This window comes from Dendrobates tinctorius, unplaced genomic scaffold (genome assembly GCF_039654945.1).
Source record: "Dendrobates tinctorius isolate UK_male_01 unplaced genomic scaffold, ASM3965494v1 ptg000126l, whole genome shotgun sequence".
Lineage (NCBI taxonomy): Eukaryota > Metazoa > Chordata > Amphibia > Anura > Dendrobatidae > Dendrobates > Dendrobates tinctorius.
The window spans coordinates 24,806,262-24,877,609 of record NW_027361794.1 but is presented as its reverse complement, the minus strand read 5'-3'; the positions used below and the strand labels follow the sequence as shown (position 1 = coordinate 24,877,609).

Genomic DNA, 71,348 nt, shown 5'->3' with positions numbered 1-71,348 from the left:
TGTTTCCCTGCCAGTAATATTTGGCTTTACTTTTCCGTAGATTGTGCTCGTATTTGGGTTGGAGCAGTTGGTGTAGTTCATACCTTAGTTTCTGTAATGTTTGGAGGATTGTTTGTGGGGCTACGTTTGTGTGCCTCTTCTAGTGCGCTATGTTTTGATTAATTTCCTCTATTTGGCGTAGTGTTGCTTTTTTATTCTGGGATGCTATTTTACACCGGATGTTGGCCTTGTGGGCGCACCATACTGTAGATACGGACACATCAGGTGTGTTATTAATTGTGAAATATTCTGATAATGATTCCTGCAATTGGGGCCTAATTTTATGGGATGTGATTAGGTAGTTATTTACTCTCCATGGGGAATATGTCGGATAGTTGTGTCCCTCTGTAATTTGACCGGGGCGTGGTCCGACCAGGTTATGTTCCCTATCGTGGCCTTTTGGATGTCCTGTAATAACCATTTATCTGTCACCATTAGGTCAATTCTGGAGTCGCCTCTATGGGAGTGTGAGTAGATGGTGTAATCCTGCTCGGAGGCGTGTAGAACCCACCAGACATCATAGAGTTCTTCCGCTAGGAAGGTCTGAGAGAGTGATCGGGTATTTTCTTTCTTTTGAGGGGGTAGCGATTTATCAATGTTAGGACATCGGGTGATGGTAAAGTCCCCGCAGACTAACAAGGCGCCTTTTTTAACCTTTGCTACTACCGCCAGGGTGTCTTTAAGAAATGAAATCTGCTTGGCGTTAGGGGCGTAAATAGAGACAATTGTGTAGGTCTCGTTATTTATGGTGCAGACTAGGATGACGTATTTGCCCTCGTCGTCCACTACGCTGGTGATTAGCAGGAAGGTGATGGTGTTCTTTATCGCGATTACTACTCCTCTTTTTAGTCAATTGCATGGGAATGAAAGACATTTGGGAAATTTCTATTCTGCAGTCTTGGGGCGTCAGTGCTATATAGGTGGGTGTCCTGAACGCACAATACATCTGCTTTTAGGGATTGGGACTCTTTCCATAGAAGGGATCTTCTCAATGGACTATTCAGTCCCTTTACATTAATGCTGGAAATGTGAAGAACCATGTACAGATTACAAATACAATCTATATGTCACCACTAGACAATTAGGAAAAAATGGGGGAATAACAAACATATTTTTTTAATTTTGTGAAAAAACTGTAACAGTTTCAAAAATAGAGTTTGGTTCTAAGTGAACCTCCTGGATATGCTCCTCTATCCAGTATATAGTGGGGGTATTGGGGGCTGATATGCTCCTCTATCCAGTATATAGTGGGGGTATTGGGGGCTGATATGCTCCTCTATCCAGTATATAGTGGGGGCATTGGGGGCTGATATGCTCCTCTGTCCAGTATATAGTGGGGGCATTGGGGGCTGATATGCTCCTCTATCCAGTATATAGTGGAGGTATTGGGGGCTGATATGCTCCTCTATCCAGTATATAGTGGGGGTATTGGGGGCTGATATGCTCCTCTATCCAGTATATAGTGGAGGTATTGGGGGCTGATATGCTCCTCTATCCAGTATATAGTGGGGGCATTGGGGGCTGATGTGCTCCTCTATCCAGTATATAGTGGGGGCATTGGGGGCTGATATGCTCCTCTATCCAGTATATAGTGGGGGTATTGGGGGCTGATATGCTCCTCTATCCAGTATATAGTGGGGGCATTGGGGGCTGATATGCTCCTCTATCCAGTATATAGTGGGGGCATTGGGGGCTGATATGCTCCTCTGTCCAGTATATAGTGGGGGCATTGGGGGCTGATATGCTCCTCTGTCCAGTATATAGTGGGGGCATTGGGGGCTGATATGCTCCTCTATCCAGTATATAGTGGGGGCATTGGGGGCTGATATGCTCCTCTATCCAGTATATAGTGGGGGTATTGGGGGCTGATATGCTCCTCTATCCAGTATATAGTGGAGGTATTGGGGGCTGATGTGCTCCTCTATCCAGTATATAGTGGGGGCATTGGGGGCTGATATGCTCCTCTATCCAGTATATAGTGGGGGTATTGGGGGCTGATATGCTCCTCTATCCAGTATATAGTGGGGGCATTGGGGGCTGATATGCTCCTCTATCCAGTATATAGTGGGGGTATTGGGGGCTGATATGCTCCTCTATCCAGTATATAGTGGGGGTATTGGGGGCTGCTATGCTCCTCTATCCAGTATATAGTGGGGGGCATTGGGGGCTGATATGCTCCTCTATCCAGTATATAGTGGGGGTATTGGGGGCTGATATGCTCCGCTATCCAGTATATAGTGGGGGCATTGGGGGCTGATATGCTCCTCTATCCAGTATATAGTGGGGGTATTGGGGGCTGATATGCTCCTCTATCCAGTATATAGTGGGGGTATTGGGGGCTGCTATGCTCCTCTATCCAGTATATAGTGGGGGGCATTGGGGGCTGATATGCTCCTCTATCCAGTATATAGTGGGGGTATTGGGGGCTGATGTGCTCCTCTATCCAGTATATAGTGGAGGTATGGGGGGCTGATATGCTCCTCTATCCAGTATATAGTGGGGGCATTGGGGGCTGATATGCTCCTCTATCCAGTATATAGTGGGGGTATTGGGGGCTGATATGCTCCTCTATCCAGTATATAGTGGGGGTATTGGGGGCTGCTATGCTCCTCTATCCAGTATATAGTGGGGGGCATTGGGGGCTGATATGCTCCTCTATCCAGTATATAGTGGGGGTATTGGGGGCTGATATGCTCCGCTATCCAGTATATAGTGGGGGCACTGGGGGCTGATATGCTCCTCTGTCCAGTATATAGTGGGGGCATTGGGGGCTGATATGCTCCTCTATCCAGTATATAGTGGGGGCATTGGGGGCTGATATGTTCCTCTATCCGGTATATAGTGGGGGGTATTGGGGGCTGATATGCTCCTCTATCCAGTATATAGTGGGGGCATTGGGGGCTGATATGCTCCTCTATCCAGTATATAGTGGGGGCATTGGGGGCTGATATGTTCCTCTATCCGGTATATAGTGGGGGGTATTGGGGGCTGATATGCTCCTCTATCCAGTATATAGTGGGGGCATTGGGGGCTGATATGCTCCTCTATCCAGTATATAGTGGGGGGCATTGGGGACTGATATGCTCCTCTATCCAGTATATAGTGGGGGCATTGGGGGCTGATATGTTCCTCTATCCGGTATATAGTGGGGGGTATTGGGGGCTGATATGCTCCTCTATCCAGTATATAGTGGGGGCATTGGGGGCTGATATGCTCCTCTATCCAGTATATAGTGGGGGGTATTGGGGGCTGATATGCTCCTCTATCCAGTATATAGTGGGGGGTATTGGGGGCTGATATGCTCCTCTATCCAGTATATAGTGGGGGGTATTGGGGGCTGATATGCTCCTCTATCCAGTATATAGTGGGGGGTATTGGGGCTGATATGCTCCTCTATCCAGTATATAGTGGGGGCATTGGGGGCTGATATGCTCCTCTATCCAGTATATAGAGGGGGTATTGGGGGCTGATATGCTCCGCTATCCAGTATATAGTGGGGGCATTGGGGGCTGATATGCTCCTCTATCCAGTATATAGAGGGGGTATTGGGGGCTGATATGCTCCGCTATCCAGTATATAGTGGGGGCATTGGGGGCTGATATGCTCCGCTATCCAGTATATAGTGGGGGGCATTGGGGGCTGATATGCTCCGCTATCCAGTATATAGTGGAGGTATTGGGGGCTGATATGCTCCTCTATCCAGTATATAGTGGAGGTATTGGGGGCTGATATGCTCCTCTATCCAGTATATAGTGGGGGGTATTGGGGGCTGATATGCTCCTCTATCCAGTATATAGTGGGGGCATTGGGGGCTGATATGCTCCTCTATCCAGTATATAGTGGGGGCATTGGGGGCTGATATGCTCCTCTGTCCAGTATATAGAGGGGGTATTGGGGGCTGATATGCTCCTCTATCCAGTATATAGTGGGGGCATTGGGGGCTGATATGCTCCTCTATCCAGTATATAGTGGGGGTATTGGGGGCTGATATTCTCCTCTATCCAGTATATAGTGGGGTGTATTGGGGGCTGATATGCTCCGCTATCCAGTATATAGTGGGGGGTATTGGGGCTGATATTCTCCTCTATCCAGTATATAGAGGGGGCATTGGGGGCTGATATACTCCTCTATCCAGTATATAGTGGAGGTATTGGGGGCTGATATGCTCCGCTATCCAGTATATAGTGGGGGGTATTGGGGGCTGATATTCTCCTCTATCCAGTATATAGTGGGGGGTATTGGGGGCTGATATGCTCCGCTATCCAGTATTTAGTAGGGGGCATTGGGGGCTGATATGCTCCGCTATCCAGTATATAGTGGAGGTATTGGGGGCTGATATGCTCCTCTATCCAGTATATAGTGGAGGTATTGGGGGCTGATATGCTCCTCTATCCAGTATATAGTGGGGGCATTGGGGGCTGATATGCTCCTCTATCCAGTATATAGTGGGGGCATTGGGGACTGATATGCTCCTCTATCCAGTATATAGTGGGGGCATTGGGGGCTGATATGTTCCTCTATCCGGTATATAGTGGGGGGTATTGGGGGCTGATATGCTCCTCTATCCAGTATATAGTGGGGGCATTGGGGGCTGATATGCTCCTCTATCCAGTATATAGAGGGGGTATTGGGGGCTGATATGCTCCGCTATCCAGTATATAGTGGGGGCATTGGGGGCTGATATGCTCCGCTATCCAGTATATAGTGGGGGCATTGGGGGCTGATATGCTCCGCTATCCAGTATATAGTGGAGGTATTGGGGGCTGATATGCTCCTCTATCCAGTATATAGTGGAGGTATTGGGGGCTGATATGCTCCTCTATCCAGTATATAGTGGGGGGTATTGGGGGCTGATATGCTCCTCTATCCAGTATATAGTGGGGGCATTGGGGGCTGATATGCTCCTCTATCCAGTATATAGTGGGGGCATTGGGGGCTGATATGCTCCTCTGTCCAGTATATAGAGGGGGCATTGGGGGCTGATATACTCCTCTATCCAGTATATAGTGGGGGTATTGGGGGCTGATATGCTCCGCTATCCAGTATATAGTGGGGGGTATTGGGGGCTGATATTCTCCTCTATCCAGTATATAGTGGGGGGTATTGGGGCTGATATGCTCCTCTATCCAGTATATAGTGGGGGGTATTGGGGGCTGATATGCTCCTCTATCCAGTATATAGTGGGGGGTATTGGGGGCTGATATGCTCCGCTATCCAGTATATAGTGGGGGGTATTGGGGCTGATATTCTCCTCTATCCAGTATATAGTGGGGGTATTGGGGCTGATATGCTCCTCTATCCAGTATATAGTGGGGGTATTGGGGGCTGATATTCTCCTCTATCCAGTATATAGTGGGGGGTATTGGGGGCTGATATGCTCCGCTATCCAGTATATAGTGGGGGGTATTGGGGCTGATATTCTCCTCTATCCAGTATATAGTGGGGGCATTGGGGGCTGATATGCTCCTCTATCCAGTATATAGAGGGGGGTATTGGGGGCTGATATGCTCCGCTATCCAGTATATAGTGGGGGCATTGGGGGCTGATATGCTCCTCTATCCAGTATATAGTGGGGGTATTGGGGGCTGATATACTCCTCTATCCAGTATATAGTGGGGGGTATTGGGGGCTGATATGCTCCTCTATCCAGTATATAGTGGGGGCATTGGGGGCTGATATACTCCACTATCCAGTATATAGTGGGGGTATTGGGGGCTGATATGCTCCGCTATCCAGTATATAGTGGGGGGTATTGGGGGCTGATATTCTCCTCTATCCAGTATATAGTGGGGGGTATTGGGGCTGATATGCTCCTCTATCCAGTATATAGTGGGGGGTATTGGGGGCTGATATGCTCCGCTATCCAGTATATAGTGGGGGGTGTTGGGGCTGATATTCTCCTCTATCCAGTATATAGAGGGGGCATTGGGGGCTGATATACTCCTCTATCCAGTATATAGTGGGGGTATTGGGGGCTGATATGCTCCGCTATCCAGTATATAGTGGGGGGTATTGGGGCTGATATTCTCCTCTATCCAGTATATAGAGGGGGTATTGGGGGCTGATATGCTCTGCTATCCAGTATATAGTGGGGGGTATTGGGGGCTGATATTCTCCTCTATCCAGTATATAGTGGGGGGTATTGGGGCTGATATGCTCCTCTATCTAGTATATAGTGGGGGCATTGGGGGCTGATATGCTCCTCTGTCCAGTATATAGTGGGGGCATTGGGGGCTGATATGCTCCTCTATCCAGTATATAGTGGGGGCATTGGGGGCTGATATGCTCCTCTATCCAGTATATAGTGGGGGGTATTGGGGGCTGATATGCTTCTCTATCCAGTATATAGTGGGGGCATTGGGGGCTGATATGCTCCTCTATCCAGTATATAGTGGGGGTATTGGCGGCCGATATGCTCTGCTATCCAGTATATAGTGGGGGCATTGGGGGCTGATATGCTCTGCTATCCAGTATATAGTGGGGGCATTGGGGGCTGATATGCTCCTCTGTCCAGTATATAGTGGGGGGGGGGGTGAAGAGAAACAAAAAAACCTCTCCTCTCGTGCCTCCACAGACCATGGTGAAAAATAGTCTTGTATTCTTTTCTCTTGTTCATGTCCACTCCTTCATCAGGGTGGGCGGCATCTTCTTCAGCGGGGAGCTGGTATCCTCGTCCACTGTCGCCAGCGACCACTTCTGCAGCAGAGACATGGCCTCTCAGGGGGAAGTCAGGACCTGTGTGACCCCATTCTTGGTGACGATCACCGGGTAGCCCCACTTGTACGTGATCCTGTTGTCCCGTAGGATCTTCGTGGCTGTGGAGAACACCCGCCTTCTGTTCAGGATGACGGCGGATAGGTCGGTGAAGACCATGATGCTCTTGAACCTCTGGGAGCTCCGGTCCGCCCGCTGCAGCTTTTTTAATGGTTTCTTTAAAATGATAAAAATGAAGCCTGGCAATTACATCCCTGAGCACAGAACGGGGGCATTTTTGGGTTTGGGGAACCTGTACGCTCTGTCTATTATGAGGTCTCGCTGTTCCGCCTCGGAGACTAGTGCGGTAAAGAAATATTAGGAACTTCTTCAACGCGTCTGCAGTAACGCTTTCTGGTATCCACCTGAAGCGCAGATTGTTGCGCATGGAGCGGTCCTCCAAATCCGCCAGCTTTAGTTTTAGGGCGGTGATCTCCTCATCTGCCTCATAATGAGAGTCCAATAAGTGGTTGTGGGCTGTGGTGACTCCTCCAGCTTCTCCTCAGTATGGGCTGTTCTGTCTCCTATGTGCCCAATGTCTTTCTGTAGTGCAGTGAGGGCTGAGGTAATGTCACTATGTATAGCCTGCTTTATATCTCCTAGCAGGGACTTCAGTGTGGACTCAGTGATGGGGTGGAGGGGTGCCCTGTGTCAGGTGCATATGCTTGTGTTTTGTGCTTCTCCGGCTCCTGGGTGAAGATCTGCCCGATCTCTCCTGTGCCTGCTCCGCTGCACTCATGCCCCTCTCCTGTGAGGTCTGACCCGGTGTCAGGAGATCAGACCCCCCCAGAGCGCTACACACCGCCGCTGGCCGCATGGTGAGTGCTGCGGCGGCCATCTTGGATTTTCCCAGGCTCCGGCAAAATGACCGGTATCCTGCCCAGCGCTGCTCCAATGCTCCTCGTGACGCGCCCCATCAGTGCCTGGACCCCGTCTGAGGTCGTGGTGAGTGGAATTGCGGGTTTCCCCCACCGTTAGTTGCTGCTGGGGCCCGGAGCTAGCGTTCCCTGCGCCCGCTCAGCTCCTCATCCAGACATGCCCCCCGTGTCCTCTCTTTATATAAGCTATTCATCTATAAGTGCACAGGATCTATTCCCCTTATACACCGATATCCAGTGATAGATCTACAATCCGGTTACATATATCTATGTATGGATTTATCTTACACTCAATAAATACGGTGCACTTATCTCATGTCCCCCTTGATAGTGACGCTCTCTTAGGATACATGTTACTCTATAATGGCACTTTTGCACATACCCACTAGATGGCGCTACAACATTTGACATTTGCCTGAATTTTTATATCTATACATGGTTTACACAAATTATATTTTCTTGTGGTAACTCTATACTATTTACCATTAGAAGCTGTGTATTTCTGTAATTATCTGTATGTATACATGATTGATTACCACTTCTGTCTCTGTAAAAACAATCCCCTTTAACCCCTTTCTGACATTGGGTGTAAATGTACTTCCTCCCTTTGATGTGGGCTCCGGCAGTGAGCCCACATCTTTTCCAGCACATGTCAGCTGTTTTGAACAGCTGCCATTGGCCCCGAACAGCCTCTGACCGCTGCATTTAATGCGCACTTCCAGCAAGCACTGGAAATCCCACCCATCGGTGACCTCATCATGTGATCATGGGTGACTGATGGGTTGACATGACAACCAGAGGTCTCCAGCAGACCTCTATGCTTGTCACTGCCGGAATTGATCCACCGGGATAATAGCTGCTGTGACTTCAGATCTTCCAGGGTCGCTACTCCACCTGTGGCACACACACAGAGAGGAGGTAATGACAGGTGTAGGAAGATGACAGTCCATTGAGACTATGCAAGGTGCAAGGCCAGTTGATCCAAAGATCACAACCTGGCTTCTCCAAACGTATCCATGGTTCAGTGATGGTCAATGGAGCAGATCTGTATTCTTCCAACCAAGGCTGAAAACCCCTAGGTTGTTTCCTATAGAATGATAGATCCGTGTCCCTTGTGATGATGTTGTGTCTTCTGTCCTGTCTCTGGTCCTTTTGGGATGTATAGATGTCTTGGCAGAATCTCTCTGGCTGTTTCTCTCTCAGTCTCTTTATACAGAGGCATGTAACCTATTTTTAGACTTAACAACTGTCCCTCACTGAGTATTTACATAAAGGGTAAGAATGGAGATGAGATTATTATAGCATTACTTGATTATTTAAACTATTTGCATAGTTTTTCCCTCTCTGCTTTAGAAGTCAACAAACTGGCTCCATAATACAATATATAATTAGCATATCAGCAATCATCACTAGTGATCAAGGATAAGCGCACAATAAAAGTCAATATTACCGGCTTACACAAACAAAAGTCTGTTTTCCTGACCAACTAGAAATCAACACTTAAATTTAAAGCCAACATACAGATAACCAGGGCTGTGGAGTCGGAGTCGTGGAGTCGGTGCTCATTTTGGTGGAGTCGGAGTTGGAATAAAATGGAGCGACTCCGACTCCTAAAATATATAATAAATTGGGTACAGTAATTCAATGCAGGATGTGCTGAATATTTTTTCATAGGAGTTTGGGAAAGTTATGAAATGTCCTATAAATGGCTGTTCTATTCCTGATCTAAGGCTACATTCACACACAGCGTTTTTCCTGTGTTTTTTGAGGATACGTTTTTCAGCTGCAAAAGCTGATCATCTTTTTAAAAAACTGCATCACCTGAAAGGTTTTTGAGCTCATAGATGTTTTCAATAGCAAAAGCAGATTAGAAATCTGCTCTATCTATCCATTTATCCATATCTGTCTATCCATATCGTATCTGTACCAAAAAGAATGAAAACCAGGTAGTACACCAATATATATTCTGTTCTATATAAATATCTTGATTATTGGATCATAAAAATGATTAAATGTCTGAGGTTCACATTGTACTACAATAAATTTTTCACTTAAATATAAGCAATATGTGTGGGAGTCGGAGTCGTGGAGTCGGAGTTGGAGTCGGAGTCAGTGTAAGGGAAATTGAGGAGTCGGAGTCGGAGTCGCAGGTTTGGCTTACCGACTCCACAGCCCTGCAGATAACATTCTATTATTCTTCGTCTAAAAAATAGTTGTCTTGTTAATTAAGATACAATGCTGTATGTCTTCACAATGCCAAAAGTAAAAAAAAAAAAGTTTTTAAAAATATTTTAAAAAATTTAAAAGTTCAAATCACCCTTTCAAAATAAAACAATAAAAAATCAAACATACACATATTTGTTGTAGCCGCATTCAGAATCGCCCGATCTATCACTATAAAAAAGAATTAACCCGATCGGTAAATGGCGTAATGAGGAAAATGTCAAAACGCCAGAATTACTTTTTTTTTGGTCGCCGCAGCGTTGTATTAAAATGCAAAAAAGGAAAGATCAAAAGATCGTATCTGCACCAAAATGGTCTCCATTAATAACGTCATCTCGGCACACAAAAAATAAGCCCTCACCCAACCCGAGATCATGAAAAATGGAGACGCGACGGGTATCGAAAAATGGCGCAATTCTTTTATACTTTACCTAATAAAGAGGAGTTATTTTTACTGATACAGTGGGTATGGAAAGTATTCAGACCCCTTTAAATGTTTAAATTGTTTTATTGCAGCCATTTGGTAAATTTAAATTCATACTATATATTCCTGACACTGGAGTGGCTTATAAACTTCCGAAGTATATTTTTTAAGTTTGGGATCTGCTAATATGTGGCTAGATTTCTGACTGTTTAGAATAACATGATTCATGATTTTAGTTTTTTTTTATCGTTTAGTCTCGCTTGAGTATATGCCAATATTAAATAGTCTCTTAATGAGTCGTCTTTGGTGAGGACGATGAAACTCATAGTAATAAGAGGCTTGGAGAGTGAGTGTGTATACGTCACCTCACCCTATATACTGAACTGTGGGGTATATGTTTTTTCTATTAGTCACTTTCCGACTAACCTTCAGGGGGTGAATTATGGGTATAGATTTACATTTGGAAGTAATAAGGTTTAGTTTTATCCTTCTGTCAGCAAACATGAGGAATGACAAGAGACAAACCATTTAAAAAGATTTAATTTTGGTTAAAACTATTCCAACATTATGAACATAAAAAAGGCTTCACACCTATGTGACATCTCTGATGTTTATTAACAGTTGATTTCCAAGTAAAATTTGTCCCACATTAAGAAAATGAAAATGGCTTCTCCTCTGTGTGACTGCTCTGATGGCGATCAAGAAGCACTTTCTGGTTAAAATATTTCCCACATTCTGAACATAAAAAAGGCTTCTCCCCTGTGTGAGTTCTCTGGTGCTTAACACAATCTGATTTATGCCTAAAACATTTCCCACATTCTGAACATGAAAAAGGCTTCTCCCCTGTGTGAGTTCTCTGATGGGTAACAAAATTTGATTTCTGCGTAAAACATTTCCCACATTCTAAACATGAAAAAGGCTTCTCTCCTGTGTGGATTCTCTGGTGCTTAACACAATCTGATTTATTGTTAAAACATTTCCCACATTCTGAACAGTAAAAAGGCTTCTCCCCTGTGTGAGTTCTCTGGTGCTTAACCAAATCTGATTTTTGGCTAAAACATTTCCCACATTCTGAACATGAAAAAGGCTTTTCCCCTGTGTGCGTTCTATGGTGAGTAACAAAATTTGATTTACGTACAAAACATTTCCCACATTCTGAACATGAAAAAGGTTTCTCCCCTGTGTGAACTCTATGGTGTTCATCAAGACTCACTTTCTGGTTAAAACATTTCCCACATTTTGAACATGAAAAAGGCTTCTCCCCTGTGTGAGTTCTCTGGTGCTTAACACAATCTGATTTATGCCTAAAACAATTCCCACATTCTGAACATGAAAAAGGCTTCTCCCCTGTGTGAGTTCTCTGATGGGTAACAAAATTTGATTTCTGTGTAAAACATTTCCCACATTCTAAACATGAAAAAGGCTTCTCCCCTGTGTGGATTCTCTGGTGCTTAACACAATCTGATTTATTGTTAAAACATTTCCCACATTCTGAACAGTAAAAAGGCTTCTCCCCTGTGTGAGTTCTCTGGTGCTTAACCAAATCTGATTTTTGGCTAAAACATTTCCCACATTCTGAACATGAAAAAGGCTTCTCCCCTTTGTGAGTTCTATGGTGAGTAACAAGCTGTGTTTTACGTGCAAAACATTTCCCACATTTGGAACAGGAAAAAGGCTTCTCTCCTGTGTGAACTCTATGGTGTTCATCAAGACTCACTTTCTGGTTAAAACATTTCCCACATTTTGAACATGAAAAAGGCTTCTCCCCTGTGTGAGTTCTATGGTGAGTAACAAGCAGTGATTTATGTGCAAAACATTTCCCACATTCTGAACATGAAAATGGCTTCTTTGCTAAATGAGCAGTTTGTTTGTTAATGCCTCTTTTGTGACTTTGATTTTCCTTAGTAGTCTGTGATGAATCAGAAGATGGGACCTGTTTCATAGGATCAGATGACAGATTTTTGCTGTGAATGGATGATGATATATCAGGAGTAACAGCAATCACTTCAGTTGTATCTTGTAGGACCTCAAGATCATCAGATTTAAAAGTTGAAGATGTCAGCTGTCCCTCTGATCTCCTGGTACAGTCATCTGCTAAGATAAAAATAATTTTTATTAATAAAATATCCTTGAGTTTTATATTTTTGAACACTTCTACTTAAACTGTCCATAAAAATGGAAAGCTATGTAAAAAACTTTAATTATTTCCCAAGACAATGACAGTTCACAGTCTAATAAAAAACCTTGTTGGATGAACCAGTAGTGTGCGGTGTTCAACTGTTGGTTCATTCTGCCTCCCAAATATTGAATATAAAGAAACCAATCAATGTTATGTAGGCGAAAATAATACCAATTCTCATCTCACAAAAGACAAGTCCCCACTCAGGTCCATCATCTGTCAATGGAAAAACAGATAAGTCAGGTTAGAGTTAATGCTATAGTTAGGGTTTATTCTAAAGTTAGGGAAGAATTAGGCTTTTCTCAATTGTCTCCCCAATAATTTGGTCACATCAGAGTTTTCTATTTCCAGGGAAAAAAAATAAAAACGAATAAAATGGCCGGTCAGTATTATGGTGCAGAGGAGGCTTATGCACTTTTATGGTCTGACAGTGAAGAAAGTGCAGTGTCAGATGATGTGGATTTCGAGGGCTTTAGTAGCAGCGACAGTGATAGCTCAGAAATGAGCAGTGATTCTGGTCCATCCTCACACACAAGGACCAGTACAACAAGAAGGACAAATAGCGCTTCTGGAGAAATGTCTCCAACTCAGGGAACAATGCCCAGTACTAGTGCTGTCCCTAGTGCTTGTGAATTGGCGCACACCAGTGTCCAAGGGGCTTTGCCTCTTGATGTAGCATTTCCCAGATGGGAGGCTTCGGATTCGGCTACTCCATTCATCCATAATTTTAATGCCATTCCTGGTATAAACGTGGAGGTGGAAAAATTTGGACCAATTAATTTTTTTAATTTGTTTCTGACAGATAGCTTTCTAGAGCATATTGTCCTACAAATTTATATGCGTCCCAATTCATCAGCCAGAATCCACGATCCTATTATGCTAGGTCAAATTTATGGACACCAACTAATGTCCTAGAAATGAAAACATTTTTAGGACTTACATTCGCTATGTGGCTTGTTAAAAAAATGAGCATTCAGTCCTATTGGTCCAACTGCCCTGATCAAGCCACCCCTATGTTTTCTGCCGTTCTTCCTAGGACCCGTTATGAAAGGCTCATGAGATTTTGGCATTTTAATGACAATAGTCAATGCCTGCCCAGAAATGCCCCAGAACATGACAGACTATTCAATATCAGACCCATCATCGAAGACTTGACAGAAAAGTTCTGAAAGCTCTACACCACAACAGAAAACATTTCCATTGATGAGTCCCTTGTAAAATTCTAAGGAAGACTGCACCTCAAGCAATTTATTCCTTCTAAGAGGGCAAGGTTCGGAATAAAGCTCTATAAAATGTGCGAGAGATAAACCGGATACACATCGGCTTTTCACATTTATGAGGGGAAAGACAGCGAACTAAACCCACCAGGAGGCCCTACTTATCTGGGGACACCTGGAAAAATGGTTTTGAGCCTTTTTTTTACAAAAAGGCTACAATCTGTATGTTGACAACTACTACACCAGCATACCTCTATTTAAAAGTCTGGTTGAACATAACATAGGGGCTTGTGGGACTATTCGCAAAAACCATCAGGGGTTTACACAATCATTGGTCAAAGAAAATTTCCGAAAGGGGCAGTCAGGGGCTTTACACAATGGAGAGCTGCTTGCCCTTAAGTATAAGGATAAAAAAGATATTTTTATCCTGAGCTCGATCCACACAGATGCCACAAGGGCCACTGCAGACCAACAGGGATCCACTACTCCAAAACCTGTGTCTGTCATTGACTACAACAAATATATGGGGTGTGGACCTTGCAGATCAGGTTCTACAGCCATACCAGGTATCAAGAAAATCATATATCTGGTATAAAAAGTTAGTCATGTATTTGTTTCAGGTGGCCACATATAATTCTTTTGTGTTATACAAAAAAGCCGGAAATGCAGATACTTTCCTTGATTATCAGGAAGAGGTCACTGAAAATCTTGTTTTTGAAAATGTTGTCCCCGCCAATCCTTTAGAATGTGAAGATGTGAGAAGACTCACTGAGCGACATTTTATTGCACTCATCCCAGTAACTGAAACAAGAAAGAACCCCAGAGAAGATGTCGTGTATGTTCCTAGAGAGGAATGAGGCATGATCCCCGCTATTATTACCCACAATGCCCATCACTGCCAGCCTTATGCCTCCATGACGGCTTTACAATCTTACACACAGAACCACGTTTTTGAACTGTTTTGACATTCAAGCATTTGGATTATTTAGTGACAGACACATTTGAGTAGAGCTGACTTAACAATTTCCGGGGGTAGGTGGGGGGAGGTCTCCAGAGACACAAGCTGGGCACAATATATTGGGCACTACAATGACATTTTTGCAATTTTTGCTCTAAAACTTCCACTACGAGTTTCTGGAAATCATCCATGTAGTGAAAATGGTCACTATATCCATAGATGAATTCCCAGAGGGGTGTCATTTCCAAAATGGGGTCACTTCAGGGGGGATTCTGTTGTTCTGGCACTTAGCGGCTCTCCAAAGTGCCATAAAAGCAGAATCCCCCCGAAGTGACCCCATTTTAGAAATGACACCCCTCTGGGAATTAGAAATGACCCCCCTCTGTGAATTCATCTCTGGGTGTAGTGACCATTTACCTATCTACCTAATTTCCAATGTAAAATCTGGGGTTAAAACAACATTTAGGGATAAAAATGTACCATATTTTTAGGACTATAAGACGCACTTTTTGCCAAAAAATTTAGTGGGGAAATGGGGATGTGTCTTATAGTAGGAATTTACTTACAAATGCTGTGGCGGCTGCGCTCTGTGCTGCGTGTCGGGCTCCACTGGAATTTTGTCAAAGTCCAGAGACCCCTGCAGTTTCATTGCTACGATGCGGTGGTCTCCAGAAAAATGGCCGCTGTGAACGGCGCATGCTCAGATTCAGATCTCGCCCCGAGATCTCGTTGCCGAGATCTAAATCTGAGCATGCACCGCCCCCAGCTGCCATTCTCCCGGAGGCCATCACAGCAATGGAGCTGCAGGGGCCTAAGGCTTTGACAAAATGGCGGCAAAGCCCCCCACGCAGCACAGAGTGCCGCTGCCCCAGCACAGAGTGCTGCCGCCGCCACAGGTGGAGCGCTGCCGACCCAGCGCAGAGCACTTCCACCCAAGCACAGAACGCTGCCACTGCCACTGCCCCAGCACAGAGCACCGCTGCCACACCAGCCTGGAATGGGAGTTTCCGGAGGCCACCGCACCAGCCTGGACCACCGAACAACGTCTGTGACCACTCTTGCACCTGTGCTGATTCCACCCCCCCCCGGTAAGCTGAATTCGGATGTAAGATGGACCCCCATTTTGCACATTTTTCTCCCCTATTTTCCTTTGAAAATTTGGGGTGCGTCTTATAGTCCGAAAAATACAGCAATTATTTTTTCTTCACTGCCCAATGGTATAATTTTCTATGGAACAGCAGTGGTGTCAGTATACTCACTGCACCACGAGAAGAATTCATTCAGGGAGGTATTTGGTAAAATGCGGTCACTTTTGGGGGCTTATGCTATTTTGGCACCTCAGGGGCTCTGACAATGTGACATATCACCCACAAACACTTCCAGCAAAATCTGCTCTCCAATACGGCGCTCCTTCCCTTCCAAGCTCTGCCATGCGCCCAAACAGTAGTATTTTCCCACATATGGGGTATCGGCGTGCTCAGGAGAAATTGCTCAACAAATTTTATGGAGCAATTTCTCCTGTTACCCTTATGAAAATGCAAAATATGGAGCTAAAAAGATTTATTTGTGAAAAATCGTATTTTTTTTTATTTGCATGGCGCCATGTTATAAACTTCTGTGAAGCACCTGTGGGTTCAAGGTGCTCAATACACATCTGGATAAGTTCCCTAAGGGGTCTAGTTTCCAAAATGGTGTCACTTGTTGGGGGTTTCCACTGTTTAGGCACATCAGGGGCTCTCGAAACGCGACATGGCAACCACTAATTATTCCAGCATATTTTACATTCAAAAAATCAAATGGCGCTCCTTCCCTTCCGAGCCCTGCCGTGCGCCCAAACAGTAGATTTCCCCCACATATGGGGTATCGGCATGCTCAGGAGAAATTGCACAACAAAACGTATAGCCCATTTTGACCTGTTACCCTGGCGAAAGTAAAAAAAAAAATAGGGCTAAAGGAAAATTTTTGTGAAAGAAAATTAAAGTAAATGTTTATTTTTTCCTTCCACATTCCATTCATTCCAGTGAAGCACCGGAAGGGTTAAGTAACTTCTTGAATGTAGTTTTGAGCACCTTGAGGGGTGCAGTATTTAGAATGGTGTCACGTGTGTATTTTCTGTCATATTGACCCCCCAAACTCACTTCAAATGTGAGGTGGTCCCTAAAAAAATGGTTTTGTAAATTTTGTTGTAAAAATGATAAATCGCTGTTTAACTTTTAACCCTTATAACTTCCTAACAAAAAAAATTGATATAGTTGATATAGATGTTACTGCGCAGGCGCCGCCATCACCGGTGACATTGTGCTGGATGTAATTTCTTTCTAAGCCTCACAATAGCCACAATATTATAGGCATTATCACCAATAATATCAATGCTATTATATGCATTATGTAATAATGGGGGCAGGTCAGTGAGGGGTCAGCGACCAGTCATAGGCCAATACAGAGGAATATGTAATCAGAGCACCACATAAAGCCCCACCCACAGCCCCGCCCCAGAGCACGAGAATCTCATTAACTGAAAACTACAAATACAGATTACACAACAGTAAACCAGAGTTGCCCTCATTTATGGTGGACCATTGGAGCTACTATGGATCCTGAGCAGAAGATTAGAGAAAATAATATTGCTCCCCATTTCAGGAGAGATTGTGCAGTAAACTGAATTCAAAAACAATGTAATGTATGACGAGGATTGAATCCATGACACCAGGGCTGGAGCCAACACATCTCCTGCAGGCGGGAATAAATGTATATTACAGGTAGGTTGATCCTCCAGTTTGTAAGTTCTATAGAAAAGGGCTTTCAATGCCCAAAGTCATTTGAACAGTTTTGGGTGGAGGAGAATGTTGTGGTCTAGAGGCAAAATGGTGATCATGGTAATACGGCCGGACTACACCACCGATAAAGCAGCCACAGCCGGTGACTGAGAGGAATCTGTGACGTCTCTGCATTCAGTGGTTACTACTCACCTGGGTAGTCATATGTGGGAATCTCCTCTTTACACCACTCATCACCCCTCACATATGTCTCTGTAGTATTAATATGGGTCAGATCTTCACCCTGAAACAAATATTGTAAGAGTCACAGACAGATGGAGAAGTCCCATCTATGATCAGCTCTAATCCTGCCATCTCCACCGTTCTCATTACACAAGTATAAAACATATAATACTGGAGGATAAAACAAGACTGAGCACAAGACCTTCACAGCCGTCTACACATCATAGGGGAGATCTCCTGACACCTTCTCTCCATCTACCTGATGATCCTGAGGAGCACTGGGATCTTCTTGGTTACAGTCCTGTGGAAGAAGAGGACGGGGACATCTCTCTGGTGTTGTCCTCTTACTGGATAGATCTGGAGGAAACACATACAGGGACTGAATTCATTCTCTACATACAGATAATTATAGGCCGTGTGTATTTAGTCCTGTCTATTACCTGGAGATGTGAGGGGCTGGGGAACCTCCATTATGACGTTCTTGTACAGATCTCTGTGTCCTTCTAAATACTCCCACTCCTCCATGGAGAAATAGACAGCGACATCCTGACACCTTATAGGAACCTGACACATACAATGATACCGTCATCCCCCGATCCCTTCATAGTGTTAATGTATAATGTCCCAGCATTCCCAGCAGTGTCACCTCTCCAGTCAGCAGCTCAATCATCTTGTAGATGAGTTCTAGGATCTTCTGGTCATTGATGTCCTCATGGATCAGGGGGTGAGGTGGAGGCCCCGTGATTGGGCTCAGGGGTCTTCCCCATCCCTCAGACACAGGGTCCTGACAGCGATCACTGGAGGTCTTCTTCACCACTGTGTAATCCTGGTTATGGAGAGACACATTAATAAATCTCACTACAGACATTTCCAGAGTCCTCACCTCTCCAGTTCTGTCCATCTGTTATTCCCATAGATAAGAATGATGTAATATGACGACATCAGAATCTCTCACCTCTCCAGTGAGACGGAAGAGGATCTCTAGGGTGAGGTGTAATATCCTCTCCGCCATCTTGTCTCTGTCCATATCCATCCTTGATGGGGAAATCAGGAAAATTCTCTTCTGTAGAAGATCTTCACTGAGAGGATCCGATATTGTAGAGACCTGAATGAGAAGAAGATGATCCGATGTAACATCATAAGAATCCTGTGTAATAATACAATTACTGGAGAGAATAAGGGAAACATATGAGGAGATTTATTATCTTACAGGGTTTAGTTTTCTTCCCTGACATCTACTAATAAAACCTATATATTTAGGCCACAGACAACATGCAGTTTTCTCCTCGGAGTCGGCAGCTGAACACGTTCCTCATAGACTCATCAACGTCACCATCAATTCCCATCAGAGTGAAGGAACATCGCTCCTCTATTCAGCTCTATGGATCCAGGATGAAATCCACTGCGGCCCCTGCGAGAAAAGAGCGAAGTCTGGTGAGACCCCCGAGGCCGGAGATTTCTACAGCTGCTCTGTGCGCACAGGACCTGTGATGAGGTCACAGGAGGGGAGGAGTCAGGGGTCACATGATCAGGGGCCTCAGTGTGTGCAGGACTCTGCTGTGCTGGTTGTCATGGTGCTGGATGAGGGGAAGTTTCTGTGTGGGGTCAGGAGGGGTTTACAGGGTGGATGTAGCAGAGCCGTGTGTGTACGAGGTGTACAGAGCGGAGCCGAGTGTGTACGAGGTGTACGGAGCGGAGCGTGTGTGTACGAGGTGTACGGAGCGGAGCGTGTGTGTACGAGGTGTACGGAGCGGAGCCGTGTGTACGAGGTGTACGGAGCGGAGCCGTGTGTACGAGGTGTACGGAGCGGAGCCGTGTGTGTACGAGGTGTACGGAGCGGAGCCCTGTGTGTACGAGGTGTACGGAGCGGAGCCGCGTGTGTACGAGGTGTACGGAGCGGAGCCGTGTGTGTACGAGGTGTACGGAGCGGAGCCGTGTGTGTACGAGGTTTACGGAGCGGAGCCGTGTGTGTACGAGGTGTACGGAGCGGAGCCGCGTGTGTACGAGGTGTACGGAGCGGAGCCGTGTGTACGAGGTGTACGGAGCGGAGCCGTGTGTGTACGAGGTGTACGGAGCGGAGCCCTGTGTGTACGAGGTGTACGGAGCGGAGCCGCGTGTGTACGAGGTGTACGGAGCGGAGCCGTGTGTGTACGAGGTGTACGGAGCGGAGCCCTGTGTGTACGAGGTGTACGGAGCGGAGCCGTGTGTGTACGAGGTGTACGGAGCGGAGCCGTGTGTGTACGAGGTTTACGGAGCGGAGCCGTGTGTGTACGAGGTGTACGGAGCGGAGCCATGTGTGTCCGAGGTGTACGGAGCGGAGCCATGTGTGTCCGAGGTGTACGGAGCGGAGCCGTGTGTGTACGAGGTGTACAGAGGGGAGCCGTGTGTGTACGAGGTGTACTGAGCGGAGCCGCGTGTGTACGAGGTGTACGGAGCGGAGCCGTGTGTGTACGAGGTGTACGGAGCGGAGCCGTGTGTGTACGAGGTGTACGGAGAGGAGCTGCGTGTGTACAAGGTGTACGGAGCGGAGCCGCGTGTGTACGAGGTGTACGGAGCGGAGCCGCGTGTGTACGAGGTGTACGGAGCGGAGCCGCGTGTGTACGAGGTGTACGGAGCGGAGCCGCGTGTGTACGAGGTGTACGGAGCGGAGCCGCGTGTGTACGAGGTGTACAGAGCGGAGCCGCGTGTGTACGAGGTGTACGGAGCGAAGCAGCGTGTGCACAAGGTGTACGGAGCGGAGCTGCATGTGCACAAGGTGTACGGAGTGGAGCTGCGTGTGTACAAGGTGTACGGAGTGGAGCCGCGTCTGTATGAGGTGTACGGAGCGGAGCCATGTGTGTACGAGGTGTACGGAGTGGAGCCGTGTGTGTATGAGATGTACCGAGCAGAGCTGTGTGTGTACGAGGTGTACTCCCAGCTTCGGTCGCAGACGTCTCTGTGTATGCTGTATACACCCGTATACCCCAGCTTCGGTCTCAGACCCTTGTGTACACTGTATTAACCCATATACCCCCAGCTCCAGTCGCAGACGCCTCTGTGTATGCTGTATACACCCGTATACCCCAGCTTCGGTCTCAGACCCGTGTGTACACTGTATACACCCATATACCCCCAGCTTCGGTCACAGACCCCTCTGTGTATGCTGTATACACCCGTATAACCCCAGCTTCGGTCGCAGACCACTCTGTGTATGCTGTATACCCACAGCTTCAGTCTCAGACCCCTATTTGTATGCTGTATACACCCGTATACCCCCAGCTTCGGTCACAGACCCCTCTGTGTACGCTGTATACCCCCAGCTTCAGTCTCAGACCTCTCAGTGTACGCTGTATACACCTGTATACCCCCAGCTTCAGTTGCAGACCCCTCTGTATGCTGTATACACCTGTATTCCCCCAGCTTCGGTCGCAGACCCCTCAGTGTGCTCTTTATACACCCGTATACCCCCAGCTTCGGTCGCAGACGCCTCTGTGTACACTGTATACACCCGTATACCCCCAGCTTCCGTCACAGACCCCGCGTCTCTCACACTGTATACACCCGTATACCCCCAGCTTCAGTCTCAGACCCCTGTGTGTATGCTGTATACAACTGTATACCCCCAGCTTCTGTCACAGACCCCTCTGCGAACTCTGTATACACCCGTATACCACCAACTTCGGTCGCAGACCACTCTGTACGCTGTATACACCTGTATACCCCCAGCTTCGGTCACAGACCCCTGTGTTCACTGTATACACCTGTAAATCCCCAGCTTGGGTCGCAGACTCCTGTATACACTGTATACACCCGTATACCCCCAGGTTCGGTCGCATACCCCTGTATACGCTGTATACACCTGTATACCCCCAGCTTCGGTCACAGACCCGTGTTCACTGTATACACCTGCAAATCCCCAGCTTGGGTCGCAGACTCCTGTGTACACTGTATACACCCGTATACCCCCAGGTTCGATCGCATACCCCTGTGTACGCTGTATACACCTGTATACCCCCAGCTTTGGTCACAGACCCCCCTGTGTGTGCTGTATACACCCGTATACCCCCAGCTTCAGTCGCAGACCCCTCTGTGTACGCTGTATACACCTGTATACCCCCAGCTTCAGTCGCAGACCCCTCTGTGTACGCTGTATGCACCCGTATACCCCCAGCTTCGGTCATAGACCCTCCGTGTATGCTGTATACACCCGTATATCCCCAGCTTCGGTCGCAGACACCTCTGTGTACGCTGTATGTACCTGTATACTCCTATACTCCTAGCTTCGGTTGCAGACTCGGTCACAGACCCCTGTGTACGCTGTATACACCTGTATACCCCCAGCTTTGGTCACAGACCCCCTGTGTACGCTGTATACACCCGTATACCCCCAACTTCGGTCGCAGACCCCTGTGTACGCTGTATACACCCGTATACCCCCAGCTTCGGTCGCAGACCCCTGTGTACTCTGTATACACCAGTATACCCCCAGCTTCGGTCGCAGTCCCCTGTGTATGCTGTATACATCCGTATACCCCCAGCTTTGGTCGCAGATCCCTGTGTACTCTGTATACACCCGTATACCCCCAGCTTCAGTCGCAAACCCCTGTGTATGCTGTATACACCCGTATACCCCCAGCTTTGGTCACAGACTCCTCTGTGTATGCTGTATACACCCGTATACCCCCAGCTTCAGTCGCAGACCCCTCTGTGTATGCTGTATACACCCGTATACCCCCAGCTTCAGTCGCAGACCCCTCTGTGTATGCTGTATACACCCGTATACCCCCAGCTTCGGTCACAGACCCCTCTGTGTATGCTGTATACACCCGTATACCCCCAGCTTCGGTCACAGACCCTGCATCTCTCACACTGTAGAACTGACGCCGGACACACACGGTAAAACTGCGGTCGTCGGTCTCTCATCTCTCGCACTTATACTGATAACATAAGATGGAGTCAGACGAACCCTCCTACAAAACGTGAGAACAAAGTCATTACTACAGGACTGTGTGAGAAAGGGATTTATTCTACAGGAAACGCTGGGGCCACAAATGAGAATAACATAATGTCGCTCATCTTCTCTTTCACCATAGATATTGACAGTGAGGGCGACTTTCACTTTGCTGCAATGTGGATTTTAGTGGCCATACATAAGTAGTTTACTAGCTTCTGAAAGCTTTCTGGAAGCCGGGAAGGCCTGGTTCCCAGTAAAAGGGTAGAAGGTTCCAGAACAACCGGTCCACCATACATCTGTGCTATCAGATGCTTCACCTTCTCCCAAAGCCCAGAAACCACAATACAAGACCACCAAATATGTCTCATGTCACCAGATATTCCACAGCCCCTAATACAGTCTCCCGAGATTTTAGGAAAAATGCTGTGAGTTTTTTCCAGTACATAATAGACTCTGTGCAATAGTTTTAAGGAGGTCTCCACAAGGGAAGTCTGGTGATTACCTCTTGATAGGGTGTCACAGCTACGATACCATTCATCAATTGACTGTTCAAACCCCAGATCCTCCTCCCACTGTAACATATACTTCAATTTTTTATCATCTTGTGGAGAATTTATAGCATAGTAGATCAATGAGATCGTTCCCCTGCCCAAAGGGTCATTTAGACATTTATTTTCAAAACTCATTGCCCTGAGAGTAGTACCGCTCGGGAGGATCTGCTTTGCAAAGTAGAAAGATCTGGTTCAATCACATTACCTCCCTAACTGGAGGGTCAAATTTTTGAACAAATTCCTGTCTATCAAGTAAGATATTAAATGGGGAACACAAATGTTTAAGTACATGAATACCTTTCAGCTTCCACCAAGAAAAAATTTGTGGCTCAAGGCCTGGCGGGAACATGGGGTTTTGTAATATAGCTGACAGGGGAGAAGGGCTTGATTGTAAGTTATATTTAAACCGGACTTTCCTCCAAAGAAGCAACGAGTGGACTGTAAAAGGAGCCACATTCATTAACCCCCGTGGAAGTCGGTCTGTGGTCCACATTAGGCCTGATAAAGAGAATGGTTTGGAGAGAAATGATTCCAGAATAACCCATCTCAGACTATTGGGATATGAACACGCACTTATTAATGGAGCAATCTGTGCCGACTTGTAATAAAGTGTAAAACTAGGGAGGGATAAACCCCCTTCTTTTCTATGACGGAACATAAGTTTTTGCACAATTCTGAGTTGTTTTCCAAGCCAAAGAAACTTAGACATCATAGAGTGTAACTGAGTGAACGTTCTGGCTGGTACCATAATTGGGAGGGACCTAAATAGATGTAAGAAGCGAGGCAGTGACACCATTTTTAATGCCTGTGTTCTGCCGGGCCAGGATAACTTTGAGGAAGCCCATCTATCCAGGTCCCTCTGGAAGTTATGGATCAGTGGGGTGTAATTCCACCTAAACAGAGTTGACCTGTTGGCTGTTAAGTTCATACCCAGATATGTTACATAATGTTCTTTGTCTGTAAACCCAAAATGGGAGGCTATATTAGTTTGCTCTGTCTTAGGAAAATTTACAAATAATGCTTCGGGTTTATCAATGTTAATCTTTAACCCTGAGATCTTCTCAATTTCGTGAAGGAGGGAAGCAAGTGAGGGAGTGTAGTGTGGGGACTTATTAATGTTAGCAGGAGATCATCCGCAAAGAGGCTGACGTTATATTGGTCTCCCATATTCTCAGGGCCCAGGATATTCTGATCTCTCCTTATTGCTTCCACAATGGGTTCCATTGTAAGTGCAGAAAGATCCGGAGATAGAGGACAGCCCTGCCTGGTACCCTCTGAATATTAATTGGAGGGGGATGTGGTGACGGGAGTTTTACATAAGCGATAGGGCTATCATATAACAATTGGAGGAACTTTATAAGTTTAGGGGAGAATCCGACTTCCGATAGAACCGTAAAGAGATATGTCCAGGACGCCGAATCGAAAGCCCTCTCAATATCTAATGCGAGCAGGAGAAGTCGCTTTCGCTGTAGGTTAGTTGTATGAATAATATTTAACGCTCTCCTAATATTATCTGGGGCCTGTCGCGCTGGTATAAAACCAACCTGATCCCGATGGATGAGGTGAGGGAGGATTTTATTGATCCCGTTAGTCACAATGGATGTAAAGATTTTGAAGTCAATGTATAAGAGGGATATAGGTCTATAATTTGTTGTGAGATGATCTTTCTTAGGATTAGGGATTACGGTTACATGCGCCACGTAGAGCTCAGGGGGCAGCTGTGAGCCATTTAGTAGTGAATTACAGAGGTTTTTATATGTGGTGTCAGCACATCGCTGCATTTTTTATAATATATTGCTGTAAGACCATCCGGCCCCGGGGACTTTCCTTTTTTAGTTTTTTGATTGTTGAAACTATTTCCTCCTCAGAGATGTGTAAATGGAGTTGTTGTGCTGCGGACTCAGTCAGGTTAGGTAGATGTAGTGTGTGAAGGAATGACTCCAGTAGTGAGGGGGGTGATTGTGGGGGGAATACAAACTCTGGGAGTATTCATTATAAGTGCTATACATGACATCGGGGTGGGCTGAGATCTGACCCTTAGGGTCTTTTATAGAGGAGATTATATGCAGTGACTCTCATTCTGAGCTTACGAGCGGCATCTTATTAGGCTTATTGGCATGGTGATAAAACGCGGCTTTACTCCAAGTTAGCGCCTCTCCGTTCTGGTGGTGAGAATGGCGTCTAATTGTCATTTCATATCTTGTATTTGTGTAGATAAGTATAGGGGTGAAGAGCGCTGATTGGCCAATTCTCACTCCTGCAGTTTCTCCTCCAGTCTGGGCTGTAATTCAGACCTTTCTTCTTCCTGTCGGCCGCTAACTTATCACAGAACCGGGAATAGATTTTCTGTGCGCGAGTCACATTGCTCCAAGTGAGGCCTCCTCCGCTGTGTGAGTTTAGGGGAAATTTGTTATATCTTCTCTTATAGCGGTTACATTAGAGATTTGGGCATTTTAGCTCCTGGTGTGGAGTCGATAGCACAATTATATGCCGCCATATAGTAGACGGCCGGCAACTGGGGAGAATTCCCTCCTGTGTGGGGTCTATTTCCCTCCAGAGAAATCACACGTTACATTCCACACATAACACTGTGTAGAGAAGGCGGCGCGGGGTAATTGTGCCAGTAGTGAGGGGAGAATAATGGCGGGAATGTCACTGACTGAGGAGAAGCCTCCATGGAGCCTCTTCACTCCGGAGATCATGTGACCCCTGACTCCTCCCCTCCTGTGACCTCATCACAGGTCCTGTGCACAGAGCAGCCATATATGTGGAGTGCGGCTCTGCAGGTTAGTGATGGGCAGTCCGGCTCTTCTGGCTCCTTTCCCCACTTTTCTCCCTCCTGTCCCTTCACTATAAAGCCTGGGCCTCATTATACAGCTGTACAGGGGTCTAGTGAAGGCTTTTTAGCCCTTTCCTCAGACTGTAGCTCCTGGGCACAGGCCCTCACTCCTGTCCCTTTACTATAAAGCCTGGGCCTCATTATACAGCTGTACAGGGGTCTAGTGAAGGCTTTTTAGCCCTTTCCTCAGACTGTAGCTCCTGGGAACAGGCCCTCACTCCTGTCCCTTCACTATAAAGCCTGGGCCTCATTATACAGCTGTACAGGGGTCTAGTGAAGGCTTTTTAGCCCTTTCCTCAGACTGTAGCTCCTGGGAACAGGCCCTCACTCCTGACCCTTCACTATAAAGCATGGGCCTCATTATACAGCTGTACAGGGGTCTAGTGAAGGCTTTTTAGCCCTTTCCTCAGTCTGTAGCTCCTGGGAACAGGCCCTCACTCCTGTCCCTTCACTATAAAGCCTGGCCTCATTATACAGCTGTACAGGGGTCTAGTGAAGGCTTTTTAGCCCTCTCCTCAGACTGTAGCTCCTGGGCACAGGCCCTCACTCTTGTCCCTTCACTATAAAGCCTGGACCTCATTATACAGCTGTACAGGGGTCTAGTGAAAGCTTTTTAGCTCTTTCCTCAGACTGTAGCTCCTGGGAACAGGCCCTCACTCCTGTCCCTTAACTATAAAGCCTGGGCCTCATTATACAGCTGTACAGGGGTCTAGTGAAGGCTTTTTAGCCCTTTCCTCAGTCTTTAGCTCCTGGGCACAGGCCCTCACTCCTGTCCCTTCACTATAAAGCCTGGGCCTCATTATACAGCTATACAGGGGTCTAGTGAAGTCTTTTAGCCCTTTCCTCAGACTGTAGCTCCTGGGCACAGGCCCTCACTCCTGTCCCTTCACTATAAAGCCTGGGCCTCATTATGCAGCGCTACAGGGGTCTAGTGAAGGCTTTTTAGCCCTTTCCTCAGACTGTAGCTCCTGGGCACAGGCCCTCACTCCTGTCCCTTCACTATAAAGCCTGGGCCTCATTATACAGCTGTACAGGGGTCTAGTGAAGGCTTTTTAGCCCTTTCCTCAGACTGTAGCTCCTGGGATCAGGCCCTCACTCCTGTCCCTTCACTATAAAGCCTGGGCCTCATTATACAGCTGTACCGGGATCTAGTGAAGGCTTTTTAGCCCTTTCCTCAGACTGTAGCTCCTGGGCACAGGCCCTCACTCCTGTCCCTTCACTATAAAGCCTGGGCCTCATTATACAGCTGTACAGGGGTCTAGTGATGGCTTTTTAGCCCTTTCCTCAGACTGTAGCTCCTGGGCACAGGCCCTCACTCCTGGCCCTTCACTATAAAGCCTGGGCCTCATTATACAGCTGTACAGTGGTCTAGTGAAGGCTTTTTAACCCTTTCCTCAGACTGTAGCTCCTGGGAACAGGCCCTAACTCCTGTCTCTTCACTATAAAGCCTGGGCCTCATTATACAGCTGTACAGGGGTCTAGTGAAGGATTTTTAGCCCTTTCCTTAGACTGTAGCTCCTGGGCACAGGCCCTCACTCCAGTCCCTTCACTATAAAGCCTGGGTCTCTTTATACAGCTGTACAGGGGTCTAGTGAAGGCTTTTTAGCCCTTTCCTCAGACTGTAGGTCCTGGGCACAGGCCCTCACTCCTGTCCCTTCACTATAAAGCCTGGGTCTCATTATACAGCTGTACAGGGGTCTAGTGAAGGCTTTTTAGCCCTTTCCTCAGACTGTAGCTCCTGGGCACAGGCCCTCACTCCTGTCCCTTCACTATAAAGCCTGGGGCTCATTATACAGCTGTACAGGAGTCTAGTGAAGGCTTTTTAGCCCTTTCCTCAGACTGTAGCTCCTGGGAACAGGCCCTCACTCCTGTCCCTTCACTATAAAGCCTGGCCTTATTATACAGCTGTACAGGGGTCTAGTGAAGGCTTTTTAGCCCTTTCCTCAGACTGTAGCTCCTGGGAACAGGCCCTCACTCCTGTCCCTTCACTATAAAGCCTGGGCCTCATTATACAGCTGTACAGGGTCTAGTGAAGGCTTTTTAGCCCTTTCCTCAGACTGTAGCTCCTGGGCACAGGACCTCACTCCTGTCCCTTCACTATAAAGCCTGGGCCTTATTATACAGCTGTACAGGGGTCTGGTGAAGGCTTTTTAGCTCTTTCCTCAGACTTTAGCTCCTGGGAACAGGCCCTCACTCCTGTCCCTTCACTATAAAGCCTGGGCCTCATTATACAGCTGTACAGGGGTCTAGTGAAGGCTTTTTAGCCCTTTCCTCAGACTGTAGCTCCTGGGCACAGGCCCTCACTCCTGTCCCTTCACTATAAAGCCTGGTCTCATTATACAGCTGTACAGGCGTCTAGTGAAGGCTTTTTAGCCCTTTCCTCAGACTGTAGCTCCTGGGCACAGGCCCTCACTCCTGTCCCTTCACTATAAAGCCTGGGCCTCATTATACAGCTGCACAGGGGTCTAGTGAAGGCTTTTTAGCCCTTTCCTCAGACTGTAGCTCCTGGGAACAGGCCCTCACTCCTGTCCCTTCACTATAAAGCCTGGGCCTCATTATACAGCTGTACAGGGGTCTAGTGAAGGCTTTTTAGCCCTTTCCTCAGACTGTAGCTCCTGGGCACAGGCCCTCACTCCTGTCCCTTCACTATAAAGCCTGGGCCTCATTATACAGCTGCACAGGGGTCTAGTGAAGGCTTTTTAGCCCTTTCCTCAGACTGTAGCTCCTGGGATCAGGCCCTCACTCCTGTCCCTTCACTATAAAGCCTGGGCCTCATTATACTGCTGTACAGGGGTCTAGTGAAGGCTTTTTAGCCCTTTCCTCAGTCTGGAGCTCCTGGGCACAGGCCCTCACTCCTGTCCCTTCACTATAAAGCCTGGGCCTCATTATACAGCTGTACAGAGGTCTAATGAAGTCTTTTTAGCCCTTTCCTCAGACTGTAGCTCCTGGGATCAGGCCCTCACTCCTGTCCTTTCACTATAAAGCCTGGGCCTCATTATACAGCTGTACAGGGGTCTAATGAAGGCATTTTAGCCCTTTCCTCAGACTGTAGCTCCTTGGCACAGGCCCTCACTCCTGTCCCTTCACTATAAAGCCTGGGCCTCATTATACAGCTGTACAGGGGTCTAATGAAGGCTTTTTAGCCCTTTCCTCAGACTGTAGCTCCTGTGCACAGGCCCTCACTCCTGTCCCTTCACTATAAAGGCTGGGCCTCATTATACAGCTGTACAGGGGTCTAGTGAAGGCTTTTTAGCCCTTTCCTCAGACTGTAGTTCCTGGGCACAGGCCCTCAATCCTGTCCCTTCACTATAAAGCCTGGGTCTCATTATGCAGCTGTGCAGGGGTCTAGTGAAGGCTTTTTAGCCCTTTCATCAGACTGTAGCTCATGGGAACAGGCCCTCACTCCTGTCCCTTCACTATAAACCCTGGGCCTCATTATACAGCTGTACAGGGATCTAGTGAAGGCTTTTTAGCCCTTTTCTCAGACTGTAGCTCCTCGGCACAGACCCTCACTCCTGTCCCTTCACTATAAAGCCTGGGCCTCATTATACATCTGTACAGGGGTCTAGTGAAGGCTTTTTAGCCCTTTCCTTAGACTGTAGCTCCTGGGAACAGTCCCTCACTCCTGTCCCTTCACTATAAAGCCTGGGACTCATTATACAGCTGTACAGGGGTCTAATGAAGGCTTTTTAGCCCTTTCCTCAGTCTGTAGCTCCTGGGATCAGGCCCTCATTCCTGTCCCTTCACTATAAAGCCTGGGCCTCATTATACAGCTGTACAGGGGTCTAGTGAAAGCTTTTTAGCCCTTTCCTCAGACTGTAGCTCCTGGGAACAGGCCCTCACTCCTGTCCCTTCACTATAAAGCCTGAGTCTCATTATACAGCTGTACAGGGGTCTAGTGAAGGCTTTTTAGCCCTTTCCTCAGACTGTAGCTCCTGGGCACAGGCCCTCACTCCTGTCCCTTCACTATAAAGCCTGGGCCTCATTATACAGCTGCACAGGGGTCTAGTGAAGGCTTTTTAGCCCTTTCCTCAGACTGTAGCTCCTGGGATCAGGCCCTCACTCCTGTCCCTTCACTATAAAGCCTGGGCCTCATTATACAGCTGTACAGGGGTCTAGTGAAGGCTTTTTAGCCCTTTCCTCAGACTATAGTTCCTGGGCACAGGCCCTCACTCCTGTCCCTTCACTATAAAGCCTGGGCCTCATTATACAGCTGTACAGGGGCCTAGTGAAGGCTTTTTAGCCCATTCCTCAGACTGTAGCTCCTAGGCACAGGCCCTCACTCCTGTCCCTTCACTATAAAGCCTGGGCCTCATTATACAGCTGTACAGGGGTGTAGTGAAGGCTTTATAGCCCTTTCCTCAGACTGTAGCTCCTGGTCACCATGTGATCTCACCATAACCCTAACAAGCTAATTGAGTTGTGAAATCTTGGTCAAAATTATCTCAGTGCACAAATCTCCAAGGGTGCCCATAGTTTTGCATCGCCCCTTTTTCTTTTTTGCAATTATGAAATTGTAAAATATGTCTCTCTATATATATATTTTATAACTATTATTTTTGCCTAAAATACAAAGGCCATGTGTCGTCTTAGAGGTTCGGCCTTTTAGAGATCATTTCATCTTCATCTTACTACTGCTCACAATAACAGTCATTTTGACTCGGGGCGCCCACACTTTTACATGCCACTGTCAATGCTTCATCCCGCTGGTGCTCAATATTTAATAGGGTCTCGCTATTAAACTTAATGAAAAGTTCGGTGAATTTCTTTGAGCTGTTATTACTAGAGATGAGCGAATATCGTTGGAGAAGTTGTTATTGGCTAATATCACTTACCGAATAGCTGCATCGGGACCCCGGATCCCTGGAGCGCTCCCGATAATCAGCTGCATGTGTCGCCCTCCATGCAGGTGCTGTGACTATCAAAGAGCGTGACACATGCAGCTGATTATCGGGAGCGCTCCAGCACACTGAGTCCTGCACACACTGAGGCCCCTGATCATGTGACCCCTGACTCCTCCCCTCCTGTGACCTCATCACAGGTCCTGTGTGCACAGAGCAGTCATATATGTGGAGGACACTCCTGGATCTTCTGCTTTCTGGGCCGGTTCCTCCTGTGAGTCCTATTAACTCTTTCGCTCCCTGTATTCTCCTTTCTGACAGGACAATATCTGAATTTGGATAGTGTGACAGGAATATAAGCAATGTGGAAGGAAAAAATGACAATTTTACTTTATTCCCTCACAAAAATGTGACTTTAGCTCCAGAATTGTCAGCGTAACAAATCCTTATTTCCCCACTGTAGTTTGTAGACTCCATATACAGATCCCTTAAGTGTGAAAAGAGCTGAATTCCCCACTTAAGTTATTGCGTTTTGGAAATTGCCCCCACTGGGAATTTATCTCCAGGTAAAGGCACAATTGTGTCTCCATGGGGGTTGTGCTCACAGCCCAACATCGTGTGGCCTCCAAAGAAATGCCACCCCGCACCATTACTGACCACTGCCAAACCGGTCATGCTGAAGGATGTTGCAGGCAGCAGATCGCTCTCCACATCGTCTCCAGACTCTGTCACGTCTGTCACATGTGCTCAGTGTGAACCTGCTTCCATCTGTGAAGAGCACAGGGCGCCAGTGGTGAATTTCCCAATCTTGGTGTTCTGTGCCAAATGCCAAGCGTCCTGTACGGTGTTGAACTGTGAGCACAACCTCCATCTGTGGACGTCGGTCCCTCAGACCATCCTCATGGAGTCGGTTTCTAACCGTTTGTGCAGACACATGAACATTTGTCGCCTGCTGAAGATCATTTTGCAGGGCTCTGGCAGTGCTCCTCCTGTTCCTCCTTGCACAAAGGCAGAGGTAGCGGTCCTGCTGCTGGGTTGTTGCCCTCGTACGGCCCCCTCCACATCTCCTGGTGTACTGGCCTGTCTCCTGGTAGTGCCTCCAGCCTCTGGACACTATGCTGACAGACACAGCAAACCTTGCCACAGCTCGCATTGATGTGCCATCCTGGATGAGCTGCACTACCTGAGCCACTTGTGTGGGTTATAGAGTCCGTCTCATGCTACCACGAGTATGAAAGCACAACCAACATTCAAAAGTGAGCAAAACATCAGCCAGAAAGCATTGGTACTGAGATATGGTCTGTGGTCCCCACCTGCAGAACCACTCCTTTATTGAGGGTGTCTTGATAATTGCCAATAATTTCCATCTGTTGTCTATTCCATTTGCACAACAGCATGTGAAATTGATTGTCAATCAGTGTTGCTTCCTAAGTGGACCGTTTGATTTCACAGAAGTTTGATTTACTTGGAGTTATATTCTGTTGTTTAAGTGTTCCCTTTATTTTTTTTGAACAGTGTATATAGATAGAGAGATTTTTTTTTTCTTTGCGTTGGAGGGTCCAATTCCAGTTATTGCTGTGTGATCTGTGATTTCTATCTACTCCACTGTGTACAGGATAATAGAGTATAATAAAGTAGTTATGGACGTGACGTAACTAACATTGTGCAGTGACTCTGCTTTCCATATAGTGATGGATATTTCTTGTTGCTGAAACTGTGATTTTTTTTTCACTTTAACCCTTTTTTAAACCCCTCTGATCAGTGCGATCATACAACATACAAGCCTCTGTTGGCTCCGGTGATGCCCTGTACTACTGTAGTGCCGTGTATCATCACTGCCTGTCAGTGTAATACTAACGGCCCCATACACATGAGATCAGAGTTGGCTGAACGGTCATTTGGCAGACGGCGATCTCTCCCGACTCCCCCATACACACAAATATTCCAGCTTTCCTGTGGTCTGTATGAGAGAGTCGCCTCCAGACTCCTCTAGAGGAGGATTATCTACAGGAAGAGCAAACGGATTATCCTCTGAAATTCAGGATGCCGGATCCTTCTCTGCCATGAAATCATCTGTCTGGAGTCCCCCAAATACATTATATGGTCGGTCAGACCCCCCGAAATCAGTGCTTTCATGGAACTTTAGTGTAATGTGTATGGGGCATTATAAGGTAACTTATTGGACGCTGCCTCTGGCCCTGTGTCAAATATAGCGTGGCACAACCACAAGGTGCACAAGTAGGTTACCCAGACCAGAGTGAATAATAAAATAACTTGGCACTCAACTGAATGATCCTTTGCAAATTAATTTTAAACATTTTAGTATCGGCTTTTTCTGGAGTTTTTCTTGTAATATAGGAAAGCCTAAGGCCAGAAATAATCCCCATAAATCACTGTACATGGAGACTTTGTGGTCAGATCATTTCTGTCCGTTGTGTTTGTGGAAGCAAAAAATCTTTTCTAAAAGCCTCAAACTTCTGTGTGTGACTCAGAGCTGACATCTAACGTGAGAGAAGATTCCAGTGCGGGGAAGACGGGAAACCTTCATATAGACGGCCGGTGGGGATGGAGGCAGTGACCGACTCTGGCCACATCTGTCTCTAGAGCCGCAGTAGGAGATGAAGATGTCGTCCTCATCATGAAGGAGTTATTTCTCATGTCGCGTGTAATGAATATCTCCTGCAGTATTGCTAATGCCGATTCCAGTGTCGGTAATGAGACGAGAATTAGCGTTATGGAAGATGAGTCTATGAGGAACGTGTTCAGCTGCCGACTCCGAGGAGGAAACTGCTTGTTGTCTGTGGCCTAAATATATAGGTTTTATTAGTAGATGTCAGGGGAGAAAACTAAACCCTGTAAGATAATAAATCTCCTCATATGTTTCCCTTATTATCTCCAGTAATTGTATTATTACACAGGATTCTTATGATGTTACATCGGATCATCTTCTTCTCATTCAGGTCTCTACAATATCGGATCCTCTCAGTGAAGATCTTCTACAGAAGAGAATTTTCCTGATTTACCCATCAAGGATGGATATGGACAGAGACAAGATGGCGGAGAGGATGTTACACCTCACCCTAGAGATCCTCTTCCGTCTCACTGGAGAGGTGAGAGATTCTGATGACGTCACATTACATCATTCTTATCTATGGGAATAACAGATGGACAGAACTGGAGAGGTGAGGACTCTGGAAATGTCTGTAGTGAGATTTATTAATGTGTCTCTCCATAACCAGGAATACACAGTGGTGAAGAAGACCTCTAGTGATCGCTGTCAGGACCCTGTGTCTGAGGGATGTGGAAGACCCCTGAGCCCAATCACGGGGCCTCCACCTCACCCCCTGATCCATGAGGACATCAATGACCAGAAGATCCTAGAACTCATCTACAAGATGATTGAGCTGCTGACTGGAGAGGTGACACTGCTGGGAATGCTGGGACATTATACAGTAACGCTATGAAGGGATCGGGGGGATGACGGTATCATTGTATGTGTCAGGTTCCTATAAGGTGTCAGGATGTCGCTGTCTATTTCTCCATGGAGGAGTGGGAGTATTTAGAAGAACACAGAGATCTATACAAGAATGTCATAATGGAGGTTCCCCAGCCCCTCACATCTCCAGGTAATAGACAGGACTAAATACACACGGCCTATAATTATCTGTATGTAGAGAATGAATTCAGTCCCTGTATGTGTTTCCTCCAGATCTATCCAGTAAGAGGACAACACCAGAGAGATGTCCCCGTCCTCTTCTTCCACAGGACTGTAACCAAGAAGATCCCAGTGTTCCTCAGCATCATCAGGTAGATGACAGATATTTCTTGTTGCTGAAACTGTGATATTTTTTCCACTTTAAACCATTTTTAAACCCCTCTGATCAGTGCGATCATACAACATACAAGCCTCTGATGGCTCTGGTGATTCCCTGTACTACTGTAGTGCCGTGTATCATCACTGCCTGTCAGTGTAGTTGGGTCGCCCTCCTAGGGCTGGCGGGGTACTCAGTACCGGGCCCGATGAGCTTCAATGGGAGATGTCACGGCAGCTGGGACCTGGCCCGTGGCCCTGGGCGCGCATTGTAAAGAGGGAATGTGTTCAGTGTGCTTCTGATAGTTACAGTTTATGAATGAATGATTCGTGACTAGTATTGAGCATTCCGATACTGCAAATATCGGGTATTGGCCGATATTTGCTGTATCGGAATTCCGATACCGAGTACCGATATTTTTTCAATATCGGATACCGGAATTGGAAGTCCCCATAATGCAATGAGCCACTGTTGTGGCTGTGATTGGCTGCTGAAATGATGTCATCATGATGCGCGGTCTGTGCGCATCATGATGCGCGGTCTGTGTGGACCTTCCGGTGGTCTGTGCGGGCCTTCCGGTGGTCTGTGCGGGCCTTCCGGTGGTCTGTGCGGGCCTTCCGGTGGTCTGTGCGGGCCTCTCGGGGGTCTGTACGGGCCTCTCGGGGGTCTGTACGGGCCTCTCGGGGGTCTGTACGGGCCTCTCGGGGGTCTGTACGGGCCTCTCGGGGGTCTGTACGGGCCTGATGGGGTCCGTGCGCGCCTGCCGGGGGTCTGTACGTGCCTCTCGGGGGACTGTACGGGCCTGCCGGGGGTCTGTACCGGCTGCCGGGGGTCTGTGTAGACTGCCGGTGGTCTGTGCGGGCCTCCCAGGGGTTGTGTGTGTGTGCAGGCATTGTCCGATGGGACTACAAGTCCCATTGGGCTATGCCTGCTACAATGACAGTGATTGACACATTAGCCAATGATGGGACAGTAGTAGTCCCATCATCCGGCTAATGTGTTGAATGTAAAAAAAAAAAAAACATACTACATACATACTACATATATACTACATTCATACAATATACATACATACTACATACATACTAAATATATACTACATTCATACAATATACATATATACTACATACATAGTACATATATACTACATTCATACAACATACATACTACATATATACTACATTCATACAATATACATACATACTACATACATACTAAATATATACTACATTCATACAATATACATATATACTACATACCTACTACATATATACTACATTCATACAACATACATACTACATATATACTACATTCATACGACATACATACATACTACATACATGCTACATATATACTACATTCATACAACATACATATATACTACATACATGCTACATACATACTACATTCATACAACATACATATATACTACATACATGCTACATACATACTACATTCATACAACATACATACATATATACTACATTCATACAACATACATACTACATATATACTGCATTCATACAACATACTGTACATACACACTACATATATACTACATTCATACAACATACATACTGTACATACATACTACATATATACTACATTCATACAACATACATACATACATACTACATACTTGCTACATACAATACATTCATACAATACATACATGCTACATATATACAACATACATACTACATACATACTACATATATACTACATTCATACAACATACATACATACTACATACATATATACTACATTCATACAACATACATACATACTACATACTTACAGCATACATACTACATACATACTACATACAACATACATACAAACAATACATTCATACATTCATACAATACATACATACTACATATATACAACATACATACTACATATATACTACATTCATACAACATACATACTGCATACATATATACTACATTCATACAACATACATACATACTACATACTTACTACATACATACAACATACATACAACATACATACATACAATACATTCATACAATACATACATACTACATATATACTACATTCATACAACATACATACATACTACATACATGCTACAGACATACAACATAAATACTACATACATACTGCATACATACTACATACAATACATTCATACAATACATACATACTACATGTATACTACATTCATACAACATACATACATACTACATACATACAACATGATACAGACATACTACATACATACTACATACAATACATTCATACATACTACATATATACTACATTCATACAACATACATACATACTACATACATACAACATGCTACAGACATACAACATACATACTTCATACAATACATTCATACAATACATACATATAGACATACAGTACATATAACATAGAGTACTTACTTACCATTACTTGTCACATTGTTCCCCAAAGCCAGTGTCATCTATGGAAAAAATTAGAAAAGAACAAACAAGCGATATACTCCCTGATCCGCCGAAATCCACGAGTGAGTGTCCCACGCCGATTTCCCGTGGAGAACAGCAGCATCAGCTGATGTGACCGCTCTCTAGGGGCTTCAATAATCCAATGACGGGAGGTAGGTATCCTTCAGCACTGTATTCCTCCGCCACTGTAAAAAAATTAGTCCCTAGTCTCACTTTTGGCATTGCTGTGTGAGAAAGTTCCCACGCAGCTTTTGCCATAAAGTGAGACTAGGGACTATTTTTTTTACAGTGGCGGAGGAATACAGTGCGGACGGTACCTACCTCCCGTCATTGGATTCCTGGAGCCCCCTGGAGAGTGGTCGCATCAGCTGATGCTGCTGTTCTCCACAGGAAATCGGCGTGGGAGCCTCGTGGATTTCTGCGGATCAGGGAGTATGTCGCTTGTTTGTTATTTTCTAATTTTTTCCATAGATGACACTGGCTTCGGGGAACAAAGTGACAAGTGATGGTGAGTATGTACTCTATGTTATATGTACTGTATGTCTATATGTATGTATTGTATGAATGTATTGTATGTAGTATGTATGTTGTATGTCTGTAGCATGTTGTATGTATGTATGTTGTATGAATGTAGTATGTATGTATGTTGTATGAATGTAGTATGTATGTATGTTGTATGTATGTCTGTAGCATGTTGTATGTATGTAGTATGTTGTATGAATGTAGTATGTATGTATTGTATGAATGTATGAATGTATTGTATGTAGTATGTATGTAGTATATATGTTGCATGTTGTATGTATGTAGTATGTATGTTGTATGAATGTAGTATGTATGTATTGTATGAATGTATGAATGTATTGTATGTAGTATGTATGTAGTATGTATGTTGTATGTATGTAGTATGTACTATGTATGTATGTTGTATGAATGTAGTATGTATGTTGTATGTAGTATGTATGTATGTATGTAGTATGTATGTATGTTGTATGAATGTTGTATATATGTAGTATGTATGTAGTATGTATCTATGTTGTATGAATGTAGTATATATGAAGTATGTAGTATGTATGTATGTTGTATGAATGTTGTATGTATGTATGTTGTATGAATGTAGTATATATGAAGTATGTATGTAGTATATATGTTGTGTGAATGTAGTATATATGAAGTATGTATGTAGTATGTATGTATGTTGTATGAATGCAGTATACGGTATATGAAGTATGCATGTAGTATGTATGTAGTATGTATAAATGTTGTATATATGTAGTATGTATGTTGTATGAATGTAGTATATATGAAGTATGTATGTAGTATGTATGTTGTATGAATGTTGTATATATGTAGTATGCATGTAGTATGTCTGTATGTTGTATTAATGTAGTATATATGAAGTATGCATGTAGTATGTAGTATGTATGTATGTTGTATTAATGTAGTATATATGAAGTATGTATGTATGTTGTATGAATGTAGTATGTATGTATGTATGTTGTATGAATGTAGTATGTATGTATGTTGTATGTATGTCTGTAGCATGTTGTATGTATGTAGTATGTTGTATGAATGTAGTATGTATTGTATGAATGTATTGTATGTAGTATGTATGTAGTATATATGTTGCATGTTATATGTATGTAGTATGTTGTATGAATGTAGTATATATGTATTGTATGAATGTATGAATGTATTGTATGTAGTATGTAGTATATATGTTGCATGTTGTATGTATGTAGTATGTATGTAGTATGTTGTATGAATGTAGTATGTATGTATTGTATGAATGTATGAATGTATTGTATGTAGTATGTATGTTGTATGTATGTAGTATGTACTATGTATGTATGTTGTATATATGTAGTATGTATGTTGTATGTATGTAGTATATATGAAGTATGTATGTAGTATATATGTTGTGTGAATGTAGTATATATGAAGTATGTATGTAGTATGTATGTATGTATGTTGTATGAATGCAGTATACGGTATATGAAGTATGCATGTAGTATGTATGTAGTATGTATAAATGTTGTATATATGTAGTATGTATGTTGTATGAATGTAGTATATATGAAGTATGTATGTAGTATGTATATTGTATGAATGTTGTATATATGTAGTATGCATGTAGTATGTCTGTATGTTGTATTAATGTAGTATATATGAAGTATGCATGTAGTATGTAGTATGTATGTATGTTGTATTAATGTAGTATATATGAAGTATGCATGTAGTATGTAGTATGTATGTATGTTGTATTAATGTAGTATATATGAAGTATGTATGTATGTATGTTGTATGAATGTTGTATATATGTAGTATGTCTGTAGTATGTATGTAGTATGTATGTTTTTTATTTTTTACCTTCAACACATTAGCCGGATGATGGGACTACTACTGTCCCATCATTGGCTAATGTGTCAATCACTGTCATTGTAGCAGTCATAGCCCGATGGGACTTGTAGTCCCATCGGACGATGCCTGCACATACTCACAACCCCCGGCAGGCCCGCACAGACCCCCGGCAGGCCCGTACAGACCCCCGAGAGGCCCGCACAGACCGCCGGAAGGCCCGCACAGACCCCCATCAGACCCGTACAGACCCCCGAGAGGCCCGCACAGACCGCCGGAAGGCCGCACAGACCCCCATCAGGCCCGTACAGACCCCCAAGAGGCCCATACAGACCCCGCCCGCACACACAGACACGCACAGTGTCCGCCCACGCACAGCCCACACTCTTCCCCCCTCCCGAACTGGATGTACAAGGAAAGAAAGGGGCTTTTTTAATTCCGATATTTCTGTCCCATTGACTTGAATGGGACTTCCGGTATCGGAATCGGCGATACCGATACTTTTTTGGGTATCGGGCCGATCCAATCCGATCCAATATTTCTGTATATCGGATGGTATCGCTCAACACTATTCGTGACGCCACCTGTGGTGCTCGGCAATGAAGATGTTAAGCCGACGCTGCAGACAGATCCTCTGGGACAGATGGTGTGGTGCAGCAATGAAGTAATAGCCCTCCACAGGCAGGGCTGTAGTCCAAGGGCAGTGTAGGTGAAGTGACACGTAGATGGTGCAGTGTCAGGCGCGAGGGATGTAGCAGTGCTGAGCAGGTGGACGCAGGAATAAGTGGAGGACACCAGGGAATGTAGTTCCAAAGCTTTACTCACAGTCTGTTGTGGTACAAGGGCCTGCATCCGTGCTGTCCTCTGGGTCAGGAGCTCAGCCAACTTCCAGGCAAGATGAAGTACTCCTTTCCAACACTCCGCCAACATATGCCTTTTCTGAACGTCTCCCTTGTTGCGCCTATAGTGAAGTACTCACAGTACTGAGTTACACTGGAGTTCCTCCTGTCAGATGTTCCTATGAACTCTACTTGTACGGCAGACAGCTGTAGCCTGCTTCGGGGACTCCTTACTACCTAGTCCCGGCTCACTCACCATGCAAGTCTTGGGTAGGAATAAAGTGGTGACAACTACTATTCCGCCGGTGTCTGCTGCAGGACCATTAGTATCCATACAACCTCGGGGACCGGACCCCGGCCTTGCGCTGTGAACTTGGGAAGGCTTCTCCTCTAACCCTAATCCTTAGTCCTCCTCTCCTTACGTTCCGTACAATCCTTTCCTTCTCATGGACAGTCAGGCTTTCTATAATGTCTCTTTCCTGTGCCAGCGGACCCAGGTCACTGAGGTCGGCTGCAGCACTTCCTTCCATCCATCCCACTCCGGGGATCTTCTCTCCTCCTCTGACTCTGTCAGACTGACCAAATCCTAAACTCTTCCCGCTCTTTTGAGTGCAAACTAAACTCCACCCGCCTCCCAGCACGTTTCGTGTTCCAAGCAGGGAGCCACCAAAGGGTGCTTTGCTACACTACTTTGTGGTGTGGGGGTGCCGGTGTTGGAGTGTGGTCAGGTGTCTCCACCTTACCTGTATAGTGGGGTACCACACCTCAGGAGGAGGTGCAGTACCTCTGTGGCGACTGAACCCTCAGGGTCGCCACATAATACTAACGGCCCCATACACATGAGATCAGAGTTGGCTGAACGGTCATTTGGCAGACGGCGATCTCTCCCGACTCCCCCATACACACAAATATTCCAGCTTTCCTGTGGTCTGTATGAGAGAGTCGCCTCCAGACTCCTCTAGAGGAGGATTATCTACAGGAAGAACAGACGGATTATCCTCTGAAATTCAGGATGTCAGATCCTTCTCTGCCCTGACATCATCTGTCGGGAGGCCCCCAGATACATTATATGGTCGACCAATCCCCCCGAAATCAGAGCTTTCATGGAACTTTAGCCTAATGTGTATGGGGGTGTTATAAGGTAACTTATTGGACGCTGCCTCTGGCCCGGCCTAATAGACCTTCATACATTGCAGCCCAGACCCCATTATTAGGCATGTAAGTATCGGAGTAACTAGGCCGCCCCATACTATCGAGTACTTGGAGGCGGGGGGCATTCAGCCAAACTCTGTCACACCTTCTTAGATGTCATGTTTGCTTTTCAGGGTTTTTGTTGCAGCCCCTCCTGTGCCGTCCCTGCGGTGTACATCTTTGTTCTGGGGCAAAAAAGAGTTAATTTCTTTTTAATAAATGTTTAACATGTCAAAAATTATAAAATGTGTCTCCTGCTTTTTTGTTATTTTTTTCTTCTTACAAGAATTGTTGGAGCCAATTTTCTTTAGAAACATTTTAATATCGGCTTTTTCTGGAGTTTTTCTTGTAATATAGGAAAGCCTAAGGCCAGAAATAAACCCCATAAATCACTGTACATGGAGACTTTGGGATCAGATCATTTCTGTCCGTTGTGTTTGTGGAAACAAAAAATCTTTTCTAAAAGCCTCAAACTTCTGTGTGTGACTCAGAGCTGAGATCTAACGTGATAGAAGATTCCAGTGCGGGGAAGACGGGAAACCTTCATATAGACGGCCGGTGGGGATGGAGGCAGTGACCGACTCTGGCCAAATCTGTCTCTAGAGCCGTAGTAGGAGATGAAGATGTCGTCCTCATCATGAAGGAGTTATTTCTCATGTCGCGTGTAATGAATATCTCCTGCAGTATTGCTAATGCCGATTCCAGTGTCGGTAATGAGACGAGAATTAGCGTTATGGAAGATGAGTCTGTGAGGAACGTGTTCAGCTGCCGACTCCGAGGAGGAAACTGCTTGTTGTCTGTGGCCTAAATATATAGGTTTTATTAGTAGATAAAATAATAATAATAATCTTTATTTATGTAGCGCCAAAATATTCTGCAGTGCTTTACAGTTTAACAGTTTCAAAACACAAGTCATAAGTAACAACGTTAACAATACAATAATTAAAGTAAAATCAGCCGCCCCTGCTGGTGAGAGCTTACAATCTACAATGAGGTGGGGGAGATACAAAGTACAGGTGTGTATTTACAATGATGTATTTACAATGATGGTCCAGCCATCTTGAGAAGGTGGGGGACAGAGATAGTGAATGGGCTACATATTCACACTTGCACATAAAATGACTTTGATTAGTGAACGTGATAGGCTGCTCTGAATAGATGTGTTTTGAGAGAGGGCCTAAAACTGTGCAAATTGTGGATAGTCCTAATTTCTTGGGGTAGAGCATTCCAGAGTATTGGCGCAGCGCTGGAGAATTCTTGGAGTCGGGAGTGGGAGGCGCGGATTAGTGCAGAGGTTAGTCGAAAGTCTTTTGCAGAGTGCAGCGGTCGGCTAGCCCGATAGACGGAAATGAGGGAGGAGATGTAGGGGGGTGCCGCACTGTGGAGAGCTTTGTGGGTGAGAACAAGTACTTTGAATTGAACCCTATAATGAATGGGCAGCCAATGTAAGGACTGGCGAAGAGCGGACGCGTCCGAGTACCGATTAGCCAGATAGATGACCCTGGCTGCTGCATTAAGTATGGACTGGAGAGGGGAAAGTCGAGTAGCGGGGAGGCCAATTAATAGGGCATTGCAGTAGTCCAGGCGGGAATGGATCAGAGTGACAATGAGGGGTTTTTTTGTTTCCCTGGTGAGAAAAGGGCGGATTCTAGAGATGTTCTTTAGGTGTAAGTGGCAAGAGCGGGCAAGAGATTGTATATGGGATGTGAAGGAGAGGTTGGTGTCAAACATAACACCCAGACAGTGCGCCTGCTGCCGGGGTGTTATTATGGTGCCACCCACGGAGAGGGAAATGACAGATTTAGGGAGGTTAGTAGATGGCAGGAGCAGAAGTAGTTCAGGTTTTGAGAGGTTAAGTTTCAGATAGAGAGCGGACATGATGTTGGAGACTGCGGACAGTCTGTCACTGGCATTCTGTTGTACAGCGGGGGTAAGGTCAGGGGATGACGTATATAGTTGTGTATCATCAGCATAAAGATGGTACTGAAAGCCAAATCTGCTGATGGTCTGTCCAATTGGGGCCGTGTAGAGAGAGAAGAGAAGGGGGCCAAGGACTGAGCCCTGAGGTACCCCGACAGCGAGAGGAAGAGGAGATAACGTGGATCCAGCAAACAAAACACTGAAGGAGCGGTCAGAGAGATAGGAAGAGAACCAGGAGAGAGAGATTTCCTTAATGCCTAGTGACTGGAGCCTATGGAGTAGGAAACGGTGGTCAACAGTGTCGAAAGCTGCAGAAAGGTCGAGAAGAATGAGCAGAGAGTGTTCACCGTTACATTTTGCTGTCAGAAAGTCATTGGTCACTTTGATGAGTGCAGTTTCAGTCGAATGTAGGGGTCGGAAGCCAGACTGTGAAGGGTCTAGGAGGGAGTGAGGGGAGAGGTAACGGGTAAGGCAGCAGTAGACTAGGCGCTCCAAGAGTTTAGAGATGAAGGGGAGATTGGAGACTGGTCTGTAGTTGTTTGTGCATCATGGGTCGAGAGCAGGTTTCTTTAATAATGGAAGAATGATAGAGTGTTTGAAGGAGGATGGGAAAATGCCTGAGGAGAGGGAGAGATTAAAGATTGTAGTTAGGTGAGTTGTGATGACTGGAGAGAGAGACTGGAGGAGTTGTGAGGGAATGGGGTCGGTAGTGCATGTAGTTGGGCTAGAAGAAGAGAGGAGTCTGGAGACTTCTTCTTCTGTGATGGGATCAAATGTGGAAAGTGAGCCAGGGGAAATGCAATTAGGGATGGGAGTCACAGCACTTGGTGGTTGGGAGCGGATGTCCTGACGGATATTATCTATTTTCTCTATAAAATAGGAGGCCAGGTCATCAGCACAAATGTCTGTGATAGGGGCTTGTGCTTTTGGCCAGAGGAGGGAGTGAAAAGTGTCAAAAAGTTTCTTGGGGTTGTTGGCTAGTGAGGAGATCAGGGTGGTGAAGTAGGTCTGTTTGGCGAGGTGAAGGGCAGCGTTATAGGTTCTTAACATAAATTTGAAGTGGATGAAGTCTTCTGGTGTGCGGGTTTTTCTCCGTCAGCGTTCAGCACTCCTAGAGCATCGCTGGAGAAATTGAGTTTGCGATGTGAGCCAGGGCTGTTTTACTCTGTGTTTGGAGGTTTTGAGGATGAGGGGCGCTACCTGGTCAAGGGTGGTTGTAAGAGTGTGTTGTAGTGATGAACAGCCAGATTAGGACAGGAAAAAGAGGAGATTGGGATAGGGAAGATTGTAGGGAGTCTGAAAGTGTCTGAGGGTTAATGGCTTGTAGATTTCTGAATGTGTGATAGGTAGGAGTGTGCTGGGGTGGGCGAGGATTTGTGAGCGTGAAGGAGAGAATATTGTGGTCAGAGAGGGGAAGTGGTGAGTTATTTAGGTAGGAGATTGAGCAAAGCCGGACAAAGACCAGGTCAAGGGTGTTACCGTCTTTGTGTGTCTCAGAGGTTGAGCGCTGTGAGAGGCCGAGAGAGGTGGTTAGTGATAGAAGCTGGGATGCAGATGTGGAAGTAGGGCTGTTAATGGGGATGTTGAAGTCTCCCAGGATAAGAGTTGGTAGTTCTGAGGACATGAAGTGCGGCAGACAGGCTGAAAAGTGGTCAAGGACGTGTGTTATGAATGAGTCACCGGAGGAGGAGAAAACAAAAATACAAGCTAAGTCCAGAAAACCGGAGAAGTTGGTAACTAGCGGATTGCAGACCCCTGATCCTATTCACCACAACTAACAGTAGCCGTGGGGGGTTCCTACGGTGGTACTAGACCCCTCGTCACAGCCGGAGAGCAAAATAAGCCTAAAGAAAGAAAGGGGAAATCTAAACTGCCCCAGAGCAGACCCCAAAGCAATAGACAGCCCCCAACATGTATTGTCGGTGAAAAACAGATGAAAATACAAACGCAGACAGAAAGACAGGCTGAGCAAATGATGGGGCCCAACTAACTAGATAGGAAAGGACAGAAAAGATGCTGGCTGCAATCTGCAAAAACCCTACCAAAAATGTCCCAACAGTCTGATAGGAAAAAAGGCCCTGAAGTCACTAGACTTCAAAAACTCTATATCAGCACTCAGGTATATTCTGAAAACAGAGCAAATAGATGAACTGATCAGAGACAAAAATGGAATTCAGCCAGTCCCAGCAAGGGCTGGCTGAACGCAAACACTAAGTAAACCAGACAAAATTTCATGGAATAATAGCAGGGCAAAAACTTAGCTTTTAGTAGACAGGAACTAAACTGGATGCCAGAACTCAGAGCAGAAAGGATCACCAGCAACCCTGCAGGGCGTTGGCTGCCTTATATTCACTCAGAGATTCTGGATGTCCAATCACACTCCACCTGTTCAGATGACAGGTTCTTCCCATCCAACTCAATTTCACTACTTCCCTTCACCAGCAGAGGGAGTTCATCAGACATCACAGGTGAAGGGGAAAATGAACTCACAACAGTACCTCCCCCTTGAGGAGGGGTCACCGAACCCTCATCCACGCCACCAGGGCGATCAGGATGGGCCCGATGAAAAGCACGAACCAATCTTTCGGCATGAATATCGGATGCAGGGACCCAAGAATTATCCTCCTGGCCATAACCCTTCCACTTAACCAAATACTGGAGTCTCCGTCTAGCCAGACGAGAATCCAGTATCTTTTCAACCTCATATTCCACATTACCTTCAACCAATACAGGGTCAGGAGGTGCCACCACAGGAACTAATGGCTCAACAAACCTCTTCAACAGAGACTTATGAAACACGTTATGGATCTTGAATGTAACAGGAAGAGCCAAACGAAAAGAGACCGGATTAAGAATCTCCAAGATCTTGTAAGGTCCAATAAATCTAGGTTTAAACTTTGGAGAAGCCACCTTCATAGAGATATTCTTTGATGACAACCAAACCATATCACCCACCTTAAACCGGGGACCAATGGTCCTATGCCGGTTGGAAAACCGCTGGGCCTTTTCCTGGGAGAGAGACAACTTATCCACCACCTGGTCCCAGATCTGGTGCATTCTCTCCACCACAGTGTCAACACCTGGGCAGGCAGAAGACTCCACCTGCCCTGAAGAGAATCGAGGATGAAACCCAAAGTTACAAAAAAAAGGTGACATCAAAGTGGCAGAACTAGCTCTATTATTTAAAGCAAATTTGGCCAAGGGCAAAAATGAAACCCAATCATCCTGATCAGCAGAAATAAAACATCTCAAATAAGGCTCCAAAGTCTGGTTTGTTCTCTCCGTCTGCCCATTGGTCTGAGGATGAAACGCAGAGGAGAAGGACAACTGAATACCCAGCTTGGAACAGAAAGTCCTCCAAAATCTAGAAACAAACTGAACTCCTCTGTCAGACACAATGTTCTCAGGAATCCCATGCAAGCGAACCACCTGTTGCAAAAACAAGGGCACCAACTCTGAGGAAGATGGCAACTTAGGGAGTGGTACAAGATGGACCATCTTAGAGAATCTATCACAAATCACCCAAATAAGTCATTCTCTGAGAGACAGGCATATCAGAGGTAAAATCCATTGAAATATGGGTCCATGGCCTCCTGGGCACCGGCAAAGGCATCAACAACCCACTAGAGTGAGAACAAAGTTTAGACCGGGAGCAAGTCCCACAGGACTGCACAAAATTCCTGACATCACGAGACAAGGCGGGCCACCAAAAAGACCGACTCACCAAATCTCTAGTACCAAAAATACCTGGATGACCAGCCAATGCAGAGCAATGACTTTCAGACATTACTCTCTTCCTCCACTGGTCTGGAACATACAATTTTACAATGGGACAATGCTCAGGTTTGTCCTCCTGAAACTCTTCCAGAGCACGTCTCAAATCGGGCGAGATGGCAGAAAGAACTACCCCCTCACCTAAGATGGTAGCAGGCTTAGTCACAACAGGAGAATCAGCAAGGAAACTCCTAGAGAGGGCGTCTGCCTTGACATTCTTAGTGCCCGGAAGAAAAGAGACCACAAAATCAAAACGTGTGAAAAACAAGGCCCACCTAGCCTGTCTAGGATTCAAGTGTTTGGCCGATTCAAGGTAAATCAAATTCTTGTGGTCAGTAAGGACCACGACTTGATGTCTAGCTCCCTCCAACCAATGTCTCCACTCCTCAAATGCCCATTTCATGGCCAACAGTTCCCGATTCCCCACATCATAGTTACGTTCGGATGGGGAGAACTTTCGGGAAAAGAAAGCACAGGGATTCATTTTAGATGTCACAGGATCTTTCTGGGACAAAACAGCTCCCGCACCAATCTCAGAAGCGTCCACCTCTACCTGAAACGAGAGTGAGACATCAGGTTGCCGCAAAACCGGAGCAGAAGTGAACCTCCGCTTCAGCTCCTGAAAGGAAGAAACAGCCTCCAAAGACCAATTCAGCACATCAGCACCCTTCTTAGTCAAATCAGTCAATGGTTTGGCAATACCAGAAAAATTAGCTATAAATTTACGATAAAAATTAGCAAAACCCAAAAACTTCTGGAGGGCCTTCAAAGAAGTGGGCTGAACCCAATCATAAATGGCCTGTACCTTGGCCGGGTCCATTTCAATAGTTGACGGAGACAAAATAAATCCCAAAAATGAAATCCTCTGTACACCAAAAAGGCATTTCAATCCCTTAACATACAGGGAAGTCTCCCTCAAAATCCGGAACACAGTCCGAACATGTTACACATGAGAGTCCCAATCCTTGGAAAAGATCAAAATATCATCCAGATAGATGATCAAAAATTTATCCACCAAGTCCCGGAAAATATCATTCATGAAGCACTGGAAGACAGAAGGGGCATTAGTGAGCCCAAAAGGCATCACCAGGTACTCAAAATGTCCCTTCGGAGTATTAAACGCCATCTTCCATTCATCCCCATGCTTAATGCGAATAAGATTATACGCCCCCTTGAGGTCAAGCTTGGTAAACCAGCTGCACCTTTAACTCTGGAGAATAGATCAGATCTCAGGGGTAACGGATACTGATATTTAACAGTAATCTTGTTGAGGGAACGATAGTCAATACAAGGCCTTAATGAACCATCTTTCTTGGCCACGAAAAAAAACCAGCACCTAAGGGTGAAGAGGATGGCCTAATATGACCCTTTTCCAATGACTCCTTAATATAGGATCGCATAGCCTCGTGCTCTGGTACAGATAAATTGAAAAGACGACCCTTGGGAAATTTACACCCAGGGCTCAGCTCAATTGCACAGTCATAACTCCTATGAGGAGGCAAAGACGCAGACTCATTCTCACTAAATACATCATAAAAATCAGCCAAATAGTCAGGAACATCATGCGACTGGGGAGAGGTGGAGAAAACAGGAGCGTCACTAAGGGCACACCGACAACCCCAACTCACCACAGACACAGATTTCCAATCCAAAACTGGATTATGGATTTGCAACCAGGGAAAACCCAGAACAATGGTATCATGCAAATTATGCAACAACAATAAGCTGCAATTTTCTTGATGGTCTGGGGCGACCCGCATTACCCCCTGGGTCCAATACTGAGGTTTATTCTTCGCCAAAGGAGTAGCATCAATACCCCTCAAAGGGATAGGCGTCCGCAGAGGTGTCATAGGAAACCCACAACGTTTAGCAAAATCCTAGTCCATCAGATTCAGAGCCGCTCCCGAATCCACAAAAGCCTTAGCGGAAAATGTGGACAGGGAGCAGATCAAAGTAACTGCCAGAAGAAACTTAGGTTGAACACCACCCACAGCAAATGTGTGTGCAAAACGTTTCTCTCGTTTAGGGCAGACAGAAATAATATGAGAGGCATCTCCACAGAAAAAACACAGCTTATTACGCCTTCTGAACTCCTGATGTTGCGCCCGAGACAAAACTCCATCACATTGCATAGGTTCAGACATTTGTTCAGCAGGTGGCAACACCTCTCGTGTAGTTTTGCGTTCACGTAAACGCCGATCAACCTATATGGCTAATGACATAGAATCGTCAAGACCAGAGGGAACAGGAAATCCCACCATAGTATCTTTTACGGTTTCTGACAAACCCTTCCGAAAGAGAGCCGCCAAGGCACCATCATTCCAGGTAGTAAGGACCGCCCACTTTCGGAATTTTTGACAGTACAACTCTGCAGAATCCTGACCCTGGCTCAATGCCAACAGTGTCTTTTCAGCTTGATCAATAGCATTAGGTTCATCATACAACAAAAATGCGTCCACATTAGCCAGAATAGGATCATCAGGTGTCAAAGAAAACGCCCAATCCTGGGGATCGCCGCGCAGCAAAGAGATGACAATTTTAACCTGCTGCGCAGAGCTCCCCGATGAGTTAGGCTTCAAGGCAAGAAATAATTTACAATTATTCTTAAAATTCAAAAATTTAGACCGATCCCCAAAAAACACATCAGGAGTAGGGATCTTTGGTTCAGCAGCATGTGAATGAGCAAGATAGGCGGAAATTCCCCGTACATCAGCAGCGAGCTGCTCCACACAATCAGACAATTGCTTAATCACCATTAAGAAAAAAATCCCTCTACGGCCTCAGAGAAATAGAGGAAAAAATATACACAAAAAAAAAATTCTGACACTTTTTTTTTTTTTTAAACAATTTTTTCCTGCTATTGAGTACCCTAGAATCTGCGGTATGGCTGGTGATTCTGTTATGAATGAGTCACCGGAGGAGGAGAAAACAAAAATACAAGCTAAGTCCAGAAAACCTGAGAAGTTGGTAACTAGCGGATTGCAGACCCCTGATCCTATTCACCACAACTAACAGTAGCCGTGGGGGGTTCCTACGGTGGTCCTAGACCCCTCGTCACAGCCGGAGAGCTAAATAAGCCAAAAGAAAGAAAGGGGAAATCTAAACTGCCCCAGAGCAGACCCCAAAGCAATAGACAGCCCCCAACATGTATTGTCGGTGAAAAACAGATGAAAATACAAACGCAGACAGAAAGACAGGCTGAGCAAACGATGGGGCCCAACTAACTAGATGGGAAAGGACAGAAAAGATGCTGGCTGCAATCCGCAAAAACCCTACCAAAAATGTCCCAACAGTCTGATAGGAAAAAAGGCCCTGAAGTCGCTAGACTTCAAAAACTCTTTATCAGCACTCAGGTATATTCTGAAAACCAGAGCAAAGAGATCAACTGATCAGAGACAAAAATGGAATTCAGCCAGTCCCAGCAAGGGCTGGCTGAACGCAAACACTAAGTAAACCAGACAAAATCTCATGGAATAATATCAGGGCAAAAACTTAGCTTTTAGTAGACAGGAACTAAACTGGATGCCAGAGCTCAGAGCAGAAAGGATCACCAGCAACCCTGCAGGGCGTCGGCTGCCTTATATCCACTCAGAGATTCCGGATGTCCAATCACACTGCACCTGTTCAGATGACAGGTTCTTCCCATCCAAATCAATTTCACTACTTCCCTTCACCAGCAGAGGGAGTTCATCAGACATCACAGGTGAAGGGGCAAATGTACTCACAACAGACGTGGGTGAGCCTGGAGGCCGGTATATGACCGCTACTGTGAGGGAGAAGGGACGGAAGAGTCTGATGGTATGGACCTCAAAAGAAGGGAATGAGAGTGATGGAACTGGGGGGATGTCAGGGAACAAAACTAAACACTGTAAAATAATAAATCTCATATGTTTCCCTTATTATCGCCAGTAATTGTATTATTACACAGGATTCTTATGATGTTACATTGGCTCATCATCTTCTCATTCAGGTCTCAACAATATCGGATCCTCTCAGTGAAGATCTTCTACAAAAGAGAATTTTCCTGATTTACCCATCAAGGATGGATATGGACAGAGACAAGATGGTGGAGAGGATGTTACATATCACCCTAGAGATCCTCTTCCGTCTCACTGGAGAGGTGAGAGATTCTGATGATGTCACATTACATCATTCTTATCTATGGGAATAACAGATGGACAGAACTGGAGAAGACTCTGGAAATGTCTGTAGTGAGATTTATTAATGTGTCTCTCCATTACCAGGATTACACAGTGGTGATGAAGACCTCTAGTGATCGCTGTCAGGACCCTATGTCTGAGGGATGGAGAAGACCCCTGAGCCCAATCACAGGGCCTCTACCTCACCCCCAGATCCATGTGGACATCAATGACCAGAAGATCCTAGACCTCACCTACAAGATGATTGAGCTGCTGACTGGAGAGGTGACACTGCTGGGAATGCTGGGACATTATACAGTAACGCTATGAAGGGATCGGGGGATGACGGTATCATTGTATGTGTCAGGTTCCTATAAGGTGCCAGGATGTCGCCGTCTATTTCTCCATGGAGGAGTGGGAGTATTTAGAAGGACACAGAGATCTGTACAAGAACGTCATAATGGAGGTTCCCCAGCCCCTCACATCACCAGGTAATAGACAGGACTAAATACACACGGCCTATAATTATCTGTATGTAGAGAATGAATTTAGTCCCTGTATGTGTTTCCTCCAGATCTATCCAGTAAGAGGACAACACCAGAGAGATGTCCCCATCCTCTTCTTCCACAGGACTGTAAACAAGAAGATCCCAGTGCTCCTCAGGATCATCAGGTAGATGGAGAGAAGGTGTCAGGAGATCTCCCCTTTGATGTGTAGACGGCTGTGAAGGTCTTGTGCTCAGTCTTGTTTTAACCACCAGTATTATATGTTTTATACTTGTGTGATGAGAACAGTGGAGATGGCAGGATTAGAGCTGATCATAGATGGGACTTCTCCATCTGTCGGTGACTTTTACAATATTTGTTTCAGGGTGAAGATCTGACCCATATTAATACTACAGAGACATATGTGAGAGATGATGAGTGGTGTAAAGAGGAGAGTGCCACATATGACTACCCAGGTGAGTAGTAACCACTGAATGCAGAGACGTCACAGATTCCTCTCAGTCACCGGCTGTGGCTGCTTTATCGGTGGTGTAGTCCGGCCGTATTATCATGATCACCATTTTGCCTCTAGACCACAACATTCTCCTCCACCAAAACTGCAAATGACTTTGGGCATTGAAAGCCCTTTTCTATAGACCTTACAACCTGGAGGAGCCACCTACTCCCTGGGTTGAGGAGACGCTGACCGTTACCTGCCCAGATCTGTAAACTATAAAGCCAAATGACAGCGTACGTAGAATGTGCTGACAGGTTAGAAAATCACTTGAAGAAAAATATTATGCTGGGCCTGTAAGAGAAAGCGGAGGGTAATGATGCTGTTGGCTTCCTAGGTCCCTGAGATCTTATCGGATGACTCTTCTCTCCCTTCTGTGCTGCTGAATGTCTCATGGTCCCTACAAGACCAGGTCCAGTCTTTCTGGCCAAACTTCCCTTTTAAAATCGACAACAGTAAATGTGCAGTGAGGCCAAGTGTGAATTTCTGTACAATAACAGCAGAGTTTCCCTTTATCCTGACTTTTCAATTTGTATTAAAACTACCATATTTTTTGGACTAAAGACACACTTTTTTCCTTCAAAAATCTGGAGGGAAATGGGGGGTGCATCTTATAGTTCGGATGTACCGGCTCTGGCGGAGCAGCGGGTCACAGGAGGCTGGAGCCGGTGGCTGCGGCTAACTCCTGTTCCCACTGCTAAAGAGAAATGAATATTCACTGCATTCCACGCCCATGGGCTTGGAGGGCCTTGAATATTCATTTCTCTTTAATCCCTTCCCGACCAATGATGCCACATAGGCATCATGAAAAGCCGTGCCAATATGACCAGTGACGCCTATGTGGCGTCATGAAATAATTGCCCTCCTGCGGGTCGAGTGACCTGGGTCACTGAAAGGTCACCCAATCCGCTGTCATGCCGCGCTCACTGCGGCCGCTCTGGGGGCCCCGTCGGCTGAGCACGCGCACTTCTCATACCCAGGTTTTCACTCCCTCCATGTCGCGCTTGTGCGTGCGCGCTCCTGTCAGGTCTGTCTCCAGGTCGGTCCTCTCTATGGTAAAGGAGGATCTGACCCGGAAGCTGTAGTGGTCATGTGCTATCAGGCATTAGGACCTGACCCGGAAGCTGTACTGGTCATGTGCTATATCAGGCTACCTCTCCCTATGGGAGGTCCCTGATTATTGTTGTGCTTCCTGGCCTAGTCGGTTGTGTCCCTGCCTGGCTGTGCGCTGTATTCAGGTCCTCTGCTCTGCTTTGTACTCTATTGTGCCTCCTGGCACACGTTCTGAACTTTCACTTTGCTTTGTCTCATGCTCAGTCGTGCCTCTTGGCACACACTCTGATCCTGTGCTCTGTTTCATGCTCAGCCGTGCCTCCAGGCACTCACTCTGTCCCTGTGCTCTGTTACGCCTCCTGGCACGTCTGTTGCTCAATTCAGTACTCTGTCGTGTTTCTGGCACGCGTCCTGTTTTGCTCACATCCGGACGTACTGGTCGCTGCACGTCATTTGTGCCCACTTGTACCCGTCTTGCACTATCCTGTATTTAGCGCACACCCATGTATCCAGCTGGTATTCCCTAGTATCCTGCACCTTCCTTCAGACACACTCACTCGTGTCTCCTGTGAACCGGCCGCCTGGTGCCAGCAGTCGTGGTATCTTATCCCCTGGGGCTTGCTCCTGACACTCCATGTATAGGGGGTGGTTCTCACTAGGCCAGCTCGCCCTGGGAGGGTTGGTGCCATGACCCAGAGGGTCCACTCCAGGAGTCGTCACACCCGCACACACAGGGAGCTTTGTACTTCACCACAGGGGGGGTGGCTTCGCCCCCATGTGGCTATGATCGCTCTGATTGGATGTTAAAAGTGAAACAGCCAATCAGAGCGATAATAATATTTCATCAATGAAATTTGATGAAATATTACAAATCCAGGCATGGCTGATGCTGCAGTAGCATCGGGCATGCTTGGAGACACGATCCGACCCCCCCACACCGGCGATCTGCCCCCACGCCACTGAATGACAGATCTGCCTCCGCTGTCATCATCTGCTCCCCCCGCCTTCCCTCCGTTCCCCCCGCAGTCCGATCACATCCCCTCCCAACCCCCGGTACCTTCCGAGTGCCGCTGTTGCTCCCGATGTCCCGCGGTCCCGGATCATGGGTGCCGCCATCTTGGAAAATGGTGGGCGCATGCGCAGTGCGCCCGCTCAAATCTGCCGGCTGCAGATTCGATTCATTCATTTTGATCACTGTGATAAACTCTCACAGTGATCAAAATAAAACGTAAATAAACCCCCCCCTCTATACGCCCATAGGTAGAAACAAATAATAAAATAAAGAAAACATTTTTATTTTCATTTTTCCATTAGGGTTAGGGTGGAATTAGGGTTAGGGTTTAGTTAGGGCTAGGGTTGGAATTAGGGTTAGGGTTAGAGTGGAATTAGGGTTAGGGTTGGAATTAGGGTTAGGTGTTATGATTGAGTCACCGAGGAGGAAAAAACAAAACACAAGCTCAGCCCAGAAAATCAGAGAGGTTGGAAACTAGCGGATTGCAGACCCCTAATCCTATCACACAACTAGCAGTAGCCGTGGAGTGTTCCTACGGTGATCCTAGACACCTCGTCACAGCCGGAGATCTAAATAAGCCTAAAGAGAGAAAAGGGAAAAACTGACTGCCCCAGAGCAGACCCCAAAGCAATAGGCAGCCCCCAACATATAATGACAGTGAAACAAGATGAAAACACTAACACAGATAGAAAGATAGGTTGAGCAAACGATGGGGCCCAAGCTACGTAAAAAGGACAGGACAGAAAAGCTGCTGTCTGCAATCCGACAAAACCCTGCTAAAAATATTACCAACACAACTGATAAGCAAAAAGGACCCTGAAGTCACTAGACTTCAAACCCTATATCAGCACTCAGAATATTCTGAAAGCAGAGCAAAAGAGAACACTGATCAAGGATTAAGAATCCAGCACACCCCCGGCCAGGGATGGCTGAACTCAAAAAACAAGGTAAACAGAACCAAAACTAATAAGTTCAATAGCAGAGCAAAAACTTATCTTTGGGAAGCAGGAATCAGACTGGTCTCCAAGAATCCAGCAGACAAAATCACCAGCCACTCAGAAGGGCGTCGGCTGCCTTATATCCAGTCTGAAGTTCCTGTTACCCAGTCACAATCCACCTGATCAGGTGTTTGGTTTCTTTCATCCAAATCAGCCTCACTACCTTCCTTCACCAGAAGAGGGAGATCCTCGGACACAAAAGGTGAATGAACAGATGAGCTCACAACAGTTAAGGTTGGAATTAGGGTTAGAATTCTGGTTAGGGATGGAATTAAGATTATTGTGGAATTAGGGTTAGGGTTAGGGTTGGAATTAGGGTTAGGGTTAGGATGGAATTAGGGTTAGGGTGGAATTAGGGTTAAGGTTTGGGTTGGAATTAGGGTTAGGGTTGGAATTAGGGTTAAGATTAGAGATAGGGGTTTGTTGGGGTTAGGGATGGGATTAGGGTTAGACTTGTGGTTAGGGTTATCGTCAGTTTTGGGATTAGGGTTAGGGGTGTGTTGAGGTTAGGGTTATGGTTAGGGTTGGGATTAGGGTTAGGGATGTGTTGGGGTTAGGGGTGTGTTGGGGTTAGGGTTGGAGTTAGAATTGAGGGGTTTCCACTGTTTAGGCACATCAGGGGGTCTCCAAACGCGACATGGTGCTAACATTGATTCCAGCCAATTTTGCGTTCAAAAAGTCAAACGGTGCTCCCTCCCTTCCAAGCCCTGACGTGTGCCCAAACAGTGGTTTACCCCAACATATGAGGTAACAGCGTACTCCGGAAAAATTGCAGAACAACTTTGGGGGTCTAATTTCTCCTGTTACCCTTGGGAAAATAAAAAATTGGGGGCTAAAAAATTATTTTTGTGGAAAAAAATGTTTTTTTTATTTTCACGTCTCTGCGTTATAAACTTTTGTGAAGCACTTGGGGGTTCAAAGTGCTCAACAGACATCTAGATAAGTTCCTTGGAAGGTCTAGTTTCCAAAATGGGGTTACTTGTGGGGGGTTTCTACTGTTTAGGCACATCAGGGGCATATGTAACGACGACTGCAGACCATTCCTTGAAAGTCTGCATTTCAAAACATCACTACTTCCATTCCGAGCCCTGATGTGTGCCCAAACAATGGTTCCCCCCACATATGGGGTACCAGCGTACTCAGGACAAACTGGACAACAAATTTTGGGGTCCAATTTCTCCTGTTACCCTTGTGAAAATAAAAAATTGCAAGCTAAAAAATCATTTTTTGAGGGAAAAAAATGATTTTTTATTTTCACAGCTTTGCGTTATAAACTTCTGTGAAGCACTTGGGGGTTCAAGGTACTCACCACACATCTAGATAAGTTCCTTGGGGGGTCTAGTTTCCAAAATGCGGTCACATGTGGGGGGTTTCCACAGTTTCTTCACATCAGGGGTTCTGAAAACGTAACATGACGCCCGCAGACCAATCCATCAAGTCGGCATTTCAAAATGTCACTACTTCCCTTCCAAGCCCCAACGTGTGCCCAAACAGTGGTCCCCCCCACATATGGGATACCAGCATACTCAGGACAAACTGGACAACAACTCTTGGGGTCCAATTTCTCTTGTTACCCTTGTGAAAAAAAAATTGCGGGCTAATAATCATTTGTTTTAGGAAAAAAATTATTTTTTATTTTCACGGCTCTGCGTTATAAACTTCTGTGAAGCACTTGGGGGATCAAGGTGCTCACCATACATCTAGATAAGTTCCTTGGGGGTCTAGTTTCCAAAATGGTGTAACTTGTGGGGGGTTTCCACAGTTTAGGTACATCAGGGGCTCTGCAAATGTAACATGACGCCCACAGACCATTCCATCAAGTCTGCATTTCAAAACGTCACTACTTCCCTTCCAAGCCTTGACGTTTACCCAAACAGTGGTCCCCCCCACATAAGGGGTACCAGCGTACTCAGGACAAACTGGAAAACTTTTGGGGTCCAATTTATCCTATTACCCTTGTGAAAATAAAAAATTGCTGACTAAAAAATAATTTTTGGAGGAAAAAAAATATTTTTTATTTTCACGGCTCTGCATTATAAACTTCTGTGAAGCACTTGGGGGTTCAAGGTGCTCACCACACATCTAGATAAGTTCCTCCGGGGGTCTAGTTTCCAAAATGGGGTCACTTGTGGGGGAGCTCCAATGCTTAGGCACACAGAGGCTCTCCAAACGCGACATGGCAACCGCTAAATATTCCAGCATATTTTCCATTCAAAAAGTCAAATGGCGCTCCTTCCCTTCTGAGCCCTGTTGTGCACCCAAACTGTGGTTTATGACCACATATGAGGTATCGGTGTACTCAGGAGAAATTTCCCAACAAAATTTAAGATCCATTTTATCCTTTTGCCCATGTGAAAATGAAAAAATTGATGCTAAAAGAAAATTTTTGTTGGAAAATTAAAATGTCCATTTTTTCCTTCCATGTTGCTTCAGTCACTGTGACACACCTGAAGGGTTAATAATCTTCTTGAATGTAGTATTGAGTAGCTTGAGGGGTGCAGTTTTTAGAATGGTGTCACTTTTGGGTATTTTCTGCCATATAGACCCCTCAAAGTGACTTCAAATGTGAGGTGGTCCCTAAAAAAATGGTTTTGTAAATTTTGTTGTAAAAATAAGAAATCACTGCTCAACTTTTAACCCTTATAACTTCCTAACAAAAAAAAATTTTGTTTCCAAAATAGTGCTGATGTAAAGCAGACATGTGGTAAATGTTATTTAGTAACTATTTTGTGTCACATAACTTTCTGGTTTTACAGAATAAAAATTCAAATTTTGAAAATTGTGAAATTTTTAAAATTTCCCCCAAATTTCTGATTTTTTCACAAATAAACGCAAAAATTATCAACCTAAATTTACCACTAACATGAAGCCCAATATGTCATGAAAAAATATTCTCAGAATCGCTAGGATCCATTGAAGCGTTCCAGAGTTATTACCTCATAAAGGGACATTGGTCAGAATTGCAAAAAATGTCCTGGTCATTAAGGTCAAAATAGGCTTGGTCATGAAGGGGTTAATAATAGTGTCTTTCTCTACTCTTCTGGTCAGGACTCATAGTGGCTCCAATGGTCCACCATAAATGAGTGCAGCTCCAGTTTAGTGTTCTCCCCTTGTACATACGTTGATGTTGGGGATGTAACATTTTTTATTCTATGTCTTTTTTTTTTAACCTGTTCCTTCTGTATGATAGTTTGATTGTGGTGGGATCGGCCTTCCTGCCTAATGTGAGTCTGTAACTCCGTGATAGTCTTGAAAAAAATCTCTCCATCGCCTCTTCCAAATGTCTAAGATCTAAATTTAAAGGGAACCTGTCAGCAGGATTGTGCTCAGTAACCTACAGACACTGTCAGGTCAGCGCCGTTATACTGATTACAATGATACCTGGTGATGAAATCCGTCTTGTGGTTGTTGTTTAATCTGTATTTGTAGTTTTTAGTTCATGAAATTCTCGTGCTCTGGGGCGGGGCTGTGGGTGGGGCACTGGGGTGGGGCTGTGGGCGGGGCTTTATGTGGTGCGCTGATTACATATTCATCTGTATTGGCTTATGACAGATCACTGATCCCTCACTGACCTGCCCCCCATTATTACATAATACATATAATAGCATTGATATTATTGGTGATAATGCCTATAATATTGTGGCTATTGTGAGGCTTAGACAAAAAATGTGCAAATGACACTGGCAGCGCCTGTTCAGTAATATCTCTTACTTATAGATGCCATTGCCGGTGACATTTTTCTGGATGTAGTTTTTTATGTAAAATAGGGGGCAGGTCACTGAAGGATCAGGGTCATAAGCCAATATAGATGAATATGTACGTAGAGCACCACATAAGACCCGCCCACAGCCACTCCCACAAACCCACCCCAAAGCACGAGAATCTCATTAACTGAAAACTACAAATACAGATCAAACAATAACCAGCCCGCAGCTGCCCGAAAAAGACAAATCTATTAGATGCGCCAATTCCGACACTTTGCCCGGCTCTTCCCACTTGCCCTGTAGTGGTGGCAAGTGGGGTTCATATTTGTGGGGTTGATGTCACCTTTGTATTGTCAGGTGACATCAAGCCCACGGCTTAGTAATGGAGAGGTGTCTATACATTACTAACCCCATAGTTACATGGTAAATAAAGACACAGCCAGAATAAAGCCTTTTATTAGAAATAAAACAAAACAGTTTTCCTTTTTTATTTAAAAACAACAAACACCGTTATACTCACCTAACGCCTATTTCCACCAAAGAGCTCGTTCTCCTGTAATAAAAATAAAAAACAACAATATACCATACCTTTCTGTCGCTCTGTCCCACGCCGTAATCTTTATCTGGGGGATAATTAGTTTTCAACCTGTTCGGTGCCAAGATGCGACCGTCCAGGTTGAGAACCACTGGTGAATGAGCTGCTGTAAGCGCAGTATCATTGACCAGCAGTGACATCATCGAGGTTTCCAACCAGGCTGAACTGCAGTGACCTCAGGACCGTGGGAAAAAGTCAGTGATGAGGTCACCACAGTTTAAGCTTAGTGACTTCACAGCAGATCACCGTGAGAATTCTGTGGGTTATTTTTAAATAAAAAAACGAAAACTGCGTTTTGCTTTATTTCTAATAAAATAGTTTATTATGGCTGTGTATTTACCATATAACTATAGTATTAGAAATGGATAGGTGTCTTATAGACATCTCTCCATTACTAAGCCGTGGGCTTGATGTCACATGACAATACAAGGGTGACATCAACCCCACAAATATGAACCCCATTTGCCACCACTATAGGGCAAGTGGGAAGAGCCAGGCAAAGCACCAGAATTGGAGCATCTAATAGATGTGGCTATTCTGGGCAGCTGCGTGCTGCTATTTTTAGGCTGGGGGGGTTAATATCCATGGCCCCTTACAAGCTTGAGAATACCAGCCCCCAGATGTCAGCTTTAGCAAGGCTGGTTGTCAAAAATAGAGGGGACCCCAGGCCGTTTTCTTAAATTATTAAATAAAAAAAACTGTGGGGACCCCTCTTTTCTTGATAACCAGCCTTGCTGAAGCTGACAGATGAGGGTTGCAGCCCCCAGTTGTGAGTTTTGCCAGACTAGTTATAGAAAATACAGGGGGACCCATGCCGTTTTTTTCATTAATTTACTTATAGTGCAGGCGGCGGGTGAGGAATACTCCCATCATCCGCTCCTGCTGCCACTGTTCTTAGTAGCAGCAGGTGTAGGTTGAAGGGGGTAATAGACCCAAAAGCCCCCACCTGCTGTCATCATTCTGACTTTAATATAACTCTCATCATTCACCCCGCCGGCAGAGCAGGGGAGAATGATGAGAGCGTCTTCAGCACCGGCCACCGGGGAACAGGGCTTACTATAGCGCTTCTTCCCTGCCGGCCGTCCATGTGGTACTGATGCTGCACATGGTTGTCACACGGGTACCACAAGTATTGCACACATGGACGTCTCCGGTACCGGAAATATCAGGACGTGTGAAACCGGCCTTATACACAGTTCTCTTTAAATGCCTAATATTTCTTCTTGAAACTCATCTGACAGAAAATATTGGAGCTTAGGATAGTATAGATTGTGAAGTCTCCGAGACCCATACTCTAATTACCCCAGAGAGGTTTCACCACTAGCTACTCATTTATTACTGATGGAGACTGTGGAGTTTGATCATTTCAGTAGTTCCTAATCAGGCCCCATTATTAATATCTGACGTGTGTCACTTTATGTGGTGGTAACTTTGGAATTCTTCACAAAGGATAATAGAAAACAAATGGATCTTACAAATTATTTTCCAGCTTCGCACTATACCCTATATACGGTTGTACACTACTGGGCACATGGCAGTGTTCAGAAGGGAAGGAGCGCCATTTAGCTATTTGAATGCAGATCTAGCTGGAATAGTTTGCAGACACAATGTATTGGGAGCACTGTTCATGGTCACCTGGCAGCTCAAAAGATGTCCTCCATGAACATGCTTGGCTCTATCTTCTCTGCTGTCCATATCCCAAGGATTGCCTTGCTCATTGCCCTTTTACACCTTTACATGGATCTGGACTTACACTGGGACCTCTAGGCTGGGACCATGGTGTTACCTGCTATTCTGTGGTGTTAGATGGCAAGAAGAATAGTCAGGTAGCCGGGTCAGAACCAGAAGGACAGAATCAGAAGACACAAGAGTAGTCATTAAACGGGCCACGGTCACAACAGGAAACAAATACACAAGTCACAAGCTGAGCACAGAGGACTGAACCAGAGGAGAACAGCGCTGTATCTGGCAGATTCCGGCCATGTGCTTTGCGCTTTAGTAGGGTGTGGTACTTTCCAATTGGCTGAAGTAGGGAGCAGATTACTCCAGCTGGACAGCAGGAACAGATCCCAGATGAGATTGGACACACCATATGCAGAAGCCCTAATATAACTAAATGACAGAAATCCAGAATAGTCGAAATCCCCATAAAGTAATTCCATTTTATAAATTAATTCACTGAGGGTTATAATCCTTAGGAGGAGTGAATATTGTGACTCCACAGTCACGTTCCAGAAATTAACACGCAGTGGATGTTGGAGAGTGAAAATTACACATCTGCCATTTTATTACCCAGCACATAGTGCCCAGATTGTGCTCCAGGAGACACACACCAAAAATTAAGTGGATTCTTCTCACTATAATATTGCTCAATACAGGGATCCTAAATGTTGTTTGCGCACACTGCAAGACTCCGAAGTGAGAGCGGATTTTGCTGGATTGGTTTATAGAAACCTTGTTGCTTTTCAACAGCCTTTGAGCCACTAATAGTGTGGGAACCTCTGTTTTTCCATTGACAGATGATGGACCTGAGTGGGGACTTGTTTTTTGTGAGATGAGAATTGGTATTATTTTCGCCTACATAACATTGATTGGTTTCTTTCTATTCGATATTTGGGAGGCAGAATGAACAAACAGTTGAACACCACACACTACTGGCTCATCCAACAAGGTTTTCTATTAGACTGTGAACTGTCATTGTCTTGGTAAATAATTAAAGTTTTATACATAGCTTGCCATTTTTATGGACAGTTTAAGTAGAAATGTTCAAAAATATAAAACTCAAGGATATTTTATTAAAAAATAATTGTTTTTATCTTAGCAGATGACTATACCAGGAGATCAGAGGGACAGCTGACATCTTTAATTTTGAAATCTGATGATCTTGAGATCCTACAAGATACAACTGAAGTGATTGCTATTACTCCAGATATATCATCATCCATTCACAGCAAAGATCTGTCATCTGATCCTATGAAACAGGTCCCATCTTCTGATTCATTACTGACTACTAAGGAAAATCAAAGTCACAAAAGAGGCAATAAAAAGCAAACTGCTCCTAAAGCAAAGAAGCCATTTTCATGTTCAGAATGTGGGAAATGTTTTAACAAGAAATCTCATTTTGTTGCCCACCAGAGAATCCACACAGGAGAGAAGCCTTTTTCCTGTTCAGAATGTGGGAAATGTTTTGCACATAAATCACATTTTGTTACACATCAGAGAATTCACACAGGGGAGAAGCCTTTTTCCTGTTCAGAATGTGGGAAATATTTTGCACGGAAATCACATTTTGTTAACCACCAGAGAACTCACACAGGGGAGAAGCCTTTTTCATGTTCAGAATGTGGGAAATGTTTTAACCAGAAATCACAATGTGTTATTCACCAGAGAACTCACACAGGGGAGAAACCTTTTTCATGTTCAGAATGTGGGAAATGTTTTGGACAGAAATCACATTTTCTTACCCACAAGAGAACTCACACAGGGGAGAAGCCTTTTCCCTGTTCAGAATGTGGGAAATGTTTTAACAAAAAATCAGATTGTGTTACGCACCAGAGAGATCACACAGGGGAGAAGCCTTTTTCATGTTCCGAATGTGGGAAATGTTTTAACAAGAAATCAAATTGTGTTAAGCACCAGAGAACTCACAAAGGGGAGAAGCCTTTTTCATGTTCAGAATGTGGGAAATGTTTTAACAAGAAATCAGATTTGGTTAATCACCATAGAACTCACACAGGGGAGAAGCCTTTTTCCTGTTCAGAATGTGGAAAATGTTTTAACAATAAATCAAATTGTGTTAAGCACCAGAGAACTCACACAGGGGAGAAACTTTTTTCATGTTCAGAATGTGGGAAATGTTTTAGCATGAAATCAAATTGTGTTAAGCACCAGAGAACTCACACAGGGGAGAAACCCTTTTCTTGTACAGAATGTGGGAAATATTTTGCACAGAAAGCACATTTTGTTGCCCACCAGAGAATTCACACAGGGGAGAAGCCTTTTTCCTGTTCAGAATGTGGGAAATGTTTTAACAATAAATCAGCTTGTGTTAATCACCAGAGAATTCACACAGGGGAGAAGCCTTTTCCCTGTTCAGAATGTGGGAAATGTTTTATACAGAAATCAGATTGTGTTAAGCACCACAGAATCCACACAAGAGAGAAGCCTTTTTCATGTTTAAAATGTGGGAAATATTTTGCACAGAAATCACGTTTTCTTACCCACCAGAGAACTCACACAGGGGAGAAGTCTTCTTCCAGTTCAGAATGTGGGAAATATTTTAACCAGAAAGCACTTCTTGTTAGACATCAGAGCAGTCACATAGAGGAGAAGCCTTTTTCATTTTCTTAATGTGGGAAATATTTTACTTGGAAATCAACTGTTAATAAACATCAGAGATGTCACATAGGGGATAAGACTTTTATATGTTCATAATGTTGGAATAGTTTTAACCAAAATGGAATTTTCTTAAATGGGTTGTCTCTTGTCATTCCTCATGTTTGCTGACGAAAGGAAAAAACTAAACCTTATTAATTGCAAATATAAAACTATACCCATAATTCACCCCCTGAAGGTTAGTCAGTAGGTGACTAATAGAAAAAACATGTACCCCACATCTCAGTATATAGGGTGAGGTGATGTTTACACACTCTCCAAGCCTTTCATTTCTACGGGTTTCATCGTCCTCACCAAAGGCGACTCATCAGGAGACTATTTAATATTGACCTTTATTCAAGCGAGACTAGACAAAAAAAAAAAAACTAAAATCATGTATCATGTTATTCAGAACAGTCAGAAAACTAGCCCCATATTGGCAGATCCCAAACACCAAACTATATACTTCGGAAGTTTATAAGCCACTCCAGTGTCAGGAATAGATAGTATGAATTTGAATTTACCAAATGGCTGCAATGAAACAAAGAGTGAAAAATTTAAAGGGGTGTGAATACTTTCCATACCCACTGTATCAGTAAAAATAACTCCTCTTTATTAGGTAAAGTATAAAATAATTGCGCCATTTTCCGATACCCGTTGTGTCTCCATTTTTCATGATCTCGGGTTGGGTGAAGGCTTATTTTTTGTGTGCTGAGCTGACGTTATTAATGGAGACCATTTTGGTGCAGATACGATCTTTTGGTCGTCCTTTATTGTATTTCAATGCAATGTTGCGGCCAAAAAAAGTAATTCTGGCGTTTTGACCTTTTTTCTCGTTACACCATTTAGCGATCGGGTTAATTCTTTTTTATATTGATAGATCGGGCGATTCTGAACTCGGCTATAACAAATATGTGTATGTTTGATTTTTTATTGTTTTATTTTGAAAGGGGCGAAAGGGGGGTGATTTGAACATTTATATTTTTTTATATTTTTAAAAACTTTTTGTTTTTACTTTTGTCATTGTGAAGACATACAGCATTGTATCTTAATGAACCAGATGACTATTTTTAGCAAACGAAGAATAATAGAATGTTATCTGTATGTTGGCTTTAAATGTAAGTGTTGATTTCTGGTTGGTCAAGAAAACAGACTTTTGTTTGTGTAAGCCGGTAATATTGACTTTATTGTGCGCTTATCCTTGATCATTGGTGATGATTGCTGATATGCTAATTATACATTGTGTTATGGAGCCAGTTTGTTGACTTCTAAAGCAGAGAGGGAAAAACTATGCAAATAGTTTAAATAATCAAGTAATGCTATAATAATCTCATCTCCATTCTTACCCTTTATGTAAATACTGAATGAGGAACACTTGTTAAGTCTAAAATAATTACGGTAAAGTAACACGGGCGCTACCTATCCAAAAAACTCAGATGCAGCTGGTGAAGAGACAGGACTGTGTCGGCTCCTGTTATAAAGTCTGAGCGAAACGTATATTTGTGTGATTCACCGCACTATGCTGAGCAGATGTGTATTAAAAAAAAAAAAAAAGGGAAATAGTACTTAACAGCAGTTATACGTACTTACTTAAAAATGAGGTTGATGTAGAATATTCTGTGTAAGTTGAGATGTCTACGTGGTAAGTAGTTTGCAGGTTATCTGATGGTAGAGATCTCGTTTTTATAGCTGCTGATGCTATTGGAACAATGATATATTAAGGTACCAATACAACATACAAAAGGTCACAGCACTCCCTGCATGTCCACCATACTCACTGGTTGTATCGTAACGTTTATATTCTCTTCGGGGTGTTCCCTTTATGGTGGATCAATTGATACAATACTAAATATGAAGAGAATTTCAATTACTAACAGTGACCACAACCTTGATATTCAGTCCCAGTTCCTGGGGTACATATGCACTTACTTGTGCTGGATTTGTTATGCTACCCAGGTGTAAATCCTGATTGACTCTCTATAATGGTCTTTGTTGGCTTTATTTAGAGCCGGTGCAGGGACGATATCCACTGTTAAAAAATTGAGAAAGTGCTGGGTAAGGAGGGATCCACAAATAGTGCTAGTGTTCCAGTAGCCAGTTAGTCCTGGTAGGACTTCTATGCACTTACTTCTGGTGATTGCTCTGTCACAGTCTGGCTGAGGCAGCAGCTGCTGATAGAGTGATAAGCGATGCAGTGTAAGGCGGGATCCACTAGACACCCTAATTATGCTAGCGTTCCAATAATCAGTTAGTCCTAATAGGACTTCTATGCACTTACTTCTGGTGATTGCTCTGTCACAGTCTGGCTGAGGCAGCGGCTGAGGCAGCGGCTCTGGCTGAGGCAGCGGCTGCTGACGGAGCTATAAGCTATGCAGCGTGTAGTAGGGGAGCGGGTAGACGCCAGCACCTCGCGTACTCCGGCCGGTAGTATTGACGAGGACGCGGCGAGAGTGGGGGGGTGGAGCTACTGTGACGTCACAGGCAGGGAGGAGGACAGGTGCACGAGAGGCACAAACCAACCAACATGTTTCGAGGGGGGCTTCCCTCTTCGTCAGGGCTATGCTGAATGCCTGTCAGCCCGTCCTTATATAATAGCTCACCCAGCTGCAACCCATACCAATCATTAGTCTTGGGCAGAAATGTATGGGTTTTTTTTTTTGGGTTTTTTTTTTCCTTTCTCTGTGTGTATTGTTGCCTCAAGATATGCCTTGCTGCTATAATTGCAATATTATATTGTTGATTTAAGAAAATGGATAGTCCGCTTTGTCTCCTAAATAATAAAAGTATACCTAACTTGTGTGCATAATATACTAAACTAAAACATAACTTTTATTTATACCAATTTTAAGATAATTTCAAATAATTTTACTGGAACTAAATAAATAAAACATGAGTATGGAGGGTTACACGAGCAGATTGACCCTCCGCACGGTAATAAAATAGATATATACATTTTCTAAAAAGTATATGTGTGCTACCAGCACTTTAGCAAAAAAAAAAAAAAAATAATACCGAAAAAAAGGATAGAAACGGAAGGGGGGGGGAAGGACTAATTTGACCATATGGTACTCATCGTGAATCTCTATATAAAGAAAATATGGATAAAGATGAAAACTGACGCACGGATGTAGTATGTACATCCTTAATTGCATGTTTCATAAAATGTAGATAGAAATAACAATAAGTGTATTAAAAATGAATAAAAAATAAATAAAAAAAATTCTAAAAATAAGATTAATGTTTTAATAATTTTATCTAAAAAGCATATAGCTCAATCTCATGGTTGAGGCCTTTTGGGGCCAGGCTGTCGAGTGTAAATCCACTTTGACTCCACTCTTGACATAACTTTCAGATAGTTGCCCTTCCTTGGATTTTGGGGGACCACCTGGATTCCACAATAGGATACCCCCTTGTAAGACTGATTATGTTTGTCCAAAAAATGACACGATAAGGGGTGACCTTTGAATCCTTTTTTAATGTTATCCAGGTGCTCCTTAATCCTATCCATTAAACGTCTCTTGGTTCTGCCTACATAGATTTTATTGCAAGGGCACCTGAGTATATATATCACCCCCTTAGTTTGGCATGTTATTTCATCTCTAATACTAAATGTATTATTTGTCATATCTGTGAATGTCGTTTGTAACTTCCTTTGTGTCAACGTTCTATTGCAACATAAGCATCTCCCACATGCCAAAAACCCAGATGGTTGTGTATTTGAATTAGTAAGGAGAGTTTGGCGTAAGGATGGCCTTGTTATGGGTTTGATCATTTTTGTGGTGGGTGCCACTAGAAGCCCTAAATTCTGGGATCTAGTGTAAACAAATCTAGGACGTTGCGGTAGCAATTCCCCTATGTGTTTATCCCCCTGTAATATTGGCCAATATTTCCGAATAATGTTATTGAATCGTTTATAGCCGCATGAAATTGTGTAATAATAGGTCATTTTTTAATTTGATCTTGAATACTAAGTGGAGTGTCACTATTCCGAGATTTGTATATTAGAGATGTTCTAGACATGTTTTCCACCTCTTTCTTGGTTTGGTTCAATTGTTGAGGATCATAGCCTTTTTCCATGAACTGGTCTGTCAGACGTTCTGTTTCCTTATGGAAATCCTGGGTATTTGTACAATTTATTTTTACCCTCACGTATTGGCTTTTGGGTATATTTGTTAACCACACCGGTAGGTGACAGCTATTAATGTGAATATAGCTGTTTGAATCCACTTCCTTGTGGTATCCCTTGGTGATTAATTTATTGTGTTCTACACAGATCGTTAAGTCAAGGAAGTTCACACTAGACTTGCTATATGTAGGTGTAAATTCCAGGCCGTATGAATTTGTATTTAGACTAGCAATGAATGTTTGTAAGTCTAAGAGTGCGCCATCCCAGACAAAAAGTATGTCATCGATAAAACACTTCCATAATCTCAGGCCTTTATGAAGGCTGTTGTTTTGAAAGATTAAATCATTTTCCCACATGCCTACGTATAAATTTGCAAAACTGGGCGCGAATCGCGTGCCCATAGCAGTGCCGTGTGTCTGTAAATAATATTGGTTGTCGTATGAAAAATAGTTGTGCTTGAGTATAAATTCAATACACTCAACAATGAACGCTATTTGGGAATTATGATATGTTCCCAGAGTGTCAAGAAAAAATTGGGCTGCCTGGCAGCCTTTCAATGGGTCTATGACTGTATAAAGAGACTTAATATCTAATGTTCCCAGAATGGAGTTGCTATTCCACTCTAGCGAATTTAAAATTTGTAAAGTGTGTGTAGTACCATCAGATAACCTGCAAACTACTTACCACGTAGACATCTCAACTTACACAGAATATTCTACATCAACTTCATTTTTAAGTAAGTACGTATAACTGCTGTTAAGTATTTATTCCCCCCTTTTTTTTTTTTGTATACATCTGCTCAGCATAGCGCGGTGAATCACACAAATATACGGTTCGCTCATTTTTTGCACATTGTTGTCCCTATTTTGTACATGTTTTATAGCGTTATTCTTTCATATGTATTCAAAAAAATATTGCAATTTTATTATTTGGCACATGGATTGTGTAAAGTTGCTTGAACAGGGATGGTGTAGTGGAAAACATGCCCTCAGCAAACCACTCTTTACTTTGGGCCAGTAGATGGAGATTGTCTCTTGTTCCAAATATCAAGATACGGCTGAGTCCACTTCCTAATTAAAAGTGAAAGTATTAGTACAGGAAATAATGAGAGACAAAAGAAAAAGTAACACGTAGCAGGCAGAGAATTTCGGGATGAATTCACAATAAATTTTCCTAATCAGAAGCATCCGTTGTTCATATCTCACAGTAAAAACTCACATTTTGCTTCAGATTTTCTGATTTTATAACAAACGTTAAATTGAAGTAAAATCTGGTGTGAAGGAGCTAAACAATAGCTTTTTCTACGACATGTATTGTCCCAGTGGAAAATGATATATTCCTGTTCAAAAATGCTTCCAAGCTTCAAAAATGTCACATTTTCAAAGTCGTGAAAGGAATAACGGCAGCAGAAACTAACAAAATGCAGAATTCCATGATAATAAAAGGTTTGCATCAGGAAAAACGAGCAAACATGTAAGAAGTATTTGTGAAAAATAAGCATACTAACTCAACGGTTCATTAGGTCGGGGTCATATGCAGCGTAAAGGTCTAAATCCCATCCACATGCTGATGAAAAAATGCACAGTTAAAAAAAAATGACATGCAGTGCAGCAGTGGCGTACCTACCATGTAGGCAGGGGACGCCACTGCCCTCGGGCCGTCAGGGGCCTGCCGCGAAGGGGTGTAATATGCCCATGAACAGCGGGCCCCCTGGATCTATCATGCTCTGGTAGGTGCCTGTCACCTACTGGAGCATGGCAAGGATAAATTATTACTGCCTGCTGCTGCAGGGTTAGGGTTAGATGCAGATCCTGAGATGTGAGCGATCACATGATTGCATACATTATTCCAGGTCCTGTATCAAAGCAGAGGAACGCAGCGTGTAGCAGCAGGTGGTGAATATTAATCAACCGCCTGCCATGCTCCGGTAGGTGACCGGCACCTACCGGAGCACGGGGTACCTTCTTCCCAGCACTAATTCAGCATTGGAACTTAATTTCAGGCTGTTGGCAGGGGGCGTGGCTAAAGGGGCAGGGCATCGTGGAGGAAGGGGGGCCCAGGCCCCTTCAAAACTTTGTTATGGGGCCAGGGCCAAGCTACTTATGTCCCTGCATGTGAATGTATGCTGCCAATATGCAAAGAAGATTTCAGCCATTCAGACAAGGGGCTAAAATCCTGCACTAAAACCTGCACCTAAATCCATAGAGCTAAACAGAGATTTTGGTGTAGAATTATCTCCACCAGAATAGCTGTAGATCTACAGTCGTGGACAATCCACAGAGGTTAGGAGACATGTTAATGAATCCTTAAGGTCCATTCACATGCACTAAGTAGTTGCAGCAGATGATCTGCAGCTAATTTATACCAGAAAATTCTACACTAAAATTGACATCTATTGGTGCTGGTCTGATGCGACAACCTTGTCCTCTGGCTGTGATTGACAATGCTGGATACCTGCAAATCATGGTTGGTGGACAAGGTTGCCACTCTGCTTATGAACATGGCAGACCACTGTATCTTAAAGGCAGGACTTCTACTTTGAAGCTGAGCAGAGAATCAGACTGCAACTAAACAAGTGAGGCATAGTTGGAATCAGTAGGATTCACCCTACATTATACTATCCTCAAAGTTTCCCTTTGAACCCCTTCCGACCTTTGACGCCACATAGGCGTCATGAAAAGTCGAGCCAATACGACCCATCACGCCTATGTGGCGTCATGAATTGATTGCCCCCTGCGGGTAGGGTGACCGGGGTCACTGAAAGGTCACCCGACCCGCACACAGAGGACACTTTATAGTTAACCCCAGGGGGTATGGCTTAGCCCCCACATGCCTATGATCGCTCAGATTGGCTGTTAAAAGTGAAGCAGCGAATCAGCGATTTGTAATATTTCACCAATGCAATAGCATCTGCCATGGCTGGAGACTGAGACCCAACTCCCCCACACCTACAGGCATGGCCGATCGCCGCTGTCATCATCTGCACCCCCTCCCATTCTCTCCGCTCCCCCTCACCTTCCAATCACCCCCCACGGTACTTACAAAGTCCCTCTGGCTGTCCCGGTGTCCCACCGTCTCGGCTCATGGGCGCCGCCATCTTAGAAAATGGCGGGCACATGCGCAGTGTGCCTGTCGAATCTGCAACGCTGCACAAAATGTTTTTATT

At 44.8% G+C, this 71,348-nt stretch overlaps 2 protein-coding genes across 2 annotated transcripts; one reads left to right on the top strand and one right to left on the bottom strand.

Annotated features, from left to right (window-relative positions):
• Positions 1–10,839: 10,839 nt before the first annotated feature.
• LOC141047186 (uncharacterized) lies at positions 10,840–40,310 on the bottom strand. The gene is made up of 3 exons (XM_073542142.1): positions 40,284–40,310; positions 17,641–17,731; positions 10,840–12,408 (listed from the first exon to the last, which is right to left on the bottom strand). Exons 1-3 carry the CDS (start codon positions 40,308–40,310, stop codon positions 10,967–10,969), a joined length of 1,560 nt encoding a protein of 519 aa, XP_073398243.1. The 3' UTR covers positions 10,840–10,966.
• A 10,628-nt stretch (positions 40,311–50,938) lies between these two features.
• On the top strand, positions 50,939–64,089 carry LOC141047185 (uncharacterized). Its single transcript, XM_073542141.1, has 7 exons — positions 50,939–50,980; positions 51,153–51,302; positions 51,427–51,606; positions 51,689–51,812; positions 51,896–51,993; positions 52,192–52,282; positions 62,507–64,089. The coding sequence occupies exons 1-7, from the start codon at positions 50,939–50,941 to the stop codon at positions 64,030–64,032; spliced, it is 2,211 nt and encodes a 736-aa protein (XP_073398242.1). The 3' UTR covers positions 64,033–64,089.
• Positions 64,090–71,348: the final 7,259 nt, after the last annotated feature.

What these genes read in the sequence shown, in the direction of transcription:
- LOC141047186 (XM_073542142.1), bottom strand. Translation starts at nt 40,310, where the DNA reads ATGCAGGCCCTTGTACCACAACAGACT. An exon ending in CCCTTGTACCACAACAGACT is followed by an intron (nt 17,732 to 40,283) that starts GTGAGTAAAGCT and finishes TATTTGTTTCAG; the next exon opens with GGTGAAGATCTGACCCATAT. An exon ending in TCCCACATATGACTACCCAG is followed by an intron (nt 12,409 to 17,640) that starts GTGAGTAGTAAC and finishes TTATCTTAGCAG; the next exon opens with ATGACTGTACCAGGAGATCA.
- LOC141047185 (XM_073542141.1), top strand. Translation starts at nt 50,939, where the DNA reads ATGACCGCTACTGTGAGGGAGAAGGGACGGAAGAGTCTGATG. An exon ending in GTGCTCCTCAGGATCATCAG is followed by an intron (nt 51,994 to 52,191) that starts GTAGATGGAGAG and finishes TATTTGTTTCAG; the next exon opens with GGTGAAGATCTGACCCATAT. An exon ending in TGCCACATATGACTACCCAG is followed by an intron (nt 52,283 to 62,506) that starts GTGAGTAGTAAC and finishes TTATCTTAGCAG; the next exon opens with ATGACTATACCAGGAGATCA.